The sequence below is a fragment of the Lolium rigidum genome, chromosome 3, assembly GCF_022539505.1.
Source record: "Lolium rigidum isolate FL_2022 chromosome 3, APGP_CSIRO_Lrig_0.1, whole genome shotgun sequence".
NCBI classification, from domain to species: domain Eukaryota; kingdom Viridiplantae; phylum Streptophyta; class Magnoliopsida; order Poales; family Poaceae; genus Lolium; species Lolium rigidum.
In genome coordinates, this window is record NC_061510.1 from 19,217,593 (window position 1) to 19,289,681 (window position 72,089).

The 72,089-nt window shown below is 45.8% G+C and overlaps 3 protein-coding genes across 3 annotated transcripts; all 3 read right to left on the bottom strand.

The window, feature by feature from the left end:
- Window positions 1-15,357: 15,357 nt before the first annotated feature.
- On the bottom strand, window positions 15,358-17,573 carry LOC124694935 (the record flags this gene model as incomplete). The annotated part of the gene is made up of 3 exons (XM_047227855.1): window positions 15,358-15,750; window positions 17,057-17,306; window positions 17,424-17,573. Coding segments are annotated over 3 exons (498 nt in total), but the record flags the coding sequence as incomplete, so codon positions are not given.
- A 20,657-nt stretch (window positions 17,574-38,230) lies between these two features.
- Window positions 38,231-40,665, bottom strand: LOC124694454. Its single transcript, XM_047227438.1, has 5 exons — window positions 40,300-40,665; window positions 40,119-40,217; window positions 39,848-39,892; window positions 39,011-39,148; window positions 38,231-38,898 (listed from the first exon to the last, which is right to left on the bottom strand). Exons 1-5 carry the CDS (start codon window positions 40,663-40,665, stop codon window positions 38,560-38,562), a joined length of 987 nt encoding a protein of 328 aa, XP_047083394.1. The 3' UTR covers window positions 38,231-38,559.
- A 1,644-nt stretch (window positions 40,666-42,309) lies between these two features.
- Window positions 42,310-43,833, bottom strand: LOC124694937 (high-affinity nitrate transporter 2.1-like). Its single transcript, XM_047227857.1, has one exon. The coding sequence runs from the start codon at window positions 43,831-43,833 to the stop codon at window positions 42,310-42,312; it is 1,524 nt and encodes a 507-aa protein (XP_047083813.1).
- Window positions 43,834-72,089: the final 28,256 nt, after the last annotated feature.

A 72,089-nucleotide genomic window follows, 5' to 3' on the forward strand; every position in this document is an offset into this window, starting at 1 on the left:
TTGTACTCTGCTATCTCCTACGTGTGTATCTGAACCCCAAGATCCAACCAAGTCAGCTGAGAAAAAGGTAGGATATATGATACAGAAAGGGACATTAAAAAGCAGATCATAGAACAGGAAGGAAGACTGCGTACGCTGCTTGTAAGAGGTCGGCGGTGGCGAGAGGACAAGCACGCATATACATGCGTCTCTGTTTCCACCTCCAGCAGATCAGCTAGCGCCATATCTCACACCGCAAGCCTCTAATCACTGCCGAGAACAAAAACAAAGTTTCAGTGACACCATCCCATTTAAACTGAAGTTAGATCTAAGAGAAGAAACACAGAGTTCTTAGGCATTGTGCATCTTCTCCACTGGCATATATGCCCATGTTGGGCATAACTGTGTCTGGCCTTTGCCGAACTGTCACCAAAAACTACATGGGATTCAAGGGCTCAATATGAAAGAATTAGTGATGGCTTTTGGAGGCAGGATGTGGCGGCATTGGATGATGAAGAGTAGAGCAATTGTAGGAATTTATAGAGAGCCAGCGCGTGCAGCTGCGAGAAGGGAGGAGGAGCAAGGAACGCGGAGAGACGATGGATGCGAGCACGATCCGTGGGACGAGCGCGAGGTGAAGCAGCAGCCATCTGATGGGATTCGGCAGATCAAGAAATTGCTGCCGCTGGACTTTCGGAAGAAGTAATTGGGAAGGAGAGGACCCGGCATGCACGGAAGTCTATCTTACCTGATTTGCGTCGGTTGAATTCATCTGTTTTAATTCACTTCCTCTAATGGCGTGGTTTCCTATCTGCTCCTCTAATCGCGTGGTTTCCTATCTGCTATTGCATGGCATAATAATGCATGGGCCGGTGTGGCTACCAAAATATATCCACCGGATCCATAATAAAAAATAAAGAGGTATGCACTGAGAAGACGGAAGTTGTAGAATTGCAACTTGGACATTACCATAATTACGCTAAACAGAACCAAAAACATGCATGTGTCGATCCTCCATCTTTGTTGTCTTCACATGTACGTGTATATCCACCAATCCACTACACTCCTATCAAACATACACATATGCACCTTATATTTTGACATTGAACATAGCGATTCCATTACTCTGCGATCACGGTCTGTGTATATTGTAATTTTGTAATGTACTCATCTCCATGTATAATAACCTACGGAAGGTTCGAAGTGAGCCCGGCTTTGAATTAACAAAGCCATCAACCGGCTAGGAGTTACACCAGAAGTTACAACACACGCGCGTCAAGCACACAACGGAACCCAAAACAGAAGACAACACAGATAACGTCGAGCTGAAGCGCCAGCTTAAACTATGAAGAGGGAGCCTTGTCTTCTGCAGCACCGGAGCAATCATGACCAAGTCCACACCAACAAACCTCCACCGCACCAAGACTGCAACCCATGAGGAACTCAACGACGGCCCGACGACCTAGCAGAGCTTGAGGAACCAAAGGAGGGGGTCTTGCGGCGACGCCTCCAAGAAGGTGAATGGCGCGAGAATGCGTCATCGTCGTCGGCAGAAACAAAGGTTCTGCAAAGTTTTCACCCTGACCCGAGAGCCACCACCCCTGGAGTTCGGGCTAGGTCCAGACCAAGAACACAACATCTTCCCCCAGCATTGGGATAAGCACACCGGCAAAAGCTACGACCAGACGCCGCCCTAGCAAAGCCCCCCAAGGCGCTAGGAAGGGCATCAGCTACCGCAGCAAACCGTGTAAAAGCAGCCAGGCCGATGCTGCGAGTGGGTTGTGACACCAGCGAGAGATCACAGGGTGATCCACAAGACACTACTAGAGAAGCAAGCACAAAGTGAGGGCCCTAGGAGAGCAGATTGGGGCGGAGGGACAGAGTCCATCACTTCGAACATGAGACATCATCGGGACGCCTTCAACAAGGGAGCGACACCCGCAGGTGACGCCGTCACCGGCATAGGCCACAGCCATGTGCAGCTTTCGCCGAGGTCCAAACCCGATCAAAATTCCGGTCGCCATCACGAGGACGTAGAGCAGACAAGGCAGCAATCGCTACCGCGCCCCCAACCAAAGTCGCCCTACTAGCCCCGGCTAGACTCATCCGCAGGGTGAACGCTAATGCTGGCTGGCAATGCCCGGCCAGACCCAGATCTAGACGTCAACGACGCTATATCGGTGGCAACCCAACGACCTCACCATCACCAGGTCGCTAGCACCTGCACGTTCAAACTGGTCGGAGGGAAAACCAGACTACCGCCGCGGGAGCAGCAGCAGTACTGGGCACACTGCCTACCCGGCAAGCATGCGCCGGCCCAGGGACCCATCCCGGATAGCCGACAAGAACCTCGCCCCCAAGCGACGTCAAAACCGCCGGAGAGCCCGAGAACGCCGGACTCCCACGGCAGTGAACGGCCAGGTCGTCGGATCCAGAACCTCACGTACCCCGGATCGGGCCCGAGACCGGACCGAGCATGGCCGAGATCCGGCCAGGCCCTGGCAGGCCCAGATCTGGGACCACAAGCCCAGATCCCGCCGCCACACGCCAACCGTAGGCTACCCAGCCGCCGGCGGACCGAGTAGTGCCGCGCACGACCGCTCCACGCTGCAGTCGCCGACCACACGGCCCTCCACGGCCGGAGCAACGCCAGCCCGAGCCGGAACCGACGCGCCTCCCCGCGGCAAGGGCGAGACCCACCCCGTCGGGCCTTCCCAGCAGGCGGAGGGAGGAGAAAACCACCGCCGCTAGCACCGCCCGGGCTTTGCCCGGCGGCTCCCGCCGGCGGCGGCGGCGGGGGAAGGAGAAGGGTGGGGGTAGAGGAGAGGGAGACGGGGGCGCCCCGGTCGCCCCGCGGGGGGAGCGACGGGAGCGGTTTTTCTGTAGCCCCAACCCTAATTTGTCATTGTGCTACTCTAATAACCTTCTCCTCAAAATAGGCTTTCGCCTCGCTATATTAATATAGAAACTAACCGATACAAGATAGAGTCCACCGCTGGGGCAAGCAGCACATCAAAGCCCAAGAGAAACAAAAGAAGAAGGAAAATGGAAAGCAATGTCGACCAAGTCGGATCAACGAAAACGCTAATGATCCGCCACAGTTGCGCCCTCCGGAGAATTCCCACCACGATCTTAGCCCTTCGAAGCGCCACATACCTCAGCAACACCTTCAAGAAGGGATGCGACGATGACGACGCTGCTTCCCGGACAAATCCTAGGGTTTCCTCGGTATGCGGGAGGGGTGTGGGGAGGGGGAACCCCGACGCCCTTCAAGAAAGGAATGACGGCGCCCGCGGGCGTCACATCATCGGTGTCGGACATCCAACAAGGATTTCTCCCAACCCCCAAAGAACCACGACCCCGGATGCTCCATCACGCTACGCCAACATCACCACCCACCAGGTCGCGCCACCATGGTCTTGGAGTCACTACCGTTGTCTCATTGTGGCCAAGTAACGATGGCCGACAGAAATGAGAGGAGACAACCCTGACCAAGAAGAGGCTGAACAACGGCCATGCGGGAGGGCACAAGATCCACCGCCACCTGCGATAACCGATCAGACGCATTTATAGGAGCAAACCAGACCCCTACTGGCTTGGTCGAGCCCGAGGGGCTCGTGAAGATCCCATGGCCACGTTGGAGTCAGCGCGCCATCGTCCAGACCCCCCGCAGCACGAGCCGCTTCATCGATCGCCGAAGACATCACAGGGAAGCCCAGACCTAGCCCGCCCAGGCCTAGATGGGGCCCAAAGGGCCCAGACCCGGGACGGGAAAGCGCTACCGCCAGCTTCCTTATTGTTGCATCGCCGCCATCAAGCCACCCAACACCGCGCAACCCTAGGAGTCGCGCAGCCGCCGGAATGTCGTCAATCTAGGAGCACCGCTGCCAGCCCCGCCTGAGGAGGGAACGTGCCGGGTAGAGAAAGGGCCACCGTCGGCACCAACACCACCTGGGCTTTGCCCCGGCGGCTCCCGTCGGCGACGGTGAAGGGGGAAGGGCAGAGAAGGAGGGTGGACGAGGGCTAGGGTTAGGGCACCCTGGAGTCGCCCGCAGGGGAGCGACCCGAGGACCGGATTTTTTTTTCTCCGAAGCCTATCATGATTCGTATAATAACCTTCTCACTCACCCCACTATATGTTTCGACCCCTACCGGCGCAACAATTGACGGTCTCGTGGCTGCTAGGGGGAGGAACTCCGTGGGTAAGATACCATGACTATGAGTACAACATTTGAATAAAATTTATAAGGGTATTTTCAGCTTCTTTGGAGTATAATCCAGGGTCCCACAAGACCTCCCCATCAACAGATCATCATATTGTGGACTTTCCATCTCGAAAGACTAGCTCACGCGTCCTCATGCCCCTTCCCCAAATAGAAAAAACTAGGGTTGAGGGAAACCCGTGCAAACGGATAGAAGAACACCTATGCAGCGTAATCCACATAACCGCCCAGCATGCTACCTCTCCGGGAAGCCTTGCGTTCCCCCGTCGTTTCCCTCTGATGTCGTTGGAATCGGGTCGGATTTGAACTACGCGTCCACTTTTCATCGCCCCTGATTTTCTGGAAAAATTATTTTTAGCTCTGGACCACGTCATTTTATGTGCCCATCTTTTTTGGTTTCACTCGTCTCCCAACAGGAGCACCGCCGCGCTCGACGCCGCGAAACTGGATGTCTGTTGCATCCCATTTTGAGCACAAGTAATTCAAAAAAAAATCATAAAAATGTGAGGCCTTCGTGATGCGTCATTTTATGTGATCCAGTTGTAAGGGAAAAATTCAAACTGGGAATAGGGCAATTATTTTTGAAAAACATTCATGAAATGTTCTATGGCTTTATGTCAACCGGGTTAGGTTTTGACCAACGGGCATGTATGGTTTACCGGAACAAGGCCATACCTAGCACATGTGTGTGCCCTAGGACAGGAATCAACACTATGTGCGCGGTTTTGCCATCAAGGCCACGGAAAACATGTTTTTCATTTTTCTGAGTGCCAAAACAAGTTTTGTTGTGAAGCAAGTATAGGGGAGGAAAACTAGGTAGGGTTGAGGGAAACTCGTGTACAATGATATAACAACACCTATGCAACGTGTTCCACGCACCCGCCCTCCAAGCGCTAGCTCTTCGAGATGCCGTAGAATCCCCCACTGTCTCCCGCCAATGAAGTTGGACTCGGGCCAGGTTTGAACTACACGTCCACTTTTTCCCCGCCCCTGATTTTCTTGAAAATCATTTTTAGTTCTGGAGCGTGTCATTTAGTGTGGCCATATTTTTCGGTTTTGCGCGTCTCCAAACAGGAGCACCGCCGCACTCTCCATGGTGAAACAGGACGTGGTGCGTCCCATTTTGAGCACAACTAATTAAAAAATTCTGAAAAATATGAGACATGTGTCACTTTATGCGACGTAGTTACGAGAGAAAAATCAAACTTGGAATACATCAGTTATTCTGCAAAACATTCACGAAATGAGCTATAACAATATGAAGTTATATGGCTTTTAAGTCAAAACGGGCTAGGTTATGGTCAATGTGCATGCATAGTTTGCCGGAACGAGGCCATACCGCGCACATGCGTTCAACCTGGGACAGGAATCAATGATGTGGATGGGGTTTTTTTTCCATCGTGGCCACGAAAAAAACCTTTTCCATTTTCCAAGTGCTGAAACAGGTGTTTTTGTGAAATAGGGTACAAGGGGCGTGAAATAGGGTTACGGGAAACCCATGCACAACGATAGAAGAACACCTACGCAATGCGTTCCACACACCTGACGCACACACTAACTCTCCGAGAAGACGTAGGATGCCCCACCGTCTCCCGCTCATGTCGTTGGAAACGGACCGGATTTGAGCTAGGCGCCCACTTTTCCCTGCCCCTATTTTTCTGGAAAAAACATTTTTAGCTCCAAAACGTGTCAATTTATGTGCTCACTTTTTCCGATTTCGCTCGTCTCCCAACAGGAGCACCGTCGCGCTCAACGCGGCGAAACGGGACGTCCGGTATGTCCCATTTTGAGCACAACTAATTAAAAAACAGAGAAAAATGAGACATTTGCGAGGCGCTATTTTTTGTCCCCACTTGTTAGGAAAAATACAAAATTGGAATACAACAGCTATTCTAGAAAAAACATTCATGAAATGAGCTATCACCTACGAAGTTATATGACTTTTAGGTCAAACGGGCTAGGTTATGGCCAACAGGACATGCATAGTTTGCTGGAACAAATACATACTGTGCATATGCGTGTGCCCACGGGAATAAATATTGTGTGCGGGGCTTTGCCATTGTGGCCAATGAAAGCTTGTTTTCCATTTTCGGAGTGCCAAAAGGTTTTTGTGAAGTAGGTAATGGGCCGCAAACTAGGTTGAGGGAAACCCATGCACAACGATAGAAGAACACCTACGCACGTGATCCACACACTCACCACACACGCTAGCTCTACGGGAAGTCGTAGGATCGCCGCTGTCTCCCGTCGATGTCGTTGAAATCAGGCGGAGTTTGAACTACGCGTCCAATTTTTCCCGCCCCTGAATTTTGGGAAAATCATTTTTAGCTCCAGAACATGTCATTTTATGTACCCATCTTTTTCGGACCCGCGCGTCTCCCAGCAGGAGCACTACCGTGTTCGACGCGGCGAAACGGGACGTCGATGTGTCCCATTTTGAGCATAACTAATTCAAAAAAATCAGAAAAATATCGCAAGGCGTCATTTTGTGTGACCCAGTTGCGAGGGGAAAACATTCACGAAATAATCTATCACCTAAGGAGTTATATGGCTTTTAGGTCAAACGGGCTAGGTTATGCCAACGGGTATGCATAGTGTCCGGACCATACCACGCACATGCGTGTGCCCCTAGGACTGGAATCAACGTCGTATGCATGATTTTGCCATCGTGGCCACAGAAAACCACTTTTCCATTTTCTGAGGGTTGAAACGGTATTTTTGTGAAGCTGGGTCAGGGGCGTGAACTAGGGTTGAGGGAAACATGTGCATAATGATAAAAGAACACCTACACAACGCATTTCACACATCCACCCTGCACACTTGCTCTCCAGGATGCCGTAGGATCCCCCGTCATTTCCCGCCGATGACGTTGGAATCGGGTCAGATTTGAACTACTCGTCCACTTTTCCTCACCCCTAATTTTATCGAAAAATCATTCTTAGTGTCAGAATGTGTAATTTTATGTGGCCATCTTTTTCGGTTTGGCGCGTCTTCCAGCGGGAGCACCACCATGCTCGATGCGGCGTAACAATACGTTTGATGTGTCCCATTTTGAGCACAACTAATTCAGAAAAATAAAATAAAAAAATGTGTGACCTTTATGGGGCATCATTTATACGACCTAGTTGCGAGGAAAAAAAATTCAAACTTGGAATACATTAGTTATTCCGGAAAACATTCGTGAAATGAGAATCACCTACGGAGTTATAAGGTTTTTAGGTCAAATGGGCTAGCTTATAGCAAACATGCCGAAACGAGATCATACCGCGCATGCACATGCGTGTTCCCTGAGATAGGAATCAATGTTGTGTGCGGGGTTTTGCCATCGTGGCCACAAAAAAACCCGTTTTCCATTTTGAGTGTTGAAACGGGTTACTTTTGTGAAGCATATACATGGGACACGAAAATAGGTTTAGGGGACAACCGTGCACAACTATATAAGAACATGCTAGCTCTCCAGGAAGCAGTAGGATCCCCCGCCGTCTCCTGCCGATGCCGCTGGAATCGCGCGGATTTGAACTACGCATCCAATTTTCCCTACATTTGATTTTCTGAAAAATCATTAGCTCCAGAACATGTCATTTTATGTGCCCATCTTTTTAGGTTCGGCGCATCTTCCAACAGGAGCACCGCCGCCCTCGACGCAGCAAAACATGACATCTTTGCCTAGTATCTTGATGTAATACAAGGCAAAAGAGTGTCTTTTCCATGTACCTTCCAGAATACGCACGACACACGACGTGTGCTTTCCAGAATACATACGGCAAAGGAAAGCATAGTTTGGCAGGAAAACTCGCGTCTCTATGGAAATTTTTCTTTGTTGTGTACCGCCAAAAAACACCCGGCAAATACGCTCTTTGTCAGGCGTCTAACGGGAGACACACGTCAAAGAAAGGCGTCGTTATTCTCCTGTCGGTCGCGCTTGTTATACGCCATGTGGCAGGTTTCTTCCCCGGGTGTCTCTTTGTGGCACTCGGCAAAGAGTGTCTTCGCCGTGTTTATTTCTTTACCGAGTGTATTTTACATGTTGTGCCGTGTTCTAATTCTTCGTCGGGTGCTAACACTCTGCACGGAATTCTTCGCCGTGTACGGATTTTTGGCACCCGGTGAAGAGCTGCTTTGTCGTGTGCCCAAACAAAGACATCAAATATGTGTTTTCATTTCTTTGTGCGGAAGGGGCGAATACTTATGCATGTGTGGTATTTGGAAAAGAAGGAGAAGGAAGAGAAAGCGAAAGAAAAGGTAGGTATATGTCTTCACGTGATGTAGTACATACACATGTTTATTATTGATCGATGATAATTTGAATGGTTGCAATCTCTCTTGAGCTAGCCTTTTTTTTTATCGTGGGTGACCAGCTGCAAATTCGTCAAAGGAAAAAAAAAAAGGAAGGACATCTTTCAATAGACGCGCTATCCTTTTTATTTTTATTTTTGATTGAGAGAAAAATCCCGCGCGCGCTATCTGAAATTCTAAAAGTAAAATTGAAAAATAAAGACCACAAATTGGACCAGCGAAATCTGTGAGTTGTTGGGCCATCAGCATTTTGGGCCAAACGAAACGCATCAGCGAGACGACTCCGCCCCTCCGCCGCCGCTCTCCTTCGTCTCTGGCCACCCAGACCAGTCCGCCGCCGCCAAGGACGAAGCCCCTCCTCCCGTTGACGGGAGCACCTCACAGACCAGGGAGGCCGCGCAAGACGATCCGCGCGCGCGTCCGCTCCCTCCTTATCTGAGGCCGGCGGCGGAGGGGAGGGGCGCGGAGGACGTGCTCGTGGTGACTCGCCCGGGCTTCTGCTGCCACCGTCGTCTCCACCGACCACGTCTGCGAGCTGCTGCCGGAGAAGGCCGTTGAGGTTATCAGCACAACCTCTCCCTCTTTATTTTACATCTGGACCACAAGATCACATCAGAAAGTTCATGTCTTGGTTCCTGTTAAATGGCATCTTGATTGCACACCAAAGCTGCACCTGGTAGTAGAAGAAACATACGAGGAAGAAAAGAGCTATACTAGTTGCTTACAAGTGAGCTGTATAAGCAAGTTGCTGCCTACGTGAGAAGCGAACCTGCTGACAGTAATAATAATTGTACATAAAGGTAAAATGAACTAGACAGGTTAACTGAACAAACTAGTGATAAGCTTCCGATAATCATTTACATTAAATTTCTAATCTGCAACCAACAGACTTTTGGCTGCTGCGTTCCTAGTCTTTGACTAGGCAGGACAATAATGCTGTTTATCTTGTGTTCCAGGTCATCTTCCTCAACCTGGCGCCGCTGCACCCGCAGATCTGCTTAGCTAAAGCTGTTGCCGGCGCAGCGAGATGATTTAGTTACGCTCTTTGCCTAGCCTAATGGAATGTATGGCTGCCTCCTTCGACTCCTACATCACTGCATCCCCCATCAGCGAGACACACAAGGTCAACTTTGTGCATTTTTCTGTTTCAAAGTTTAAATAAGCACGATGCAGCAGCAATTGAAACATATGCATTGATATCTATTGTTGTCTTGTGTGTGAGGCAATACATTGTTGTGTGAGGTACTCGTATTGTCTGTACCTAATATTTGTGCAGCGGTAACATTATTTGCTTTGCTCTAAAAAAATGTAACATATTACAGATCTTCCATAAATTCAATGCTAGCTTTGTATATCCGGTTCACATGTTGTGTGCTATACATAGCATTCCCCTCTTTGCTAATGGTGTTATGGCTGTAGCTTCCAATGGTGTTAGCCTGTAACTTGCAAGGCTGTTTGTGTCTTCATGCTGATTTTGCTATTTGACTAGGCAGGACAACGATGCTGTTTGTCTTATGATCCAGGCCATCTTCCTCAACCTGGCGGCGGTGCACCTGCACGTCTACAACACCCGCAGATCTGCTTAGGTAAAGATGTTGCCGGTGCCCCTCCTTTCGCAGCGAGATGATTTATTTTCGCCTCCCTCCACGTTGGTGCATTTGACGATTCACTCCCTGATACATGCAAATGTACAGCTGCCTCCTTCAACTGGTATGACTCCTACATCACCGTGTCCCCCATCTGTGAGCCACAGAAGGTCAACTTTATGCCTTTTTCGGTTTCCAGGTTTAAATAAGTACGATGCAGCAGCGATTGAAACATGTGCAGCGGTAACACTTTTTGGTTGCTCTAAGAAAATGTAACATGTTACAGATCTTCCATAAATTCAATGCGAGCTTTGTATATCTAGTTTGCATGGTGTTAGCATTCCCATCTTGGCTAATGGTGTTATGGCAGTAGCTTCCAAAGGCGGTAGCCTGTAACTTGCAAGGCTGGTTGTGTCTTCATGCTGATTGCTATTTGAGTTGATCTTGATCTAGTAATGAAGTTGCTATGTGTCTATGTTCCACTTCTGAAAATGTGGGCTTAACCTGGTGGTTGGGTTCTTACTGAAGAGGGTTGTATTGTTGCTATATTCTGGCTGATTGCATTTCTTGAACCTTTCTATATTTAAGTGCTTATGTCTAGCTCAAAAGTCAAATATCTCTGTTTCACCAGATGAATGCTGTTTGCTGGAATTGTAGGCTCGATGTGTTAATTTTGTCGCTATTTGATTCAATAGTATGCCATTTTGATTTGCTGAAATTTATTTCTTATCTTTGATATATGCATAGTTGATGTTGCAAACTTGTAACTAGTGCTGTTCTGGGATGAAAATCTACAGTTGAGTGCTATTTTAGCTAGTAAGTATTTACTAGTGGTAATCTGGAACACTACGGTCTGTTTTTGTCCAGCTGTAATTGTTCTTGTACCTGCTATCATCTCACTCATATTTTCAGTTCAGTGAGGATTCTTTCCTGTCATCTCACTCATATAAAATATGCAGATTCTTGTGGTGGTAGTGGGGTGAGCAGGCGCCTCCTTTCGGAGGTGTGCAACATCAAATTTTGATTCCTCCATCTGTTAATCTTGTTTGTTTGGTGGCTGTAATGGAAGATTTTTTTCGATAAAGGCTGTATGTAATGGAAGATAAATTGCATGGTTATGTTGCTGCCTAGGATGGATGAATCCTCCTTGACGTGCTTTGACTTGTAGCCCTGGCTGTATCTCCTCCATTAAATGATGTAAGAGTTTGCACACTCACATATGTGTTCGTTTTGCTTTTTGTAATGGGTCCTCCAGATTGGAGCTTGTAAGAGATGGTGTGTTAAGTAATTGGCTCGTTTTGTGTGTTTGTATTCTCGTGTTGGAGCTGGATTGGTTCTGGGCTAATTGAAATGTGTTTGTGCTTTTGTATTCTGGGTTCTGAGCTATTCAGACGTGCTTGAGAGGAATAGGATGTGACATGCCAAAATTTTGAATTGCAAAATAAGAATGGTAATTAATTGGCGTAACTTTGTTGCAGAAACGTGAGTGTTAGTAGTAGCCTGCAAATACGTGAGCAAGTGGGTAGAATCAGATGGATGAATTGCATTTATTTTTTCTTTCCATGGTCACGTTTCGCGTTGATAAGGGGTTCGATTGCAACAAGGAAATAATGGACAATCGCGAATAAAGAAAAAAAACCCAGGCCATCCCGCGTCGCTACACGCTCAGGCAGATCGCCCCACCGAGCCGCAAGCCGCAAGTCACGCACGCGCTGCCGCGTCGCTACACGCTCAGGCTGTTCTGCCTCGCAGCAAGGCGCGCGTCACCCGCGCCCGAGCCGCTCTTGCGTTGACCCGCGCTGGGACCCACCGCACGCGCGCCAGCTCGGCCGGATTTTTTTTAATAAAGCGTCGCGCACGTACATACTACGGCTTTAGGGATCGTGTTCACATGGTCAGCCTGCTGGACCACGGCTCCAAGGAGCACGCCGCGGACTGCCTGGAGACCCTCACGCCCGCCAGCGACACCTTCCGGTTCCGCCTCGCCGTGGCGTCCGACGCAGCCTGCTGCTCCACCTCGACGCGCCGTCGCCGCGGGAGTCCGCGGTGCGCGCGCTCGGGAACATCGTGTGCGCCGTCGCCCCCGACACCCTCGTATCCCTCGGCGCGCTCCCGCGGCTGGCGCACGTGCTGCGAGTCGGCTCCCCCGGCGCGCAGCAGGCGGCGGCGGCGGCGGTGTGCAAGATCTCCGGCAGCGGCGAGAGGGACATGAAGCGGCTGGTCGGCGAGCACGGCTGCGTGCCGCTGCTGGTGCGGATGCTGGACGCCAAGTCCGCCGGCGCGCGCGAGGCGGCCGCGCAGGCGCTCGCGAGCCTGGCGGCGCACCCGGCCAACGCGCGCGAGGCGAGGCGGGACGACCGGAGCGTGCCCAGCCTGGTGCAGCTGCTGGACCCGGCGCCGGCGAACTCGGCCAAGAAGTACGCCATCGCGTGCCTGCTGGCGCTGTCGTCGGCGAAGCGGTGCAAGAAGCAGATGATCTCGCATGGTGCCATTGGGTACCTCAAGAAGCTCACCGACATGGAGGTCGCCGGCGCCGGGGACCTGCTCGACCGGCTGGAGGACCGCGGCAGGCTCCGGAGCATCTTCAGTAAGAGCTGAGTAATAACGGTTGACAGTTGACGCTGAGCTGAGTAGTGGTACTCACAAGTTACATGTTGCCCGTGCAAAGTAATTTTTGTTTTTGCCGTAATCTGTATAGAAATCGCATGCGGAATGTTGGAGTATTTATTTACCGTGAATATGTCTGTTGTAATAGTACGTGATCTGATGATTATGTTGGGCAGTTCGGGAGCTTTTCTAACCTCGTACGCTAATAGTACCACTACTACTTTTTTCAACTTATGCAAGTTATATACTACACAGTATAATAAAGATGGTATATATTCCTGAGTGTTATGTTTGTACACTTTTACGGTGCTTTCTTCGTCGTCTACTACCTGAGAATCTTTTATTTTGTGTCCCACGCTGACGCACTACTTGTACTTTCGACGTCAACGGGGTCATCCAGTGAGATCTTGCTGTATTTGCCCACGAAAAACAACACTGAATCCCAGTCCGGAAGATGACATGCACCATGGACTGTTCTCTGTACACTTTCGCTGTTACTCGGTTCTGAAACATATTCTTCTTTCATTTTCAAATGTCTGCGGACGGCATGATGAGAAGATTAATGTTTTGGATTTGGATTAGTGCGTAGTTGGAGCACGATGGGGAAACAGACAAGCTCAGCCTGCACGCGTGCACACGGTGGGTCTATCAGGCGAGGCGATCCTCCAGTTCAGTTGATCTCGCCATGATTAGCCAGTCGGGCAGCCATCGGTTGGTCACTCATACAGCCATACGTAGGCTGAGCAAGAGACATTGGTAGGTATTGTCTAGCAGAAGTGAACAAGTGCTCTTCTCTTTTGCGGCGTGGTTAAGGACACACTAGCTAGATGGCCTAGATTACGAACGATGGACGTGATCGACATCCGCCGCAAAGTGTATGCGAACACGAAATTCAGCACCACACATGAACACATGATCGACCATGTCCATCGCTATATATGTAGCTTACAGTGCGGAGAGTGTACATAGACAGTTGGCGTCATCATTCAATATTGCTACTCTCTCCAAATAGTAAAGGATGTCTTAAATTTGTTTAAATTTAAATTCAGAAAAATTTAAGACATCTTTTTTATGGATAGAGGTAGTACTTTTTTTCCCGCGAAAATACTGCTACATATAGACGTGATTAACATCTCAAATTCAATGCTCAAGTACACATTACTTCCTCGAGTGAGTGAATGAGTGTTTGGACTCTGGAGTCTGGACTATAATGGTTTAGCACCGGTCCTCGACTCGTGACTTTGGATGGAGGAGGACGAACCGGAGTAGTTCATGTGGTGAAGCATACCACGAATATTATGTAGATGGAATGAAACGAACGAAACAATACCCAATCGGGAAAATGGGCCGCGTTGCCTAACAAGGGGACACGAGAGGCGACCAAAGCGCGGCACCACTTTCCTTTCCCACTAACTCCCTCCCCCACCGGGGCTCAAAGCCCATGTGAGGATCATGGCAGCAAGGTCTCTCCTCTCGGATGACACCATGTAGCGCAACTCTATTTGACGACGACAGAGGTGGGAACACAACATACGAAGTGTTGGTGCTCCCTTATATGCGGACGAGAGTTCTAGGCTCGTTCGAGGCCAATCTAGGCTTGGGCAGACCTGTGGGGCTGTACCCGTTGTTGTAGGTGGGGTGGCACTACATGTCACCTTGGGCTTTCTGACACCAACGTGATGCTACCGAACTCTAGAGGCGGGCTGGACCTCCACGGTCTTGGACCCTTCTAAAATAGATAATACTAATTAGTATTAACATAGAGAGAACGGTGCACAAAATGAAATCATGAGTGTGACATTCAATACGGAGGAAGAGGCGCGGCGGCGCCGGACGGAGGAGATGCCCCAGCGGTGGTGTGCAGAGCGGCGGTGCCAGCGCAGGGAGCGGGAGCTCCAGTACCGTCAACGGCGGGAGGTGATCGAGGAGCGGTTGCGGGAGGCAGTGAAGCGTGAGCAGCGGCAGGCGACGGAGGAGCGTGAGCAGCGGGAGGCGGCGCTGGCGGCCATGGAGGCGACCTGGGGTGCGAGGGCGGATGCGTTGGCGGCGGAGGCCGACTCGTTGGCGGCGCGCCTGGAGGCGCGAATGAAGGAGGAGGAGGAGGCCGAGGCGGAGGAAGAGGAGGCGGAGCAGGAGGACGACGACGATGACGAGTTCGAGTGGTCCGACGACGACGGGCCGCACCCGGACGAGGCGGTGGATCAGCAATGCGCGCTCGTTGAGTCCTTCGAGTCGGAGAAGAAGCTCCAGGACGACGCGCGTGCCCACGAAGAGGCGCAGATTCGCCTCTTATGACAATTCGTTAAATCGATTCTTTGATGATACTACAAAAATAGAAAGCCAAGTTCCTTCACATATTATTGCTGTATCGCTTAGACGAATCATAGTTTTATGGTCCATTTTATAACCATCGAATATATTGCAGGAGAGCTGGAAAGTGCGTGTGCTAACAAATATCTTTAAAATGGATATACTTGCGTCTATGGTTGTCTAAGTGCGGATCACTATATCATACAGTAAGGATAGGTACTGTCTAAAGACATGAACAAGTGATGTTCTCTTTTGCGGCGTGTCTAATTGCCTCTTCGGCCCATCATTCATCTTCAAAATTCATTTCCACAACTGTTTGCAGGAAGACTTCGAAATTCATTTCCACTCCGTAAGACTAAAGACACAGGAGGTCAACATTAGAATTTAGAACACGCATTCCTTGACAGATAATACATCAAATCAAGCATAAACTAAGAAAACAAGATCATGAAATGGCTTGCTGACAGGTAACAAATAACAGGTGAAATCTTTCTCTTTCCAAACATCCTCTATTTTTTCCTCTCTTTACACATAATTCCTGCTTTAATATTTTGGAATGTATTTTGCTACACAATGTGTCTGATTCTCATCTAGTCCCCATTCCTCTTCGTTGCCGGTAGTACGAAACAAAGAAGAAAATCAACAATGAATTCAAAAGGGCAACACGGCGCTAGCATTGCTCTTTCGCTTCACCTTGAAATACACGGGGTCCTTCAGCAGCCTCACGGTCACATTGCTCCACACATCGGATGCAGCTTCAGTGACTTGAAGTTATCAAGTCTCCCGGTGACTTGCCTTCAACATCTACCATTAATTTCGGATTGGACAGACCACAACCACCGGAGTCAGAATCCTCACCGTGACTACCAGTTTCACAACACTTGTGTGTCCAAACTTTAAATGCATCTTATTCACAAACCGTGCGTTTAAATAGGCTCTAGAATGGAGAATGGAACGTATACGATTTACTGGAACATTTTCTAATTTTGCTGGAAAGTTTGAAGTTTAAAATTTCGGACAAAAACTTAAAATGTGGCTTATTCACTACCCATATGTTCAAATTGACTGAAAATATTTCCAAAAATGAATAATACTCCCTCTGTCCATAAATAGATGTTGGAAGGTTCGTCTAAATTCTGATGTATCTATGCACTAAAGAGTGTCTAGATAGATTTGAATTTAGACAAACTTTGGACATCTAAAAATAGACAGAGGTAGTACAATATATATTATTTACTGGAGTTTTTTCAAAAAAATCTAGGAAGTTGGAATTTTGAGCCATTCAACGAGGAAGCGTCGGGCAACATTTGTTGTTGCACCGGTCATTCAACGAGGACGTGTTAGAGGCGACCGTACGATATGCGGAGTGGTGGTCGGCGATCGACAACAATAACGTCGTCGAACTAGGCGGGCCTACTCCTGCTCTGACGCTGGTACCAGCGATAAAGCCAAAGGACGACGACTCCAACGACTTCAAGTTTGGATCGGACGACGATGACAGCGGTGGCAATGGCGCCGATATGCGTCCTCGACTTCAGCTCCTTTGACCGTCCCCATAAGATTTTTGTTTTCATCTAGTAATATATATTTTGCAAACTTTGTACAAATTTGAATGAAATCCGACATTTCTTTTGCAGTTTCAATTTTTACACAACTTGTAAGTTATTAAAGGTCGCCGGTGTGTGAAACCTCTCCCTAAATTAAGGGGTAGGTTCTGACGCTTATTTAGGAGACGCCGATGGAGATGCTCTAAGATTCACTAATATTGTCTTTTCTTTGAATAAATGGCCAAGTGCACGATTGATTAGGCTCCATACATATTGCTAATTTGATTGGACATGCAAGCTAGCAATACTTATATTTACAACAGAGCAACCTCACATTAGTCATACATACGGGAGGCCGGTTTTGACTGTGTTAAAGGGGCCATGTCAAGGAAATTTTGCCTCCACTCGTTCATGTACGTTGGATGAGAAACTAATGGTAGATGTTGGAGGTAAGTCACCGTGAGACTTGATAACACCAAGTCACTGAAGCTGCATCCCCACACATCCGTCGTGGTTGGCAGCGTCGCCATCTCCTCGGCGAGAGCCATGTCCTGCGGCACCACGGACCCAAACACCGTGTAGGCGTCCCTCCACTCCTCGTGGTTTGCCAGGCTGATCAGGAACTCTGGCCCTGACCCCACCCACGCCACGGATCCTCTTCTCACCGCCGAGCACCCTTCTCTCGGTATCTCCTTGAAGGCTACGCCGTCCACTTCCAGTGTCCCTTGAAGCAGCCCATATGGTGGACCAGATGCAGCCTAACAAAAAAAAAAAAAAATCATCAGGCCTATAATCCTTACCAAACGGCAAGTCCAGCAACAAAAAAAATATGCCTTTGGACTCCCTCTTATGCAAGATGGCCATAGACAACATACATTTTTTATGCTGTCGCCTTGTGCATCCCACAGATGCCCACGGCCTTCGGCACGATAGAATCTGCACCCGGCACAGTTGTGCAAGCCCAGGAGCTCGATGAAGTAATCCACAGAACGGGGTGCACAATCAGGCAGCAACTGGATGCAATGGAATTGTATATATTAGGGAAAGGGACAAGAATGTAGCCAATATATGGGCTTCCGGCTCACGTCCGCCAGCGACAGCTTCCGGCTCGCCGTCGCGTCCCACGCAGCCTGCTGCTCCACCTCGACGCGCCGTCGCCGCGGCAGTCGGCGGTGCGCGCGCTCGGGAACATCGTGTGCGCCGTCGCCCCCGACACCCTCCTCTCCCTCGGCGCGCTCCCGCGGCTGGCCCACGTGCTTCGGGCCGGCTCCAGCGGCGCCCAGCAGGCGGCGGCGGCGGCGGTGTGCAAGATCTCCGGCAGCGGCGAGAGGGACATGAAGCGTCTCGTCGGCGAGCACGGCTGCGTGCCGCCGCTGGTGCGGATGCTGGACGCCAAGTCCGCCGGCGCGCGCGAGGCGGCCGCGCAGGCGCTCGCGAGCCTGGCGGCGCACCCGGCCAACGCGCGCGAGGCGAGGAGGGACGAGCGGAGCGTGCCCAGCCTGGTGCAGCTGCTCGACCCGAGCCCGACCAACACGGCCAAGAAGCACGCCGTCGCGTGCCTGCTGGCGCTGTCGTCGGCGAAGCGGTGCAAGAAGCAGATGATCTCGCATGGTGCCATTGGGTACCTCAAGAAGCTCACCGACATGGAGGTCGCCGGCGCCGGGGACCTGCTCGAGCGGCTGGAGGACCGCGGCAGGCTCCGGAGCATCTTCAGTAAGAACTGAGTAATAACAGTTGACTGTTGACGCTGAGCTGAGTAACATTCGTTTTTGCCGTAATCTGTATAGAAATCCGCAGGCTTGATGGATTTGGAGTACGGAGTATTTATTTACCGTGAATATGTCTGTTGTAATAGTTTGCGATGGCCTATGATTATGTTGGGTAGTTCGGGAGCTTTCTAACCTCGTACGTAATACTTTTTCAATTTATGCATGCTAATATATAATAAAGATGGTATATATTCCTGAGTGTTATTCGTGTACACTTTACAGTGCTTTCTTCGTCATCTATCTGAGAACCATTTATTTTGGAGGTTGTGTGCCACGCCCAGGCACTTCTTGCACTTTCGCCGTCACTGGGTTGTCCAGTGAGATCTTGCTGTATTTGCCAACTAAAAACAACACTTGGAAGATGACAGACACATTAGACGGTTCTTTCATTTTCAAATGCTTGCGGACGGCATGATGAGAAGATTAATGTTTTGGATTAGTGCGTAGTTGGAGCACGATCGGAAACAGACAAACTCCGCCTGCACGCGTGCGCACGGTGGGTCTATCAGGCGAGGCGATCCTCCACTTCGCTCTTGATCTCGCCATGATTAGCCACTCGGTCGATCATCGGTTGGTCACTCATACGTAGACATTGGTAGGTACTGTCTAGCAGTAGTGAACAAGTGCTCTTCTCTTTTGCGGCGTGGTTAAGGACACACTAGCTAGGTGGCCTAGATTACAAACGATGGACGTGATCGATCATCCGCCGCAAAGTGTATGCGAGCACGAAATTTAGAGTCAGGGCATCACCAACGGAGCGACACTTAGCGTCCGAAAATGTCCGCGTCCGTTCGTTTGCGTCGGATGGCTCCAGCGGCAAGATGCATTTTTTTCTCAAATTTCCATTTTTTATAACATGCAAATATAATTTACACAGTTAAAGACATGGAAAAAAACCCTAAACGCCTGCGCCTACTGGTTCTCCTCGTCGCTGTCGATCACGACGAGCTCCGGTACCACCCACAGCCAGTGGGGAACCGGTGGAACGTACGCCGGGCGCGCCGACGGTGCTGGAGGTGGAGGAGCCCATGCCTGTGGCGGAGGTGGATGTGGAGATGCCCAGCCTGTGGCGGAAGTGGAGGAGCCCAGGTCTGTGGCGGAGGTGGAGGAGCCAGACCTGAGGTGGGGGCCGTCCATACATACATATGTGAAATCAAAATTTGGAACAACCGAACACGTTTGAACAAATTTCGTGCCAAATGATATGGAACTACTCCCTCCCGTTGGATTTAATCACTATTTATTTCCAGAATATAATTGAATGTGCGTTACAGCGGGCAATTATAGGTAGTAGTTATATCTATATTGCTACCCTAAAAAATGATTGATAAAATAAACACAATTATTCAAAAATAGATTTTTTTTTTGCTAATCCGCGCCATCGCCAAGCAGTGGTGCAGGCTTTGGACTGTTGTGCGGGTAGATAGAAAAGTACGTGAACAGAAGCATGCAGAGTGTGGGTCAGGTGTGTCCACCGGCCCGAAGCTCAGCTCTTGTGACGACCCTCCTGCTGACTCCGCAGTTCGGGCCGCCCACCTCCCGCGACGGTCATTTCTGCACAATCGTCGAAGTTTAGAGCTCGCCCGTCACAAATGGTTGGGGCCGAGTGGCCCAAAACGCCACATGTGACACGAAAACGCGCAAGCTTGTCACAGAAAAAGACATTCGGCGACGGATTTCTCAAACGTCGGTATCAAACGTCATTGATGTCCCAATTGTTTGTACTGTAGATTTCTTTTGAATGCTTTTATACTTGTGAATAATGCTCCATATCATATATGATTAGATTTATATTATAATATTGGTCGAAGAGTCAAAATTGAAGGTTATTCCTAAATTTTGGATAGTTGTTTTTTATTTCACCAAGGCATCATCATATGAGTTTCAAAATACTCATAGTTAATTTTTTTCAAATAGTTTGAACTATAATTCGTAATGTAAATGGATTTATTTTTATGATATTCTATATATTTATTAGGTTATGATTTAAATAATATTATTTGGTAATAAGTTTAGAAGTGAATTAAATTACATGCAATGGCAGCTGCTAACTTTTAAGTGTTAATAAGTTAGAGTTAGATTCTTAAACAATGTGTTGTTGTAAAAAATACCATGTTATGATCATTTATAGGATTTGATATTTGATCCTCATTTAAAGTGTTGTGTAATAGTTCTAGTTCCATTTGATCCAACCTATGGATCAAATTATGTCTACCAAAACAACGTTTTTAGCAAAGGTCACATTGAGGTTTATAGCGCTTGACTTGATGAGCTACTTCAATTCCATCAAGTCAAGTGAAACTTCAGTTACTGTGACAAGTTTTATTTGGAAGCGCAAAAATTCCCTGAATTTTCTATGCATTAATGCAATACACACATCTGCATTCTCTCTTTTTGTAGCCTCCAAACCTGGGATGTTGCACTCACCCTTGACGAGGACGGCAAAGCGGTGGATCCTAAACTCTACCGCTCCATGATAGTTTCGCTTATTTACCTTTGTGCCTCCCATCCGGACATCATGTTGAGCGTTGGTATGTGCGCACGGTTTCAAGCAAATCCGAAAGAAAGTTACCTTATGGCGGTGAAGAGGATCTTCCGATATATAGTTGATACCCCTAACTTTGGACTATGGTAACCGAAGGACACATATTTCTCTTTGTGTTGATTCACGGACTCGGATTGGGCCGGTGACAAGGTGGATAGGAAGTCTACATCCGGTGCTTGTCACTTCCTTGGGCGATCTTTGGTATGTTGGTATTCGAAGAAGCAAAATTGTATCTCTGTCTCTACCGCTGAGGCCGAGTATGTTGTCGCGGCAAGTAGTTGCGCTCAGATTTTGTGAATGAGGCAAACCTTGCAGGATTATGATCTTGAGTATAGCAAGATGCCTCTATTGTGCGACAACGAGAGTGCTATCAAGATCGCCTACAATCCGGTACTCCATTGCAAGACGAAGCACATTAAGATATGTAACCATGTCATTAGGGATCACATTGCTCGAGGCGATATTGTTCTATCTTCCGTTGGCATTAGAGATCAATTGGCGGATATCTTCACCAAGCCATTGGATGAGAAAAGATTCATTGAGTTGAGACATGAGCTAAATATCATTGATCCGTTGAACTTTACTTGACCGTCGTGCGCACATGCCACTCTCTAGTTAATGTCTTGATGAGAAGCACGCATGAACATAGGGAGGGTGCGGTTTAAACTTATTGAGCTGTCCCTCCCTCATAATGCATAAATAAAACAAAAAACATACTCTATTTTTTAATCAAGTGACTAAATAAACTTAATGTTGATTCTTAGTTGTGAGTTCTAGATTCATCTACGCGACTTCACGCTATCATACTCTTACACGGTGGCATCGGCCACCAACCTCCTACTTGAGGAGTTTGTGTTTTTATTTTGTTTCTTTTAACTTTCTTTGAGCTTCTCCTTTTGTGTTTGGTTGTGTTCCCTTTTTTTCTTGTGTTTCTTTTTGGGAATTTCATCTAAATTTGGTATTTCCGAGTTGATCTTTTACAAGCTTAGATGACTAGTATCCTTACCGGCTACCATGTCTAATCCTAAGCCTTCCACCACCCCAAGAACCATTTCCGTCTAAATGCACAACCTCAACAATATAATCTGGAGTTTCTGAAAACTGGCAGCCGGTAGTACCGCCACGATGCAGTGTTCTCACGCTGTCAGAATTCTTGGGATAATGTGTTTGATTTTTTCAAGTCATCATACATAGTTTTTCATTACACTTAAAAAATTAACCACATAAAACTATCATTAGATATCAAAATATTTTCAATACATATCTAATACTTATCCTACAAATATATACGTCCACCAAAATAGCATTATTCATTGTTGATGTCGCCTCTTATAAGCAATTGAGGGCTAAAAGGTGGAATTCGCTTTTAAATAGTGCAACACGGGTCCCAAGCCATAACTGAGGTATAAAATGAGGAATTCACTCAAATTAGCGTCAGTTATTTGGCATTGCATCTTATAAGACATTTCGTTAAATCGATTTCCTGATGATAGTACAAAAATAGAAACCAAGTACCTTCACATATTTGTATCACTTAGACGGATTATAGTTTTATGGTCCATTTTATAACCATCAAATATCTTGGTGGAGTGCTCTAAAATGCATGTGCTAACAAATATCTTAAGAGAGAGCACGGGTAGAGAACAGGTCTTCTCTACCGGTTCGCAAGAGCCTTTAGTCCCGGTTTGCTATTCGGGACTATCAAAACGGGACTAAACCTTTCATCTTTAGTTCTGGTTAGCTTACAAATCGGGATTAAAGGTTATACATGTGGTAGCGATGGATCGCTCTGGCCGGCGAACCTTTAGTACGATTAATATTTGGTTCTGAGACATATTCTTCTTTCATTTTCAAATGTTTTTTCTGAGAAGTTACCACATCTCTATTCATATGTAATATTAGGTTCCGAGACATATTCTTCTTTCATTTTCAAATGTTTTTTTTCTGAGAAGTTACCACGTCTCTATTCATATGTCAACAGATTACAAACGCGAAAACAACACGAAAACTCCAGAAAACACCAGCTATTCTGACACTTTGCACAAAAGGCCTTGCGAAAATAGAGCATTACAAAGAAGCCCATAAGATCTTTGTGCAAACACGCCAACGAGCACCTCCTCGCGGCCTCCGCCGTCGAAGATGCTGGAGGGAGAGGAGATGAAACCAACACACCGAGACTCGGAGAAGCACCCTCGCAGTCTCCACTGCTTTGTGGACCTCTATCCGCACCCGCCGGAAGCGGCGGAGTTGCCTTCTTTGTGGATCATCAGCCGGGGAAAGCCCTAAGCTTGTCCGAGCCGCCACGCCGCCGAAGCCAATCGACGGAGTCGATGGAAAACAGAGACGTCGCCCTTCCGCTTCCACCGCGTCCGCGTCGGAGAAACCAACTCCTAGAGTGTGCCGATGGAAGGCCATCCCTACTCTCGTACGAGATCCTCACAAACTCCGTGGTGACGATGGAGTAGTCGCGGCCACGACGGCGAAGCCCAGAGGACAAAATTCACAACGGGGTCGGCACCGCCACCGCACAAACCCCCCAGGAACCCTAGACCCATGGATCCGCCTGACCCATGGGCACAGACGGCCTTCAACTCTCCGACGTCGCCATGGGAAGCTTCGCTGCGATGGGGAATGAGCGAGAGACACCTTTATTCCTCCCGACGCCGCCTCCACCACCTGTTGTCGTCGGAAACCCACCGGCGGGCAGCGACGGGCAACACCGTAGAGCCGGGAACAACCTAGAGCTGCGGGCGGGCTGAGGTCCCTCCGAGCGACGGCCCGCAAAGCCTTCCGGTCACACGTCCGATGCTCGATGCAAGGGCGTGCCACCTGACCTATACCCGAGTCGGGAAGGTGATGGAGATGCCTCGCTTAGTTTCCTCGCATGGCATACACGTAAACATTAAATACGAGCCTCGATCGGCTCTCAAGGTTGTCTCGTGAATCGGCTCAAGGAGCCGATCCACCCATGATTCGTACGGGGTGCACGAATATATGGTGGTCCCGCTGATCAAGATAAAGCTGATGAGATCTACGACGATTTAGGGTTTTCACCGCATAATCGGATCATCCTACTCCGAGTTGGACCTCGCGGCCACGCACGGTGATCGTAAGCCGATCCTAAACAAGGCCTAAAAACCAACACGAAGTTGATCCCCGAACATCCTGTTTAGGACTAGCGAACGACACCCTACGTGCCGCTGGATCCTCCCCCCCTTTGTAAGGCCTAACTATTGCAGATATTAAACTAATCCTTGTAGAACAAGGAGCAACTGTAACGGATCAGATCTACTAAATAATGATCAAGCGGGGTGCCGCCCCCACACCTAAGATAGGTGTGAGGGCGGCTAGACATGCAAGGGTTGCACTACGATAGCATGTTACGCGAAGAACTATGCTAACCCTAACATATCTATGATAACTACGTTGCTCGCCATCAACAAGGCTTCGATACGAGCAACGCATGAACAACGTGGAGCTTGTGCTGCCTAGATCGCAAGATGCGATCTAGGCAGCATGTCGCTTACCGATAGAAACCCTCGAGACGAAGGAGTTGGCGATGCGTCGAGATTGATTTGTTTGGTTGAACGTTGGTTGTTGTTTATTCCATAAACCCTAGATACATATTTATAGTCCAGGGGACTTTCTAATTTAGGCGTGCACCTAACCGTGCACGGGTCAAACTCTATCTTCTAATCTAAGATGCGATCTACTATATTACAGATACAAGGGCAAACTAGCCCAAACTTTGCATATAAGGCCGATTCACGTATTTCTTCCGTATATAATCTTCAAGTCCATCTTGATCGCGGCCCACCTCTGACTCGGTCAAATTCTGGTGATAACACATGCCCCCCTGGTTTTGGAATTGATAATTCCAAAATCACTCTGTTTTTTCTTCGTCGGATCATGTCGTGGCAGAGCAAAACCGTCGCAGTATTCTCCATCATGATGCCTTGCCTTCAAGAGAGCCCTTAAATTCCTCCCACCAGCTCCAGTGATCCTCTTCTGCGCGAACTCCCATTTTTGAAGAAGGTTGCGACGAAGGACCAGCCGATGATACCCCAATCGGCTTCTAAAACAGAGCATCTACCAGGCCAGCTGCCCCCCGAGCCTCAGTCAAGGCGAGAATAGCGGTGAGGATGCACGGATCAGACAAAGGGCTTTGAACTCAGGTAATTCTGAGACAGCCACCATGCCGAGCCAGCCAAACTTGCCCCCATCGATCGCCTCTTCTTCCGTTGAAAGCAAGCCCACTGAACCTGGTACTCTGAATGCATTCTTGTGTATATCTTCTGGATATTGTCAACATAAAGTAATATAACACGTGCAATATGCAAGTATGTAGGAATCAATGCACAGTTAACACAAGTGTTTGCTTTTTTAGATAGAAGGAAATGGGTAACTGACTCAACAATAAAAGTAGAAGAAAGGCCCTTCGCGAGAGGAAGCATGGATTGCTATATTTGTGCTAGAGCTTTTATTTTGAAAACATGAAACAATTTTGTCAACGGTAGTAATAACGCATATGTATCATGTAAATTATATCTTACAAGTTGCAAGCCTTATGCATAGTATACTAATAGTGCCCGCACCTTGTCCTAATTAGCTTGGACTACCGGATCATCACAATGCACATGTTTTAACCAAGTGTCACAAAGGGGTACCTCTATGCCGCCTGTACAAAGGTCTAAGGAGAAAAGCTCGCATTGGATTTCTCGCTATTGATTATTCTCAACTTAGACATCCATACCGGGACAACATAGACAACGAGATAATGGACTCCTCTTTTATGCATAAGCATGTAACAACAATTAATAATTTTCTCATTTGAGATTGAGGATATATGTCCAAAGCTGAAACTTCCACCATGGATCATGGCTTTAGTTAGCGGCCCAATGTTCTTCTCTAACAATATGCATGCTTAACCATAAGGTGGTAGATCGCTCTTACTTCGGACAAGACGAACATGCATAGCAACTCACATGAAATTCAACAAAGAGTAGTTGATGGCGTCCCCAGTAAACATGGTTATCGCACAACAAGCAACTTAATAAGAGATAAAGTGCATAATTACATATTCAATACCATAATAGTTTTTAAGCTATTTGTCCCATGAGCTTGTATATTGCAAAGATAAAGAATAGAAATTTCAAAGGTAGCACTCAAGCAATTTACTTTGGAATGGCGGAGAAATACCATGTAGTAGGTAGGTATGGTGGACACAAGTGGCTTAGTGTTTGGCTCAAGGATCTTGGATGCATGAGAAGTATTCCCTCTCGATACAAGGTTTAGGCTAGCAAGGTTGTTTAAAGCAAACACAAGTATGAACCGGTACAGACAAAACTCACATAAAAGACATATTGAAAGTATTATAAGACTCTATACCGTCTTCATTGTTGTACCTTTTATCATTATATCGAAGCCGATCGCTTGAACCGGCCTCCTCTTTGTCCTTGCCACCAGAGTGCCTGCTCTCTTCTTTGTCTTTGCCATGGCGGTAAACAGACCCTGCCATGTTAACATCTGACCATAATACTTTGCAATCCTATAGCCGATGGCTGTTCATCGGCTGTTTTGAGAATCCAGTCTCCTTCATCTTCTTGCAGCAACAGGACGGTCCAGACCCTATAGATGACGACGGCTTCCCTTTCAGGCTCCTTTCCGCAGCTCTAGTAGTCTTCTTCTGTAACAACTCGCCGCTTTCGAAGAAGGTTATGGTGCGAGGGTCAGCCGATGACACTCCAATCGGCTTCCAAAAACAGAGTGTCTACCAAATCAGCTGCCCCCGAGCCTCGGTTAAGGTGAGAACGATGGCGAGGACACACAGTTCAGTCCAAGGGCCTCGAACTCAGGCCATTGAGACAGCCACCATGCAGAGGTCCTAGCCATTTCTACGAGCGTAACTGAGAAGGTGGCCAACTTAGCCAGGCCGACGGTAGATCCACCGGAGCCGATCACCTTTTCTTCCTTTGAAAGCCGATATTGCAGACGAAACACCAACGGCCTAATGAGTAAAAGGTTGGAGGTTGGCCTTGAGGCTGAACTGAAAACCGACTTGGTCGAAATCCGTATATTGAACACGCAGCTGGTAGATCTTGTGTAATTGTACTAGTGTCGATGGCTGTGCATCGACTGTATACCATGAGATTTTTTTTTTTACTGGCCGATTTTTCTATCGGCCCCCAATATTTCACTGCACATGTATCGCACATGTTCATAGCATCTGTCTATCTGATTATGTGCCCCCCGAGCCGAATACGTACGGTTCACTGCGGATATCGGCTCTGCGGACTATGACCAATGCCGATTTCCTCGAGCTCTCAAGCCGATGTGTCCCACCGGGCGTGCCGAAATGTGTTGTCGTCGAAACCCACCGGCGGGCAGCGGCGGGCAACACCGTAGAGCCGGGAACAACCTAGAGCTGCGGCTGGGCCGAGGTCCCTCCGAGCGACGGCCCGCAAAGCCTTCCGGTCACACGTCCGATGCCGATGCAAGGGCGTGCCACCCGACCTATACTCGGTCGGGAAGGTGATGGAGATGCCTCGCTTAGTTTCCTGCATGGCATACACGTAAACATTAAATACGAGCCTCGATCGGCTCTCGAGGTTGTCTGTGAATCGGCTCAAGGAGCCGATCCACCCATGATTCGTACGGGGTGCACGAATATATGGTGGTCCTGCTTGATCAAGATAAAGCTAATGAGATCTACGACGATTTAGGGTTTTCACCGCATAATCGGATCATCCTACTCCAGGTTGGGCCTCGCGGCCACGCACGGTGATCGTAAGCCGATCCTAAACAAGGCCTAAAAACCAACACGAAGTTGATCCCCGGAACATCCTGTTTAGGACTAGCGAACAACACCCTACGTGCCGCTGGATCCTCCCCCCCTTTGTAAGGCCTAACTATTGCAGATATTAAACTAATCCTTGTAGAACAAGGAGCAACCGTAACGGATCAGATCTACTAAATAATGATCAAGCGGGGTGCCGCCCCCACACCTAAGATAGGTGTGAGGGCGGCTAGACATGCAAGGGTTGCACTACGATAGCATGTTATGTGAAGAACTATGCTAACCCTAACATATCTATGATAACTACGTTGCTCGCCATCAACAAGGCTTCAGTACGAGCAACGCATGAACAACGTGGAGCTTGTGCTGCCTAGATCGCAAGATGCGATCTAGGCAGCATGTCGCTACCGATAGAAACCCTCGAGACGAAGGAGTTGGCGATGCGCCGAGATTGATTTGTTTGGTTGAACGTTTGTTGTTGTTTATTCCATAAACCCTAGATACATATTTATAGTCCAGGGGACTTTCTAATTTAGGCGTGCACCTAACCGTGCACGGGTCAAACTCTATCTTCTAATCTAAGATGCGATCTACTATATTACTGATACAAGGGCAAACTAGCCCAAACTTTGCATATAAGGCCGATTCACGTATTTCTTCCGTATATAATCTTCAAGTCCATCTTGATCGCGGCCCACCTCTGACTCGGTCAAATTCTGGTGATAGCACCACCACAACGCTGCCGGCAGACAAACTAACCCTACTATCTACACGCCAGGCACACAGATCCACGGTTCCCCCGCTCTCTCGCCGCCGAAGCAGCAGGCGGAGAGGGAGGGAACCGGCGGTCCGGCCGGCGGAAGGACGAGGGAGACTGGGCTCTTCCTGTTTGCCTTTCACGGGCACTGTGTAGCAGGGAGAGGGGAAGAGGAAAGCGGATCCTGCTCCTAGAAGTTAGATTGGACAGTGGCCTTTCATTTTCAAATGTTTGCGGACGGCGTGACGAGAAGAAGATTAGTGTTTTGGATTAGTGCGTATGGGAAACAGACAAGCTCGGCTTGCACGCGTGCGCACGGTGGGTTTATCAGGCGAGGCGATCCTCCAGTTCAATCGTGATCTCGCCATGATTAGCCACTCGGGCAGCCATCGGTTGGTCACTCATACCGCCAACGTAGGCTGAGCAGGAGACATTGGTAGGTACTGTCTAAAACAAGTGAACAAGTGCTCTTCTCTTTTGCGGCGTGGTTAAGGACACATGACGCACTAGCTAGATGCCTAGATTAGGAACGATGGACGTGATCGCTCATCGCCGCAAGGCGGACGCGAACACAAAATTCAGCACCGGTCAGGAACACATGATCGACCGTGCCCATCACTATTTCTAGCTTCTCCTAGTTTCACTAAGTAATACTCCAATCTCAGATAGATCGTGGCTGTTGGCATGGTGTTCAAAGCATTCCCCAGAGTATTAGAATCAGATTCAAAAACCAGTCGATGCAAGCTTAAAGCATCTCTAGCTGCGTCTTCCAAAACGTCCATAAAGGGATCTAGGATGCGTCGGACATTTTCTCATTTCCAGGCCGCGCGCACCAAAGGCTTTTTTCGTCCGGTGCAACCCAATACGGTGTCCGACATCCCAAGCCCATCCCGTTCCATAGGGGATGCTCCAGACATGCCGGACACAACGAAGAGCGAGGCGAGGAGTGGCGTGCCTGACGCGTCAGTGACACATATTTTTTTTTAACTTAACAGTCGCTGATGACGCGTAAAGCACACGCCCGTTGGGAACCCCAAGTGGAAGGTGTGATACGTACAGCAGCAAGTTTCCCTCAGTAAGAAACCAAGGTTTATCGAACCAATAGGAGTCAAGGGCCACGTGAAGGTCGTTGGTGACGGAGTGTAGTGCGGCGCAACACCAGGGATTCCGGCGCCAACGTGGAACCTGCACAACACAATCAAAATACTTTGCCCCAACGTAACGAGTGAGGTTGTCAATCTCACCGGCTTGCTGTAAATAAAGAATTAAATGTATCTTGTGGAAGATGATGTTTGTTTGCGAAGAACGGTAGAGAACAATGATTGCGAGTAGATTGTATTCGGATGTAAAAGAATGGACCGGGGTCCACAGTTCACTAGTGGTGTCTCTCCCATAAGATAAATAGTATGTTGGGTGAACAAATTACAGTTGGGCAATTGACAAATAGAGATGCATACATATCATGATGATTACTATGAAATTTAATCAGGGCATTACGGCAAAGTACATAGACCGCTATCCAGCATGCATCTATGCCTAAAAAGTCCACCTTCGGGTTAGCATCCGCACCCCTTCCAGTATTAAGTTGCAAACAACAGACAATTACATTAAGTATGGTGCGTAATGTAATCAACACAAATATCCTTAGACAAAGCATTGATGTTTTATCCCTAGTGGCAACAGCACATCCACAACCTTAGAACTTTCATCGCACTGTCCCGGATTCAATGGAGGCATGAACCCACTATCGAGCATAAATACTCCCTCTTGGAGTCACAAGTATCAACTTGGCCAGAGCCTCTACTAGCAACGGAGAGCATGCAAGAACATAAACAACATATATATGATAGATTGATAATCAACTTGACATAGTATTCAATATTCATCGGATCCCAACAAACACAACATGTAGCATTACAAATAGATGATCTTGATCATGATAGACAGCTCACAAGATCTAAACATGATAGCACAATGAGGAGAAGACAACCATCTAGCTACTGCTATGGACCCATAGTCCAAGGATGAACTACTCACGCATCAATCCGGAGGCGGGCATGGTGATGTAGAGCCCTCCGGTGATGATTCCCCTCTCCGGCGGGGTGCCGGAGGCGATCTCCTGAATCCCCCGAGATGGGATTGGCGGCGGCGGCGTCTCTGAAAGTATTTCCGTATCGTGACTCTCGGTAATAGGGTTTTCGCGACGGATAGTTTAAGTAGGCGGAAGGGCAGGGTCGGTGGAGGCACGAGGGCCCCACACCATACGGCGGCGCGGGCCCCACCCTGGCCGCGCGGCCCTGTGGTCTGGGCGCCTCGTCGCCCCACCTCGTATGCTCTTCGGTCTTCTGGAAGCTCCGTGGAAAAATAAGACCCTGGGCGTTGATTTCGTCCAATTCTGAGAATATTTCCTTTGTAGGATTTCTGAAACCAAAAACAGCAGAAAACAGCAGCTGGCTCTTCGGCATCTCGTTAATAGGTTAGTGTCGGAAAATGCATAATAATGATGTAAAGTGTGTATAAAACATGTGAGTATTGTCATAAAACTAGCATGGAACATAAGAAATTATGGATACGTTTGAGACGTATCAGTCGCCTACCTCGCGACGGAAGTTATTGGTGCGCAGTGACGGTGCAGTTTCCGCAGAGGCGCAACGATGCGTCTCATCGCGCCTAGCTCTCCATGCCGGCATTAATGCGCGCCACCGCTCCCTCGCCTCCCTCCGGCCTATAAAGAGGGGCCGAGGTCGCGGCCATGGCCGCATCCTTGCTGGAGCAGCAAGGCTTGCACGGTCATCGTCGCCTGCGACGTCGTCGTCTTCCGAGGAGGACTGGGAGTTCGAGTTCATCGTTGTCCTCAATGGTGACCCACTCGACATCCAGAGGCTGCCGGACAAGTTCACCGAGTTCGTCGCCGGGCACGAGCCGGCCACGCTGCAGCTACGGGAGGCTGGCCGCGGCTTCTGCCGGTGGCCGGTGGACGTGCTCTTCGACGGGCGCGACAAGATGTACCTCCACACCGGCTAGGAGAAGTTCGCGCTCTTTCACAACCTTCAAGCCGGTTGTGTACATTCTCCAACCAAGGAGACGAGGAGTTGGCGTGAAGGTGTTCGATGACACGTCCTGCCGCCGGCACTACCACGGCGACGACGAAGAGTACGACGATTGAACACGCCGAGTGTTCTTTCTTCGCAGCGATAATGGTCATGGAGTTTTCTGTATGTTCTCCCTGCATAGGACCAACGGGGCTATCATTACCAGCTGGATTTTCCAGTTTGGGTTACTGAAAGTGTCTGAGAGTGTTCTTTCTTAGCAGCGAACATACAAAACCTGCGAGGCCAACTCTAGTTAGGTTTTCTCATTCTGCAATGTTTTTACTATGTATTAGTTTATGTATACCATGTGCCAAACTATGTATTAGTTTGTGTAAAATCATATTCCCAATTATGTATTAGTTTGTGTAATGTTACTCCTCTCTGTAGAAATGAAAATGCAAAAAAAAATAATAAAAAAAGTAGTTTAATGTAAAAAAAAGATTTGGGGGCCACATTTTTAATAGTATGGTTAATCTTATTTTCAATCATATATGCAAAACTTGTTTTTGGTGCTCAGCGCATCTGGTACAACACTCTCTCTGCGATGTATTTATTCACGCGTATGGAAAACTTGGAGACACGCCCACGGCAAAAGAGAAAACTAACGATGTATAATTGTTTTAGCGCGCCGAACTACCGCGCGTCTGTTGGAGATGCTCTTAGTACCGGTCCTCAACTCCTCATGAGTTTGGCTGGAGGAGGACGAGCTTGAGTAGTTCATGTGGTGAAGCATACCACGAATATTATCTACATGTAATGAAAGGAACGAAACAATACCCAACAAAAATGGGTTGCGCCGTCTAACCAAGGGGACACGAGAGGCGACCAAATCGCGGGATCACTTTCCTTTCCCAGTGACTCCCTCACTCGTCCTATTAATCTATTATTTTGTTTGCTCGTGATCTCACTCGAGATCACCTGTTTTGGGGGGAAGGTGTTCGATTTTATGAATTCATCACATATAATTTTCTATTACACTTAAAAAGTTAACCACATAAAACTAGTATTATATATCAAGTTATTATGAATACATGTCTAATGTTTATCCTACAGATACAAGTCCACCAAAATTGCATTTTTTCATTGTTTCACATTGCCTCTTATAATCAATTGAGGGCTAAAAGGTGGAATTCACTTTTAAATGGGGTAACATGTTCCACAAGACACAACTAAACTGTAAAACTTGGAATTTCTCTCAAGTTAATGTTAGTTATTTACCGTGACATCCCCTCTTATCAGACATTTCATTGAATCGAGTCAGCAAAAATAGAACATTTCATTGAATCGAGTTTGCAAAAATAGAAAGCCAAGTTCCTCAACATATTACTGTATGGCTTTTTTCGATAAAGATTACTGTATGGCTTAGACGAATCATAGTTTTATGGTCCATTTTATAACCATAGTATCCTGGAGGAGAGCTCTAAAGTGCGTGTGCTAACAAATTGTTAACAAGGAGGCTACTAGAGTGTATGGTTATCTATAGTGAGGAGCACTATATCATACGTAGGCTGAGGAGGAGACAAGGTAGGTACTATCTAAAGGAAGTGAACAAGTGCTCTTCTCTTTTGCGGCGTGGTTAAGGATGCCTAGATTACGAACGATGAGCGTGATCGATCATCCGCTGCAAAGTGGGACGCGAACACGAAATTCAGAACCACATGAACACACCATCGACCTAGACCATATGCATCACTATTCGTAGCTCGCGGAGACGATAACACGACAGTCGGCATAATCATTCGGTACAACTACATAATACTAGACGTGATTAACCGGAATTCCTATACACCGACCAGGTTGGCCGTTACCGCGCGCCGCACACCCCCCGCGCACGGTATGGGCCGGCCTGGTCGGCCCAGTTCGTAGTATACTTTGTTTTCTGTTTCTTTTTTCATTTTTTTTCTTTTTCCTTTTCTGTTTCCTTTTTTCTCTTTTGTTTCTCTTTATTTTTTCAGATTCGAAAATATTAAGATTTAAAAAAAATTGTTGAGATTTTGAAAAGTATTCATATTCAAAAAATTGTTCATATTTTCAAAAACTAGATTAAAAAATGTTCAAATCACAAAAAATGTTCAATCCCAAAAAATGTTCACAGTTAAAAAATGTTCATAGTTAAAAAATGTTCACAGTTAAAAAATGTTCCAATTTTTTAAAAAATCAATCTAAAAAATGTTCAAATTTCAAAAATGTTCAATCTTAAAAAATGTAAATTTTTTTAAAATGTTCAAACATAAAAATTGTTCAAATTTTGAAAGAAAAATTCGATTTTTTCTCAAAATATAAAATTGTTCAAAATTTTAAAATGTTCATATTTTGAAAATATCTGGAAAAATAGTTTCATAAATAATGTTAGATTTTGAAAAAGAAAAATATTAGTGCCAGAAAAGAAACAAAAAAAGGAAAAAAATTGTACCTGAGCTAATGGGCCGCGGCCCAGCCTACCCGACCTGGTCGCTAGGGTGTGCGGCACCCGGAACGAGCCAACCAGGTCGGCGTATAGCAACTCCCGTGATTAACAGCTCGGATTCCATGCTCAAGTACGTGAATGCCGTTTGTGGACTACTAGGAAAATTGCCCGTGCGTTGCAACGGAATTTATATTAAAAAAATATCCGTGCATATCGAATAGAATATTTATTGAGCATTTTTAATAGAAAATCCGACGTTAGAAATAAGAGTTTTATATGAATAATTGTCCTTGACCGTCAAGAATTAAGGTCGTTTCTATGAATAACATCTACAAAATAATGGTCCATGTAAGAAAGTAAAATCATTAAAAATAAAAGAGACGTAAAATCATTAAAAATCCACAAAGCCATTTTAATTGCGCTCGGAATGGGTTACCGTGTAATGTTTGAGTTTTAGTTGTGCTTATATATACTAAAAAATCAGCAGGATATAGAGAAAATACAACACGATTAAATAGGGCCCGGTCCAGAATCAAGTGCATCTGATAAACTCGGATTAATTAGGTAGCAAAGAATCACACACTAAGATACAACTTGCCGAGTTCTTTTGTCCAACACAAATGAAACCGTAAGCTAAAAAATCCATTAACTTGTAACTATATTAGACATTAGACAAAGTAAAGGTTGCCCTCAGTCCTATCTCGTTTCCTAGGATGGTATTGATATAAAAAAATCTGAATCAACGGGGCAAGAACGAAAAGAGCAACACATTAAGGTGCTTCCAAGAATTACCACAAAAAAATGCTAGGCACCACGTATCAAGAACAAGCAAACTTATTTTTAGGGAAATAGTAAAAACAATAAAGAAGGCAGTGGGCTAGCAAGCTACATAACTCGACTTGATCAACGAATTTAGAAGAGGAAAATTTTGGCATTTATGATTGTAATTCCGTACCTAGGGTGCAGCAAACGGACGGAGCTCCGGCAAGGTCGACAGAACGGCTAGACAGCGGCAATGTCTAGCTGAGTTTCCAACCCGGCATGTGGAGTTCGGGTTCGTGCGCGTCAATGCCGAGCCGCGGTTGCTGTTCAGGGACTTGAGTTTTTGGGGTTATCGTTAGAGGTAGTACTTTATGTAGCTGTCGAGTTGGGTTGAGCACAGGTTAAGCATCCATGGAAGTGTTGAGCAGAGAGTCCAAGGTGTGTCGAGCAGAGTCCAGGTCGGGCAGGGACGCCGGGTGAGCTGGCACACAGTTAAAAAATGTTCCAATTTTAAAAAAAATCAATCTAAAAAATGTTCAAATTTCAAAAATGTTCAATCTTTAAAAATGTACAAATTTTAAAATGTTCAAACATAAAAATTGTTAAAATTTTGAAAGAAAAATTCGATTTTTTCCAAAATATAAAATTGTTCAAAATTTAAAAATGTTCATATTTTGAAAATATCTGGAAAAATAGTTTCATAAATAATGTTAGATTTTGAAAAATAAAAATATTAGTACGAGAAAAGAAACAAAAAAAGGAAAAAAATTTGTACCTGAGCTAATGGGCCGCGGCCCAGCCTACCCGACCTGGTCGCTAGGGTGTGCGGCACCCGGAACGAGCCGACCAGGTCGGCTTATAGCAACTCCCGTGATTAACAGCTCGGATTCCATGCTCAAGTACGTGAATGCCGTTTGTGGACTATTTCTGTTCATCGTACCTTCAGTTTGGCCAGACGAGGACGAGACGGGAGTTGCTGGTCCATGTCCATCCCAACGCCTACTTGTTTCCAACCTTACCTACAAGTTTCGAATCTGCTGGTCGCCATAACGGCTGCATGCCTCTCTCCCGCCTGCTGATTTATTCGGCACTCAAGTACTAATATCTTTTTTTTTTGCGAAAAAGACGGGCTATCTATTGTAATAAACAATGGTAATACAAAGAACACAAAAAGTGATTAAAAAAATACTTCTTCCATCCACTATCTACATACATCTAATTTAGACACATCTAAGACATTTTTTTATGGACAGAGCTAGTACAAAGCATAGAGCAAGATTAAGTCCAAGCATCTCCAATTATAGAGAAGAATGTGCTATTTTGTGCACTCCACATCAATAATACTTGGTCATACAATGAGCCATCACTATATGATTATTACGAACATTTATGTGCCAACTAAGGCTTAATATTGCTTGCTTGGTCTCGTTGGTAGGACACGCAAAGGAGGAGGGTGGCGGCTAGTGGGAGCTAGGATCCATAGGGGAGGACCACCAGCCCTCCAGGTCCGCGACCATCTGCTCCTCGAACGAAGCATTAGCGGTGGCGGCGGTGAGGAGCTTCTCTGAGCTTCCAGGTCCGCGACCATCTCCTATATCTTCCTTCCTCCTTTCAGCCATCACGTGGGCCACATCGCGTAAAAAGCCGGTGGCCCGTTTGAAATTGCCTCCTTGGTCTATTATCCATCTTCAAAATTCATTTCGACAACAGTTAGGCTCCCAAATTCATTTATGCTCCAAAGACTCAAGATATAGGAGATCAACACTAAAATTTAGAGCACACATTCCTCAATAGATATTACATCAAATAAAACATAAACTAAACAAAGAAGGTCATGAAATGGTTTGCTAACAGGTAACACATAATAGGTGTAATCTTTCTCTTTCAATAGCTCCTATAACTTTTCTTTCTTTACACATAAGTCACCAAGTGTCTGATTCTCATATAGTTCCCATTCCTCCTCTTTGCCAGTAGTACCAAACAAAGAAGCAAAGCATGAATTACAAAAAGGCTTACATGGTGCTACCATTGCTCTTTCGTTTCACCTTGAAATACACTGGGTCATTCAGCAGCCTCACGGTCACATTGCTCCAGACGTCCGTGCTGGTCGGCAACATCGCCATCTCCTCGGTGATGGCCATGTCCTCCGGCACCACAGACCCAAACACTGTGTAGGTTCCCTCCACTCCTTGTGGTTTTCCATGCTGATCAGGAACTCTGGCCCTGACGCTATCCACTCCACGGATTCTCTTCTCGCCGCCGATCACTGTTCTCTTGGTATCTCCTTCAAGGCTATGCCATCGACTTCCAATGTCCCTTGAAGAGTAGCCCATATGGTGGACCAGATTCAGCCTTATTTTACAAAAAAAAAACATCATTAGGCCTACAATCCTTACCAAACATCACATCTAGAAACACAAAATATGCCTAGACTCCCTCTTATGCAAGATGACCATACATTTATTTTGCGGTCCCCTTATATGCGAATAAGAGTTCTGGATTCGTTCGAAGCAATCTAGGCTTGGGCGGACCTGTGGGGTTGTGCACATTGCTGCATCTGTTGTGGCGGTACCTGACACTGTGGTGACATTGGTAGCTAGCTAGATAGAGGGGTGAACCACCACCGTCCAAGAAAATAAATCAAATTGTTGACATAGATAGAACGGGTTCCAAAATCCTGGGTGAGCAATATTTAATGTAGGGTGTTGGTAAGAAAAAAAAATCACTCATCATTCTCTCCATTTCTCACAACCCCCTTGACCTTTGGCCTGGCTTCAACATCCTCACCAAACCCAAACAATATGAGTTTTCTCTCAATTTTCTTTTAATTTAATCATCTCTTATTACTAGTCTATGTTTTTGTTTACTCTTTTCCTTCCCAGCCGACGTGAGATATTCTTGGGAGAAGGTGTTTGATTTTTTGAAGTCATCATATATAGTTTTCTATTACACTTAAAAAATTAACCACATAAAACTATCATTAGATATCAAAATATTTTCAATACATATCTAATATCTATCCTACACATATACCTCCACCAAAATAGGCTCATTCATTGTTAACATCTCCTCTTACTCTTATAAGCAATTGAGGGCTAAAAGGTGGGATTCACTTTTAAATAGGGCAACACGTGTCACAAGGCATAACTAATGTATAAAGTGTGGAACTCACTCTCAAATTAGTGTCAGTCATTTACCGTGACATCGCCTCTTATGACAATTCGTTAAATCGATTCTGTGATGATACTACAATATAGAAAGCCAAGTTCCTTCACATATTATTACTGTATCGCTTAGACGAATCATAGTTTTATGGTCCATTTTATAACCATCGAATATCTTGCAGGGGAGCTGTAAAGTGCGTGTGCTAACAAATATCTTTAAAATGGATATTCTTGCGTCTATGGTTGTCTAAGTGCGAAGCAGTATATCATACAGTGAGGACACACTGGTAGGTACTGTCTAAAGACGTGAACAAGTGATGTTCTGTTTTGCGGCGTGTCAAATTGCCTCTTCGGCCCATTATTCATCTTCAAAATTCATTTCCACAACTGTTTGCAGGAAGACTTCGAAATTCATTTCCACAAAGGAGGTCAACATTAGAATTTAGAACACGCGTTCCTCGACAGATAATACATCAAATCAAGCATAAACTAAGAAAACAAGATCATGAAATGGCTTGCTGACAGGTAACAAATAACAGGTGAAATCTTTCTCTTTCCAGACCTCCTCTATTTTTTCCTCTCTTTACACATAATTCCTGCTTTAATCTTTTGAACTGTATTTTGCTACACAATGTGTCTGATTCTCAATCTAGTTCCCATGCCTCTTTGTTGCCGGTAGTACCAAACAAAGAAGAAAATCAGCAATGAATTCAAAAGGCCTACACGGCGCTAGCGTTGCTCTTTCGCTTCACCTTGAAATACACAGGGTCCTTCAACAACCTCACAGTCACATTGCTCCATACATCTGTGCTGGTCGGCAGCATCACCATCTCCTCAGCGATGGCCATGTCCTCCGGCACCACGGACCCAAACACCGTGTAGGTGTCCTTCCACTCCTCATGGTTTGCCAGGCTGATCAGGAACTCTGGCCCTGACCCCACCCACGCCACGGATCCTCTTCTCACCGCCGAGCACCCTTCTCTCGGTATCTCCTTGAAGGCTACGCCGTCCACTTCCAGTGTCCCTTGAAGCAGCCCATATGGTGGACCAGATGCAGCCTAACAAAAACAAAAAACTAAAACATCATCAAGCCTTACCAAACGGCAGTCCAGAAACAAAAAAATATGCCTTTGGACTCCCTCTTATGCAAGATAGCCATAGACAACATACATTTTTTATGCTGTCGCCTTGTGCATCCCACAGATGCCCACGGCCTTCGGCACGATAGAATCTGCACCCGGCACAGTTGTGCAAGCCCAGGAGCTCGATGAAGTAATCCACAGAACGGGGTGCACAATCAGGCAGCAACTGGATGCAATGGAATTGCATATATGTATTAGGGAAAGGGACAAAAATGTAGCCAGTATACGTAATAGCGGAAACCGAAATTACAGTATGTACATTTCCATTCATCTCAAATTTCCTTTTTGTTATGAAGACGTATCATGGATCATCCAGAGGAATCAAGTTTATTGATGACTAAATCCGAAAATAAATGGGCCAGAATTAGCTCAGTCCCAAATCAAAATGCATTATCATCTCCAACAAGTTGAATGAGCGGCCTAGGCTAATCACTTCAAATTGATATATTCTTGTAAAGATGTAATCGAAACAATAAATGAATACTTAGGCCCATCCAGGCGTGTTAAACCATGGATCTCACCATATTTATTCCAAAAAAAGGTCCACTTAGCAAAGCTGTCATCGATGCAAAACTGATAAGCAGAATCGCTATTCTATGAACTCTGATTAGCACTTTAGCAGGGGAGAAGCGATACACACAGCTTCATGGGCTTGAAAATACGCTCGTAGGTAATGAATAAATGTGAATGCCAGTGTAGCATCTATCAGTTATCATGAAAAAGAAGCTCAATGGCCAAACACTAAGCACCACTTTACCAGCTTCCTTATTTCTGGCTACTATTCTAGAAATGGTCCCTCAACACTTTAGCAGCAGGTAGCAGCTACAAAAATATTCCAGCCCTGCTGTAGAGACAAAACACTTACTTGAACGCGAAGCGTGCCAAGATTCGTCTCCAGCCCCACAATTCCCTACATTAAATTGCAGAACTCTGAATCAACAGCAATGGGATTCATACCAGGGAACATCAAAACAAGAAGAGTAGCTTAACACGTTTCCTTGAGAAAAGGAAATGTTTGATTTTTTCCTTCTCTTGCAGCAATATTCCTGCAGGTAGAAGCAATGACTAGATATCCTACTTCAAATATTTGTCTACACTCAAGACAGCGGCTTTACGCTCAGAAGCAATTAACAGACCTTCGATTTGCCGAAGACTAGACCAGAAGTCCACATGACGTCCTCCCCCCTTGCAATGACAGAAGGAGCCAACACGTCCGTCTGCTTCTTCAGCCAGCACTGCAATCAAACCAAGAGCGTGGATCACATTGACAGATGATCCGGATGAACGCAGTGAAGTCTGGGCGACGAACGGACTGACCTCTCCGAACCTGTTGCCGCATCTGCGCCTGTCCCCGCAGAAGACCCACGAGTTGCAGCGGCAATCCCCGCCGTCGCCGCGGCACGTGGCCCTGCAGGCGGCGCAGCAGGAAGAGGCGGAGGGAGTGCGGTGGTCGGAGCCCCAGTTGAGCGCATCGCCCCAGAGCTCGACGCCCTGGATGCCCGTGCAGCCCGCGGCGGTGGGCGGTGGTCCACGCGCGCGCGAGGCCGTGGGGAAGGAGAGGTAGGCGAGGGCGAGGAGGAGAGAGACGAGGAGGGCGAGGGCTATGGTGATGAGGCGGCCGCGCCGCCGGCCGTCGGATGGCCTGCTGCTGCGGAGGGGGAGGGGGAGACTGGGAGGAGGCATTGCCCTGGTCCGGGTCCGGGGGAGACAGAAAAGAGATGCCGCCTCCTCAGTGTCTCGCCGAGTTCAGACATGAATGGCCATACATATGTGAAATAAAAAAAAAAAAAATTCGACGAACCGAATACGCTTCAACAAATTTCGTGCCAAAAGTTGTGGAACTAGGTTAGAGCATCCCCGAAAGGTATTAAGGTAATAGTAAAAGAACCTATCTAGGGTTTCCGTCCCTCTCACCGGTGACATTGTTGGTTCACTCGGCCTCAGTGGCCTTGGGCATTGGAGCCGTGGTGGACCACGGTCCCTCGGCGGCGGAAGGTTTCCCGTTATTTTTTGGGTTATTTTTACTGTCTTCTTTAAGATGAGGCGACGGCTACATCTTTAAGTCAGAATAAGATTGTCCCTGTCCTGTCCTCGCTCCGATGGTGCGTCTAGAATCAGCGAAGGGCGTGTGGAGATCTGCATCGGTCTTCGTGATCGTTGGTGTGGTTTTGGTCTGGCTTTTCTGATCTACAGATATTATGTTTGGCGATGGTTGCTGCTTTGGTCCTTAAAATCTTAGTACCACGACTTGTCATTTTTTGTACTATAACAAACTCTATTACGACAAGCTTTGTCCGGTTTCGGGATGGAGGGGCAAGGACGACGGCGTGCCTTTGGCTCATGCTAGTGTCTGTAGTCGTCGGTAGGTGCTCGAAAGACCTATTTGTATTTTTTGTTACATTTTGGGTTCTTTCTACTATTATGGATGTTTATAATACATCGGTAGCCTTTTTCACAAAAAAATGTCCTATATGCAATTTTTTACATCATACTCTAAAGTTCATCTTGTGCTGCAAATTTGCAGCACCAACCATAGGCACATATTTAGGTCGCGGCAAAGCCCAACTGCCACACTCAAATGTCCCGTCCCCCTACCGCTGCGACCACCAGCGGAGAAATCCCAGCAATGGAGGGTCGGAGGTGTTTAGGCAGGACCTATATCAGCCTATCTACAGCTGTGTATATTCAGCTCATGCTAGTTCTCCATGTCCTTCTGTCTAAACCTTGCAAAATTCAGTTTGCCAGGACTTTGCAATTCACGCTGTACTTTGCAATTGAGCTGAATGGAAATTTGACGGCTCCGGCGCCTCTTGTCGTTTTTTTAAAAAAAACAGACTTATTTCTACGTGGCCAGTTTGATGTTCTCCCGTTTTGGTAGCCCATCATGGTGTGCATCTTGACCGGGTTTGGGGTGTGTTAAGAAGAGTAAGCCAGATGACTTTTTCATTCATATATTTTGCATTTGGCCACTCAGTTGGTTAATTTGTTCTTGGCTGAGACTAATTAATTGAACTGTTCTACCATACCATATTTTAATTTGCTTGGAGGATCAACCGGAGACATACATATATGGACTGGATACACATATCAAAAGTGAAATTTGTTCAGGTAATTTCGGAGCCACAGCGATACACAACCCTGGCTCGCAAGCATCCACAAATTCCATGCGTATAGAGAAATGCTAACCCGTATCGCCTACAGTAGAAAGGTAAACCCCCTTGCAACTTTTCTTTTATTGCGTGGTGTTCAACTCAAGGGCGTATGCATATACGCAGGGTATATATATACGGACGATCATACATGTCAGAAAAAAGGCTGAAGTACAACTTATACATGCTGGGGAGTGTTGTTTGGCGGCGTAGCAGACGTGGCGAGGATGACATTGCGCCTGCCACGCTCCGAGCGGGAGTTCTCGGCAAACTTTTGCCCGGCAAGATGGAGACCATTCTTCTTCTCCTCATCGGTCCACTCGGACCCATAGTACTCTTCCTCGGTGGCGTCGGAATTGGCCGGGAAGAACATGGAGCCCCACTGTGGAAAGTGCACAAGCGCGATAGGCAGCGTGCAGCACATGATCATGATGCCCATGTACTCGAGCCCCTTGCCAGTGGTGTACTGTGATGAAGTGAAGAAAAGAATCTGCGTGAGACCTGCACCAACATTACCACCGGCGCCAGTCATGCCAGAGATGATGCCGAGGGACCTTCGGGAGACGAAGGGGGCAACACCGAAGATGGCACCACACGCGGCTTGCGCACAGATGGAGAAGAGGACCATGGCAGTAACAGAGGCAGGAAGGGCGGTGGCACGTCCGAGCCAGAGGCAGAAGGCACCGCCGGCAGTTTGGAGGATCCAGACGTTCCAAAGGCGAGCACGCATGCCAAAGTAACGGGCACCGAGGTCGGAGAGGTATCCACCCGTGGGACGTGCAACAATGTTGGCCATGCCAAAGCAGGCGGCGATGGTGCCAGCGGTTCGGAGGTCAAGGTGGAAGTGATCAAAGTAGTACTCGGCGATGACGTTGTCGGTGGTGAGCTCGACACCCATGCAGTAGCCATAGAGGAGGACGAAGACCCATGTCCGGTAGTTGGTGACAGCGCCCCATAAGACCTTGGAGAACTTGTCCTTGTTCACATCACCCTTCTTTTGAAGACTCCCAAGGTTGCCGTCGGGGAGGTCTTGTCCCAGAGTGAGCACGAGCAGACCCATCACTATGTGCATCATGCCAGGAACAAAGTATGCGATGCGCCATGCGACAAAAGGTGTGGCTCCACACTTCTCGATGGCGTGGAAGACGAGTGGCATGATGAGTTGTGTTGCACCGCCACCCATGTTGCCCCACCCGGCCGCGAGCCCATTGACTGTGCCGATAATCTTGCTATTGAACATGGTGCTCATCCAATATTGGCACGACACGAAAGTCGCGAGGGAGAAACCGATGAGAAACCGCACCGTGATGTACCCAGCGGGACTGTCGATGAGTGACATGCAGAAGACGGTGGGCGCGGCGAGCATGACAAGGAAGGCACAACCGTAGCGAGGGCCGAGGAGGTCACAAACGGCGCCCATGACAAGTCGGGAGAAGATGGACCCAGACACAGAGGCCACCCCGGCATTGCCGATATCAGCCTTGGCGAGGTTGAGGTTGTCGCGGATGATGGGCACAAGTGGCGCAGCAGCGAAGGTGGAGACGAAGCATGTGAAGAAGGAGATCCACGAGAGGTGGAAAGTGCGCATGTGCGGGTTGGCGAAGGAGAAAAGCCGGAATGACTTGGCCTTGTTCTCCGAGTCCACTGGCAGCGTGAACTTGCTTGCCGCCGTCTCCCCCCGAACCCGAGCCTCCACCTCCATAGCTCCCTCTCAAAGAACAGCTAATTAAGCTTCCTCTTCTTTGCTGCCTCTCAAGCTTGACTTGCAATGTAATGGCGGTAGTGGCTTATGCTGTGGACCTTGCATCGATCAACGCTGTATTTATAGAAACCTGCAGCAGAGTTGACATTGGGATGCTAACCACTCAATCGATTCTTCGGTGCTAGCTAAGCTGGAATTAAGATTCTGCCCTTTGAGCATCGTAGAACAACAATAAGCAATTTAACAATTGCATTTGATGGAAATCATGACACAATGAGTGAGTTAATTACTACAGTTTGTAGCGCTGGCGTTGAATCTGGAAGGGAGACATGATAAAATGAATAGCTAAATTAAGGGATTGGGGAGCCTCGGCGCCGCATCTCCTACGTCCGTGGCTTTTTGAACTCCTCTACTTATCCCATGGGATCCACCAAGGATCAACCTTGAGACTCGAGGCGTGGAAAGTTCTGTACGTTGACTTGTATCTATGCCGGCTGTCGTTTAAGGGGTAAGATAACAGCCAGGTGCACCTTTATAGTTTAATTTGACATAGTAGCCGACATATCTTGATCAATCGGCTTTCAGTTTAATCGAGGGTTGGTTTAAATTTCAGTTGAATATATACATAGAGAGTAAACTCCACTTTGTATCGAGCATAGGCGCACAGTCGTGCTTTTGCATAAATAGAATAAATTTTACTTTTACCCTCTAATCGTGATGCATATATTTTTATACCAAACAATTGTCATATTTTACCTCTTATTCGTGACTTTGTGACATCTTATACCCTGTTTAGTTCTTTTGTATGAACTCGTATGCTAAGCTAATTGTGAGACGTTATTTCATGGAATCGAATCTGTCCACATTACGTAGAGTAGTATAGGCATCAATAATACTTACGCGTGTCAAAATGTCAACCCTGACATCCACGTCTAAAATTTGTAATGTATATAGGTAGGTAGCTTCCTGCTTCTTCTAAACCCTACCTACGGTCACACTAACAACAAGGGATATATGTCTGTTGAGGACCCCGGAGATCCAAGAGCTGTCTAGCGCAGCTGCCTGCAAAACGGAAGGAGATCCTCTGACGTTATGGGAAGAACTGCAGAGGGACGTAGATGCATATCGACCCTTCCTTGCGCATCCAACGGCAGAAGCTCCAATCCGTGCAAACACAGCGAACAGTACCACAGCCAGCTCAACGAAGGGGAGAGGGAAAAATCGGCGCGCTCCATTTCAGAAAAAGAAGACCAGGATCGTCGGCGCCCCCGCGCTGGCTCTGCTTCAAGGGCTTAGGCCAAGTCCAACTTGCCCCAGAGGTCCACGGCGGGGTTCATGTGGTAGAGGAGGATGATGGTGTAGATGCGAATACGAGCTGGAGGCAGGTGACCGCCCACCACGAGGAGGGAGGAGCAGGAGCCCGTCTCGTTCTCGTCGCCGTGCTCGACCTCTACGCGACCGGCTGCCCGAGCTCGCTCTGGCCGTGTCCTCGAAGAGAAGGAGCAGGAGACCGTCCTGGTCGCCACGCTGCAGGAGTTTAGGCTGATACCGTCAGATGGGCAAGGAACGGACCAGGTTGATCTACGTCCCTCTGCAGTTCTTCCCATAACGTCAGAGGATCTCGTTCCTGCAAAACATACCTATCAATCATGCAAGGTGCTGCTAACTGTCGGTTACCCGCGCCTACGGTCAATTTTCGACCAACCCTTTCTTCTCGTCTTACTATTGGAATGGGGATGTGGGAAGGGACAGGGAGAAGAGTAGCACGTCGGAGGAGTGGCTGAGCTAGCTGGATGGAAGGGTGGGGCTCAATCCATCTTAAGATTTAGCCTAGCTCATATGTCAGGTACAGAAAAGGAAGAAGATAGAAAAAAAAAAGACTAGCCTAAGTAAAGCCTGCCCCACCCTATAGAAATGGGTTGGATTCGCCACCGCGTCGGATATGACGAGGAAGAAGAAAATCACCGCCGCCATGTCGCTGGATTCCGCTACCAACACTACTATCTTCCCCGCCTCCATTTCCTGATCCGGCGTCTCCTCCTTCTTCTTCTCTAGGTTTTGCGTCGCCGCACCTCTGCCACCACTATCTCCGCCGCTGCCAGCACCGGTTGAACCGCCCCGGGAAAGATCGACATATGCGACTAGAGGGGTGGATATGAGTTATCGATAAATACTGTAAATTAAAGTGCCATGTTTTTTTTGTCTTTTTTCAGCTGTGTGCATCCATGATGTCTCAATTGACTCTTGACATTATTTATTACCGAAGCTAGGTGTAATTGGTATCTTCTTGATATTTAGATATTTCTTTTATTAAAAAATTAATATATGCGGAAGCTTCAACCATATTACGCTAAAAATAGGATGATGAATGAAACAAATATAAGCATAATGTGACAAATAGCACCAGGATGATGAAAAACATCACATAACCGTTGCTTCAAGCGGATTATTGAGAAAACATAAGTTTCAAGCAAATTATATGCATAGAGCAGTTTATAAACTACTCAGCACGATGAAGATAGAGACATATAAAGCTTGCATATGATCTGAATAAAGTAATAAAACGGACGCATGCATCATTTTGATGAAGAGGCCGGAATATATCCTCCATTACAAAAAATATATAAACTTTAGGCAAACCTCTAAAATAACACAAAGAAGCAAGAAGAAAACATATATATGTCGGATGAAGCAAAATAGACAGCATGAAGGCAAACAGATTAAGTAAAATGTTCAACAAGATCAAGAAAACAACCAAACTTCAGGCATAAAACTAACATAAAGGTGATGCAGGTGTGATACGCGTAAAGCACACATCCGTTGGGAACCCCAAGAGAAAGGTGTGATACGTACAACAGCAAGTTTTCCCTCAGTAAGAAACCAAGGTTATCGAACCAGTAGGAGTCAAGGAGCACGTGAAGGTTGTTGGTGGCGGAGTGTAGTGCGGCGCAACACCAGGGATTCCGGCGCCAACGTGGAACCTACACAACACAATCAACGTACTTTGCCCCAACGTAACAGTGAGGTTGTCAATCTCACCGGCTTGCTGTAAACAAAGGATTAATTGTATAGTGTGGAAAATGATGTTTGTATGCGAAGAACAGTAAAGAACAATGTTTGCAGTAGATTGTATTCAATGTAAAAGAATGGACCGGGGTCCACACTTCACTAGTGGTGTCTCTCCAATAAGATAAAGCATGTTGGGTGAACAAATTACAGTTGGGCAATTGACAAATAAAGAGGGCATAACAATGCACATACATATCATGATGAGTAGTGTGAAATTCAATTGGGCATTACGACAAAGTACATAGACCGCTATCCAAGCATGCATCTATGCCTAAAAAGTCCACCTTCAGGTTAGCATCCGCACCCCTTCCGGTATTAAGTTGCAAACAACGAGACAATTGCATTAAGTATGGTGCGTAATGTAATCAACACAAATATCCTTAGACAAAGCATTGATATTTTATCCCTAGTGGCAACGAGCACATCCACAACCTTAGAACTTTACGTCACTGTCCCAGATTAAATGGAGGCATGAACCCACTATCGAGCATAAATACTCCCTCTTGGAGTTACAAGTATCAACTTGGCCGAGCCTCTACTAGCAACGGAGAGCATGCAAGATCGTAAACAACACATATATGATAGATTGATAATCAACATAACATAGTATTCCATATTCATCGGATCCCAACAAACACAACATGTAGCATTACAAATAGATGATCTTGATCATGTTAGGCATCTCACAAGATCGAACATGATGGCACAATGAGGAGAAGACAACCATCTAGCTACTGCTATGGACCCATAGTCCAGGGGTGAACTACTCACACATCAATCCGGAGGCGATCATGGTGATGAAGAGTCCTCCGGGAGATGATTCCCCTCTCCGGCAGGGTGCCGGAGGCGATCTCCTGAATCCCCCGAGATGAGATTGGCGGCGGCGGCGTCTCTGGAAGGTTTTCCGTATCGTGGCTCTCGGTACTGGGGTATTCGCGACGAAGGCTTTAAGTAGGCGGAAGGGTAGGGTTTAGAGGCGGCGCGAGGGCCCCACACAACAGGGCGGCGCGGGGCCCACCCTGGCCGCGCGGCCCTGGCGTGGCGGCGCCTCATCGCCCCACTTCGTAATCCTTTCGGTCTTCTGGAAGCTTCGTGGAAAAATAAGACCACAGGCGTTGATTTCGTCCAATTCAGAGAATATTTCCTTTGTAGGATTTCGAAAGCAAAAACAGCAGAAAACGACAAGCGGCTCTTCGGCATCTTGTCAATAGGTTAGTGCCGGAAAATGCATAAATATGACATAAAGTGTGTATAAAACATGTGAGTATCATCATAAAAGTAGCATGGAACATAAGAAATTATAGATACGTTTGAGACGTATCAAGCATCCCTAAGCTTAGTTCCTACTCGTCCTCGAGTAGGTAAACGATAACAAAGATAATTTACTGAAGTGACATGCTATCATAATCTTGATCAATACTATTGTAAGCATATGTAATGAATGAAGTGATTCGAAGCAATGGTAAAGATAATGATTAAACAACTGAATCATATAGCAAAGACTTTTCATGAATAGTACTTTCAAGACAAGCATCAATAAGACTTGCATAGGAGTTAACTCATAAAGCAATAGATTCATAGTAGAAAGTTTTGAAGCAACACAAAGGAAGATATAAGTTTCAGCGGTTGCTTTCAACTTCAACATGTTTATCTCATGGATAATTGTCAACACAAAGTAATATGATGAATGCAAATAAGCAAGTATGTAAGAATCAATGCACAGTTAACACAAGTTTGCTTCTAAGATAGAAAGAAGTAGGTAAACTGACTCAACATAAAAGTAAAAGAATGGCCCTTCGCGAGAGGAAGCGGGGATAAAATCATGTGCTAGAGCTTTTCAAGTTTTGAAATCATATAGAGAGCATAAAAGTAAAGTTTTGAGAGGTGTTTGTTGTTGTCAACGAATGGTAGTGGGCACTCTAACCCCCTTGCCAGACAGACTTTCAAAGAGCGGCTCCCATGAAATTTTTATTTTTGGGTGACACTCCTTCCAACCTTTGCTTTCACAAGCCATGGCTAACCAAATCCTCGGGTGCCTTCCAACAATCACATACCATGAAGGAGTGTCTATTTATTTTAGTTTTATTTAGAGATGACACTCCTCCCCACCTTTGCTTTCTCAAGCCATGGCTAACCGAATCCTCGGGTGCCTTCCAACATTTCTCATACCATGGAGGAGTGTCTATTTGCAAAATTATGAAGGTTAATTAATTTGGGGCTGGGAACCCCATTGCCAGCTCTTTTTGCAAAATTATTGGATAAGCGGATGAAGCCACTAGTCCATTGTTGAAAGTTGCCCAACAAGATTGAAAGATAAAACACCACATACTTCCTCATGAGCTATAAAACATTGACACAAATAAGAGGTAATAACTTTTGAATTGTTTAAAGGTAGCACACGAAGTATTTAGTTGGAATGGCAGAAAATACCATGTAGTAGGTAGGTATGGTGGACACAAATGGCATAGTTTTTGGCTCAAGGATTTGGATGCACGAGAAGTATTCCCTCTCAATACAAGGCTTAGGCTAGCAAGGTTATTTGAAGCAAACACAAGTATGAACCGGTACAGACAAAACTTACATAAGAACATATTGCAAGCATTATAAGACTCTACTACTGTCTTCCTTGTTGTTCAAACCCTCACCGAGAAAATATCTAGACTTTAGAGAGACCAATCATGCAAACCAAATGTCAACAAGCTCTACGGTATTTCTTCATTAATAGGTGCAAAATACATGATGCAAGAGCTTAAACATGATCTATATGAGCACAACAATTGCCAAGTATCAAATTATTTAAGACATTATACCAATTACCACATGTAGCATTTTCTGTTTCCAACCATATAACAATGAACGAAGCAGTTTCAACCTTCGCCATGAACATTAAGAATAAAGCTAAGAACATATGTGTTCATATGCAACAGCGGAGCGTGTCTCTCTCCCACACAAAGAATGCTAGGATCCAATTTTATTCAAACACAAACAAAAATAAAAACATACAGACACTCCAAGTAAAGCACATAAGATGTGACAGAATAAAAATATAGTTTCACTAGAGGTGACCTGATAAGTTGTCAATGAAGAATGGGATGCCTTGGGCATCCCCAATCTTAGATGCTTGAGTCTTCTTGAAATATGCAGTGATGAACCACGGGGGCATCCCCAAGCTTAGAGTTTTCACTCTCCTTGATCATATTGTATCATCCTCCTCTCTTGATCCTTGAAAACTTCCTCCACACCAAACTCAAAACAAACTCATTAGAGGGTTAGTGCATAATCAAAAATTCACATGTTAAGAGGTGACATAATCATTCTTAACACTTCTGGACGTTGCACAAAGCTACTGAAAGTTAATGGAACAAAGAAATCCATCAAACATAGCAAAACAGGCAATGCGAAATAAAAGGCAGAATCTGTCAAAAACGAACGGTCTAGTAAAGACGAATTTTTCAGGGGCACTAAACTTGCTCGAGATGAAAATGCTCAAATTTAATGAAAGTTGCGTACATATCCGAGGATCACGCACGTAAATTGGCAGATTTTTCTGAGTTACCTACAGAGAATCCTACTCAAATTCGTGACAACAAGAAATGCGTTTCACACGCGATAATCCAAATCTAGTATCATCTTTACTATCAAAGACTTTACTTGGCACAACAATGCGATAAAATAAAGATAAGGAGAGGTTGCTACAGTAGTAATAACTTCCAAGACTCAAATATAAAACAAAAGTGCAGAAATAAAATAATGGGTTGTCTCCCATAAGCGCTTTCTTTAACGCCTTTCAGCTAGGCGCAGAAAGTGTGAATCAAGTAACATCAAGAGACGAAGCATCAACATCATATTTTGTTCTAATAATAGAATCAAAAGGTAACTTCATTCTCTTTCTAGGGAAGTGTTCCATACCTTTCTTGAGAGGAAATTGATATTTAATATTGCCTTCCTTCATATCAATAATAGCACCAACAGTTCGAAGGAAAGGTCTTCCCAAAATAATGGGACAAGATGCATTGCATTCAATATCCAAGACAACAAAATCAACGGGGACAAGGTTATTGTTAACCGTAATGCGAACATTATCAATCCTCCCCAAAGTTTTCTTTGTAGAATTATCGACAAGATTAACATCCAAATAACAATTTTTCAATGGTGGCAAGTCAAGCATATTATAGATTTTCTTAGGCATAACGAAATACTTACACCAAGATCACATAAAGCATTACAATCAAAATCATTGACCTTCATCTTAATGATGGGCTCCCAACCATCTTCTAACTTCCTAGGAATAGAAGTTTCACGATTTAATTTCTCTTCTCTAGCTTTTATGAGAGCATTTGTAATATGTTTTGTAAAGGCCAAATTTATAGCACTAGCATTGGGACTTCTAGCAAGTTTTTGTAAGAACTTTATAACTTAAGAGATGTGACAATCATCAAAATCTAAACCATTATGATCTAAAGCAATGGGATCATTGTCCCCAATGTTTTGAAAAATTTCAGCAGTTTTATCACAAGCGATTTCGGCGAGTTTTAGCGGTTTCGAGCGGTTTTGCACGCTTTGCATTAGGAGTAGAAAAATTGCCAACACAAATTATTTTACCATTTATAGTAGGAGGTGTAGCAACATGTGAAGCATTATCATTACTAGTGGTGGTAATAGTCCAAACTTTGGCTACATTATTCTCTTTAGCATTTTCTTCTTTTTCCCACCTAGCACGCAATTCAGCTATCAATCTAATATTTTCATTAATTCAAACTTGAATGGCGTTTGCTGTAGCAAATGAATTAATATCTTTAGTTTCATTAGGCATAACTTTCAATTTTAAAAGATCAACATCGACGACAAGACTATCAACCTTAGAAGCAAGAATATCAATTTTACCAAGCTTTTCTTCAACAGATTTGTTAAAAGCAGTTTGTGTACTAATAAATTCTTTAAGCATGGCTTTAAGACCAGAGGGTACATTCCTATTATTGTTGTAAGAATTACCATAACCATTACCATTATTAGAAGGATATGGCCTATAGTTGTTACTAGAATTATTCCTATAAGCATTGTTTTTGAAGTTATGATTTTTAATGAAGTTCACATCAACATGCTCTTCTTGAGCAACCAATGAAGCTAAAGGAGCATTATTAGGATCAACATTAGATCTACCCTTCGCAAGCATAGACATAACAGCATCAATCTTATCACTCAAGGAGGAGGTTTCTTCAACAGAATTTACCTTCTTACCTTGTGGAGCTCTTTCCGTGTGCCATTCAGAGTAATTTATCATCATATCATCAAGAAGCTTTGTTGCGGCGCCTAGAGTGATGGACATAAAAGTACCTCCAGCAGCTGAATCCAATAAGTTCCGCGAAGAAAAATTCAATCATGCATAAAAGGTTTGGATGATCATCCAAGTAGTCAGTCCATGGGTAGGGTAATTTTTAACCAAAGATTTCATTCTTTCCCATGCTTGAGCAACATGCTCATTATCCAATTGCTTAAAATTCATTATGCTACTTCTCAAAGATATAATTTTAGTAGGAGGATAATATCTACCAATGAAAGCATCCTTACATTTAGTCCATGAATCAATACTATTCTTAGGCAAAGATAGCAACCAATCTTTAGCTCTTCCTCTTAAGGAGAAAGGAAACAATTTTAATTTTATAATGTCACCATCTACATCCTTATACTTTTGCATCTCACATAGTTCAACAAAATTATTAAGATGGGCAGCAGCATCATCAGAACTAATACCAGAAAATTGCTCTCTCGTGACAAGATTCAGTAAAGCAGGTTTAATTTCAAAGAATTGCATCGTAGTAGCAGGTGGAGCAATAGGTGTGCATAAGAATTCATTATTATTTGTGCTTGTGAAGTCACACAACTTAGTATTTTCAGGAGTACCCATTTTAGCAATAGTAAATAAAGCAAACTAGATAAAGTAAATACAAGTAACTAATTTTTTTGTGTTTTTGATATGAGGAAAACAAACAAGACGGTAAAATAAAGTAAAGCAAGTAACTAATTTTTTTGTATTTTCATATAAGAAACAAACAAAGCAGTAAATAAAATCAAGTAAAGCAAGACAAAAACAAAATAAAGAGATTGGAAGTGAGAGACTCCCCTTGCAGCGTGTCTTGATCTCCCCGACAACGGCGCCAGAAAAAGAGCTTGATACGCGTAAAGCACACGTCCGTTGGGAACCCCAAGAGGAAGGTGTGATGCGTACAGCAGTAAGTTTTCCCTCAGTAAGAAACCAAGGTTATCGAACCAGTAGGAGTCAAGGAGCACGTGAAGGTTGTTGGTGGCGGAGTGTAGTGCGGCGCAACACCAGGGATTCCGGCGCCAACGTGGAACCTGCACAACACAATCAACGTACTTTGCCCCAACGTAACAGTGAGGTTGTCAATCTCACCGGCTTGCTGTAAACAAAGGATTAATTGTATAGTGTGGAAAATGATGTTTATATGCGAAGAACAGTAAAGAACAATGTTTGCAGTAGATTGTATTCAATATAAAAGAATGGACCAGGGTCCACAGTTCACTAGTGGTGTCTCTCCAATAAGATAAACCATGTTGGGTGAACAAATTACAGTTGGGCAATTAACAAATAAAGAGGGCATAACAATGCACATACATATCATGATGAGTAGTGTGAAATTCAATTGGGCATTACGACAAAGTACATAGACCGTTATCCAGCATGCATCTATGCCTAAAAAGTCCACCTTTAGGTTAGCATCCGCACCCCTTCCAGTATTAAGTTGCAAACAACAGACAATTGCATTAAGTATGGTGCGTAATGTAATCAACACAAATATCCTTAGACAAAGCATTGATGTTTTATCCCTAGTGGCAACAGCACATCCACAACCTTAGAACTTTACGTCACTTCGTCCCGGATTAAATGGAGGCATGAACCCACTATCGAGCATAAATACTCCCTCTTGGAGTTACAAGTATCAACTTGGCCGAGCCTCTACTAGCAACGGAGAGCATGCAAGATCATAAACAACACATATATGATAGATTGATAATCAACATAACATAGTATTCCATATTCATCGGATCCCAACAAACACAACATGTAGCATTACAAATAGATGATCTTGATCATGTTAGGCAGCTCACAAGATCGAACATGATGGCACAATGAGGAGAAGACAACCATCTAGCTACTGCTATGGACCCATAGTCCAGGGGTGAAATACTCACACATCAATCCGGAGGCGATCATGGTGATGAAGAGTCCTCCAGGAGATGATTCCCCTCTCCGGCAGGGTGCCGGAGGCGATCTCCTGAATCCCCCGAGATGGGATTGGCGGCGGCGTCTCTGGAAGGTTTTCCGTATCGTGGCTCTCGGTAATGGGGTATTCGCGACGAAGGCTTTAAGTAGGCGGAAGGGTAGGTTTAGAGGCGGCGCGAGGGCCCCACACAACAGGGCGGCACGGGGCCCACCCTAGCCGCGTGGCCCTGGCGTGGCGGCGCCTCGTCGCCCCACTTCGTAATCCTTTCGGTCTTCTGGAAGCTTCGTGGAAAAATAAGACCCTGGGCGTTGATTTCGTCCAATTCCGAGAATATTTCCTTTGTAGGATTTCTGAAAGCAAAAACAGCAGAAAACAGCAACTGGCTCTTCAGCATCTTGTCAATAGGTTAGTGCCGGAAAATACATAAAGATGACATAAAGTGTGTATAAAACATGTGAGTATCATCATAAAAGTAGCATGGAACATAAGAAATTATAGATACGTTTGAGACGTATCAAGGTGCATATATTGCTGAGTAAAGGGGCGGCTCGGGAGCTAACCCTAGCGCCACCAAGGAGCTCCCCGCCCTGCTGCCGCCCCTCGCCGCCGCTGCCGGCAGCCATCGCCGCGGTGGCGGTGGGCCCTATTCCCAAAGGCGGGCAGGGGTCTTCTCGTCGTGGCTCGCGCGGGAGAATCGGGAGGTCGGGGCGGTGTCCCCGGGTCGCTGGTATTGGTGGCCTGGTGTTAGGATGTGATGCCCGTATGAATGCTATCAAGATACATAATAAAATCTCATCAATATTTAGTTACCTATCGTGTTCTTAATGCCACCACACACCTTTATGAGAGACTAGAAAAGTGAACCCATGAACCCCGGTCCACTTTTTATCATAAGAAACAACTTTTACTTGTTTTACTTGCATTTACATTTTTAGTATTAATTAATTTTGAAAATACAAAAATATCTTTAATTCTTGCAACTACAACAAAAAAAAACCCAAAACATCGACTACTCTATTGCCACTGCCTTTTTTGTATTCAATGGAATAATCATATTCCAACAGTTTCAACATTAATTTATGGTGTACCCCTTCCAGTAACCTTTGGCTTGTAAGGAATTTGAGACTTTGCTGATCTGTGCGGATGACCAATTTATTTCCCACTAAATAATTCCATTTGTTTAGTGCCTCTAGTATAGCTACTACTTCTTTTTCATATATAGACTGAGCTTGAGATTTTATTCCCAATGTTTCTTGAAGAAAGCCAAGGGTTGCCCTTTCTGCATAAGCACAGCTCCTAGGCCCACACCTGATGCATCTGTCTCTAGGACAAATGGGAGAGAGAAATCTGGAAGGGCTAGAACAGGTTGTGTTGTCATGATGATTTTCAGTTGCTGAAATGCCTGTTCTTGCTCCTGTCCCCATTTAAATGCATTTTTCTTTAGTGCTTCATGCAGAGGTCGACATATGGAAGCATATCCTTTCAAAAATTGGTGGTAATAGCTAGTCAAGCCCAAGAATCCTCTGAGATGAGTGACTGTTGTAGGGGTTTTCCACTGAAGAATATCTTGAATTTTGCTGGGGTCAGTAGAAACACCTGTAGCTGAAATAATATGCCCCAAATATTCCACTTGTTCTGTTGCAAATATGCATTTAGAATATTTGGCTTTAAGCTGGCGAGTTCTCAGAATTTGGAGTGCTATCTGCAAGTGTTTACCATGCTCTTCCATGCTTTTGCTGTAGACCAAGATATCATCAGAGAATACCAGTATGAATTTCCTTAAGAATTGTGCAAAGATAGTGTTCATCAACTCCTCGAAGGTTGCAGGTGCATTTGTAAGTCCAAAAGGCATCACCAAATATTCATAGTGGCCTGAGTGTGTTCTAAATGCTGTTTTTTCAATGTCTTGCTCGTGCATTCTAATTTGGTGATAGCCAGACCTCAAATCCAATTTAGAAAATACTGTTGCTCCTTTCAACTCATCCATTAAGTCTTCAATTACTGGGAATGGATATTTGTTCTTGACATTTAAATCATTTAACTGTCTGAAGTCAGTGTAGAGCCTGAATGTCTTATCCTTCTTGGCCACTGCCAGGGCTGGTGACGAGTAAGGGCTAGAGCTGTGTCTAATCTCCTTATTGTGTAGCAGTTCTTGGACCATTTTCTCAACTACATTCTTTTGTTTGTGGGGAATTCTGTAGGGTCTGATATTTTGTGGGTTTGCTCCCTCTTTCAACACAATTCTATGATCACACTCCCTTTTTGGAGGAAGTCCTTTTGGTATCTGAAATGCATCCTCAAATTGATGAAGTATTTCCTGGATGCTTGGTGGCAATGTGGCTGAAGACTGCAGTAACTGTATGTGCTGCTCTGTCTTGTCATTCACCAGGTATAATTGGATTAAGTACCCTGCATTCCCTTTGTTCAGTAACTTGTGGCACCTCTTTGCAGTTACACACTTGGTATTCTGCGCCTGTGTATGATCTACAAACGTATGCACCACATCTTCCTTTGTCAGAGATAGGCTTCTGCCAACCCAATCAAATGTTGTGGGGTTATAGTTCTTGAGCCATGACACTCCCAATACCAGATCATATCCTTTTAATGGCAAGACACGAAAATCACTGTGGAACTGTATTTTGTGTATAGAAAAGGGGTAATTGGACACTACTGCCTCTGTGGTTAGTCATGGGATTCGCAGCATAGAAAACAAAAAATTTCCTACCGCGAGAACGCAATCCAAGCCAAGATGCAATCTAGAAGATGGGAGCAACGAGGGGATGAACGAGACTAACCCTTGAAGATTTCCAAAGCCTACAAGAGGAGGCTCTCGTTGCTGCCGTAGACGATCACTTGCCACTTTCAAAAGCGCGTAGAAGATCTTGACAGTGCCACAATCGGGCAGCACCTCCGTACTCGGTCACACGTTCGGTGTTGATAACGATGTCCTTCTCCCCGTTCCAGCGGGCAGCGGAAGTAGTAGATCCTCCTCGGAATCCCGGCAGCACGACGGCGTGGTGGCGGTGTCGATGGAGAACTCCGGTAGGGCTTCGCCTAAGCGTATGCGGGAGTTGTATGTGGAGGAGGGGTGCTAGGGTTTGGGGAGAGGGGTGCCTTGGGCGCCGGCCATGAAGGGGGCAGCCAAGGTTGGAGGCTTGAGTGGCCGGCCAGCCCCTCCCCTCCCCTCTTTATATAGATGGAAGCCCCAAGGATTAGGTCAAAAGTCTCCGAATAAGACCCCAACATAAACCTTCCATATGACCAAACCTAGGGGGAGTGGGACTCCCCCCTTTCCTTGGTGGGGTGGCCGGCCACCATGGGGAGGAGTCCACTTGGGACTCCTCCTCCCTTAGGCTGGCCGGCCAAGGTGGGTGGAGTCCCTCTGGAACTCCACCTTCCATCCTGATTTCTTCCGGACTCTTCTAGAACCTTCTAGAACCTTCCAGAGAAAATACCGGATCATTTTCAAACCTAGAAAATGACTTCCTATATATGAATCTTATTTTCCGGACCATTCCGGAACTCCTCGTGATGTCCTGGATCCCATCCGAGACTCCGAACAAAACTTCGAACTCCATTCCATATTCCATATCTACTTAAACGACATCAAACCTTAAGTGTGTCACCCTACGGTTCGCGAACTATGTAGACATGGTTGAGACTTCTCTCCGACCAATAACCAATAGCGGGATCGCGGAGATCCATAATGGCTCCCACATATTCAACGATGACTTTAGTGATCGGTCGAACCATTTACATACGATACCGATTCCCTTTGTCACGCGATATTTTACTTGTCCGAGGTTTGATCATCGGTATCTCTATACCTCGTTCAACCTCGTCCCATGACAAGTACTCTTTACTCGTACCGTGGTATGTGGTCTCTTATGAACCATTCATATGCTTGCAAGACATTAGACGACATTCCACCGAGAGGGCCCAGAGTATATCTATCCGTCATCGGGATGGACAAATCCCACTGTGGATCCATATGCCTCAACTCATACTTTCCGGATACTTAATCCCACCTTTATAACCACCCATTTACGCGAGTGGCGTTTGATGTAATCAAAGTACCTTTCCGGTATAAGTGATTTACATGATCTCATGGTCGAAAGGACTAGGTGACTATGTATCGAAAGCTTATAGCAAATAACTTAATGACGTGATCTTATGCTACGCTTAATTGGGTGTGTCCATTACATCATTCATATAATGACATAACCTTGTTATTAATAACATCCAATGTTCATGATCACGAAACCATGATCATCTATTAATCAACAAGCTAGTTATACAAGAGGCTTACTAGGGACTCTTTGTTGTTCACATAACACACATGTATCAATGTTTTGGTTAATACAATTATAGAATGGTATGCAAACATTATCATAAACACAAAGATATATTATAATAACCATTTTATTATTGCCTCTTGGGCATATCTCCAACAGTCTCCCACTTGCACTAGAGTCAATAATCTAGTTTACATTTGTAAAGATATAACACCTTGGCCTTCCGGTGCTTTATCATGTTTTGTTCACGGGAGAGGTTTTAGTCAACGGACCTGACATGCTCAGAACCGTATGTATTTTGCAATTCATTTGCGTCTTCACGCATCACTCATTTTCCAAATGAGTCGGCATTTAAATATGTTTGGTCTTCTGGTGGAACCTTAATTATGCGGTCTGAAATAAGTCACTAATATTGTCACACACAATATAGCTTCAAAGTTCTGACACTATCAGAACTACACCAAGTTCTCAAAGAACTTCTTGACTTAACATCCTCAGTCATTGTCAAAACAATGACATAATCTGCCTTCGTTTGTAGAATCCGTCACAACATTTAGAACTCATCTAAATCTAGCATAGACAACTTCTATCTCATTGTGCTACCTTTTAAACAACACTTAGCCTAATTTGAGATTGAAATTTTATATGTGATAAAACCAATATTGGTGCAACATCTTACAGCGATTTTTTTGTCATTTCTCCATACAAAACTTTATATATCCTTGGTTCTTCTTAAGTACTCAATAATATTCTTACTTTTTTTCAATGATCATCACATGAATCATTCTGATACATGCTCATAACATTTTAGAGCACAGGACATCTGATATTGTACATATTATTCGTGATCTAAAATCACTCATGTGTTTTTACTCATTGAGTGTCAGATACACTCAAGTCTTGTTAAATCTTCACATAACAAGAACATTTTCTTAATATTTCTATATTGAACTACTTCAATATCCATTCTATGTACTTTGACTTAAACTTATTATGTGTTTCGATCTATCTTCATAGATCTCGACACTAAATTTGTTTCAGTCCATATCCTTCATTGAAGTTAATTTCTCAATGAAATCTTTTTAATCAAGTATATAATTACATCATTTATAACCAACTATATGTCATCTACATAAAGTATTATAAATATGTCTCAGCGCTCCCACTTAATTTCTTGCAAATGCAAGCTTCTTCATCGTCTCTGATGAAATCAAAAACTCTTTAATTATTTCATCTGGTGAAGATTCCAACTCCGCGATACTCACTTCATCCAATTGAAGTTTGTATACCTATCTAGTATTCCACGGACCAGTAAAACTCTTGTTTGTATCTTGTATACACCTTTAATACACACTTCTGATAAGTAATGTATTTTGCCATCCTACTAACTGTTGATCGCCAAAACCCACCGGCGGGCAGCGGCCTGTCAACACGGTAGAGCCGGGAAGAGCCTAGAGCTGCGGCTGGCTGAGACCCCTCCGAGCGACGGCCCGCAATGCTCTTCTGGTCACACGCGGCGATGCGAAGTGCAAGGGCGTGCCACCGACCTATACCCGGTCGGGAAGGTGATGGGGATGCCTCGCTTAGTTCCTCGCATGGCATACACGTAAACATTAAATACGAGCCTCGATCGGCTCTCGGGTTATCTCGTGAATCGGCTCAAAGAGCCGATCCACCCATGATTCGTACGGGGTGCACGAATACTTGGTGATCCTGCTTGATCAAGATAAAGCTAATGAGATCTACGACGATTTAGGGTTTTCACCGCATAATCGGATCATCCTACTCCGAGGTTGGGCCTCGCGGCCACACACGGTGCTCATAAGCCGATCCTAAACAAGGCCAAAGAACCAACAATGATGTTGATCCGCGGAACATCCTGTTTAGGACTTGCGAACGCCACCCTACGTGCCATTGGATCCTCCCCCCTTTGTAAGGCCTAACTATTGCGGATATTAAACTAATCCTTGCATAACAAGGAGCAATCGTAACGGATCAGATCTACTAAATAAAGAACAAGCGAGGTGCCGCCCCCACACCCGAGATAGGCGTGAGGGCGGCTAGACATGCAAGGGTTGCACTACGTAAGCATGTTATACGGAGAACTATGCTAACCCTAACACATCTATGATAACTACGTTGCCCGCCATCAAAGGCGCTTCAATACGGGCAACGCATGAACAACGTGGAGCTTGTGCTGCCTAGATCGCAAGATGCGATCTAGGCAGCATGTCGCTTACCTGATTGAAACCCTCAAGTCGAAGGAGTTGGCGATGCGCCGAGATTGGTTTGTTTTTGGGGTGAACGTTGTGTTGTTGTTTATTCCATAAACCCTAGATACATATTTATAGTCCAGCGGACTTTCTAACGTGGGAATATCCCACCGTGCACGAGTAAAACTCTAACTTCTAACTTAAGATACGATCTAATAAATTACAGATAAATGGGCAATCTAGCCCAACTTTGCATATAAGGCCGATCTTCGTATTTTCTCCATATATAACCTTCAAGCTTGTCTTGATCGTGGCCCACCTCCGCCTTGGTCAAATTCTGGTGATAACACATGCCCCCCTGGTTTTGGAAATGACATTTCCAAAATCATTATGCTTTTCCCGTCGGGTCATGTCGTGGCAGAGCAGAACCATTGCAGTATTTTTCGTCATGATACCCTGTCTTCTTGGCTGCTCCGCATGATTTGACCGTTGTCTATGGGCACTGCCTCCTCGAAAACTGCTGTGGCATTGAATTTCACCATAGCCCCCTTTTACTTAACCGCTCTGAGCAGTTCGCCACTTCACCATCCTGCTCTGTTCTGGCCATCGGCACCCAAAAACCCCAATCTCCCACAGCCATGTCTTCCTCTTCTTCCCCTTCCTCGCCGGTCTTCCACGACTCCTCCTCCGAGCTTTCCTACGGGTCCCCCTCCTCCCGCGAGACGCCGCCGGACATCCGTGCCCCAGAAGCATGGGATCTGGAAGACCATGCCTCCTCGGTTTGGTCCGAAGACGACCAGTCCCTGACCAGCGGGGACGAAGATCTTCAGTTCCTCGCCGTCGGGGAACTGGAGTCGGAGAGCGAGGACGATCAGTTCCCCTGGGACGGCTGCCCCACCTCTGAAGAAGAGGAAGAGGAAGACGACGATGACGACGACGACTCCCTCGAGGGCTACCCGCCAGCGAAGCGCCTCCGCATGTGGTGGGACGACGACAGCAGCGACGATGAAGACGAAGATGAAGCTCCCGTAGAGGGCTATGGGAGCGAGCGACGAGGAACCCATCGGCAGCGGTGCCGATGAGAGTTCCGAGGATGACGACGAAGGAAGCAATGGCCCGTAGATTAGGATCTACTAGTGTAGGCCTAGCGAGTAGTAGATTGGTCAATAGACCCTTCTTTTGTTCTTCCTTCTTAAGAAATCGGCTCTTTCTTTGTAAGAAATCCCCTTATCAATGAAGAAAATCCCTTAATTAATTTCGCTCCCTTGCCGATTGTCGAATGGAGTCGTCGCACGAGGAGCCGATAGCGCAACATCGGCTCATATCGCTGCCCGAAGCCAAGCTGTTGTATAAACTTATTTCGCTAAAGTCGATATCAGCGTATCGGCTTTGTCTTCTGAAGTCGATGCCCACGCATCGGCTGTACTTTCATACTGTTAATCTCCATATGTCTTCTCAAGTCGATGTCTGTACATCGGCTGTGATTTATCTTATTATATTTTTTCTTACTGGCCGATTCTGAAATCGGCCCCCACATCTTACTGTCCATCATCCCACATGCTTGGGAAATATTTCTTGAGGTGTTGACCATTTACAGCCACTGGGAATTTTTCGCCGCTCAACTCCTCCAGCATGTATGCATTACCCTTCAAGGCCTCGGACAACTTTGTACGGACCGTGCCAATTAGGAGACCATTTGCCATACGCCTTATCCCTGGTTCCCAATGGCAACACAGACTTCCCACACAAGATCACCAACTTGGAACTCCTTTGGCCTAACCTTTTTGTTGTAAGCACGAGCCACCCCGGCTTTGTTCTCCTTAATCTTCTCCAACGACCAAAGCCTCGAGTTCCGTTGCGTCCTCAATAGTGTCGCTCATCAAAGCTGCATATTCTTCAGCTGTCAGATCATTCTGAAACGTGACACGTCTTGATCCAGCCGTAATTTCCCAAGGCAATACGGCTTCCTGTCCATAGACAAGTTGGTACGGCGAAGTTTTTATGGCTCCATGGCACGACATGCGGTAGGCCCATAATGCTTCTGATAACTTCTCATGCCAATCCCGAGGGTTCTCGTCGATTTTTCTCTTGATCAACTTGATCAGACTCTGATTGGACGCCTCAGCCTGCCCGTTAGCTTGAGCATAGTACGGGGATGATCGGATCAATTTAATCCCTAAGTCATCACGTAACTTCCGAATTCTTTAGAAGTAAAGACCGAACCTCCATCGGTCGTGATAGTTTGGGGAATCCCAAATCTATGAATGACGTGTTCTTTCACAAATTTGATCACATCTTCTGATTTCACCTTTTTCATAGGGACGGCTTCCACCCACTTAGTGAAGTAATCTGTGATAACCAATATCCATTCATGTTTTTTACCTGACGCCGGATGGATTTTACCGACCGTATCCATTCCCCACCCCCGAAACGGCCAAGGTTTGATGATTGGGTTCATCGCCGATGCTCGGCACCATCCGAATCTTTCCAAACATCCGACACGCTTGGCACCCCTTATAATAATTGAAGCAATCTTCAAGCATAGTGGGCCAATAAAACCCCGATCGCCCGATCAACCACTTCATCTTATGAGCCGATCGATGCGTTCCACGAGCACCTTCATGTACCTCATGTAAAAGCCGATTAGATTCAGTCGGTCCTAGGCACTTGAGTAGCAACCCTTCCAATGTCCTGTAAAACATGTCGTCTCCTATAAGGACATACTTCATGGCTTTGTATCTTATCCGTTTGGGTGCCCCCCAAGCCGAATCTTTTAAATAATCGAAGATCTCGGCTCTCCAATCATTCTCGTTCCGGGAATTGTATCTCGAACTTCCGATCCGTCGGCTATATCTATGTAGCCTCGACGCCATCCGTGCGAGATTGTTGGCATCGGTATTCCGGGATCTTGGGATCCAATTAAAGTTGATGTACCGAAATCGTGTCATCAACTCACGGCATTCCATCCAATATGGGAAAAGCGATTCACTTTCGCAATTATATTCATCCGTGAGCTGGTTAATCACCAACTTTGAGTCTCCAAAAAGCTCCACAGCCTTCCGCTCCAGCCTTCCAATAGCAATTCCATTCCCTTGCGTATTGCCTCATATTCTGCTACGTTGTTGGTGCAAGGGGTAGATAATCTGATGGAGAAGGAGCATTCTGCCCCCCGAGGCGACACAAGCAGAATGCCGATGCCACAACCACCGTCACAAACCGATCCATCAAAGAACATAGCCCATGCTCGTATAGATAGTGCTGCTATATTGGTACTGATCCGTTCAGCGATGAGATCGGCCAACGCTTGGCCCTTGACTGCCTTCGCCGGCTGGTACCGGAGATCAAATTCTGACAGTGCCAACATCCACTTACCGAGTCGGCCTTTCAAAACAGGAGCCGACAACATGTGCTTGACAACGTCTGATTTGCAGATGACGGTGATTTCTGCCGTCAGAAGGATGTGATGAAGCTTGGTGCAGGTAAAGAACAGGCAGAGGCAAAGTTTCTCGACCTCAGGATATCTTGTCTCCGCGTCCGAAGATCCTTCCGCCGAGGTAGAAAACGACTCTCTCAACGCCCTCGTAGAGTTGCACCACTACCGAAGCAATGGACGTGTCGGCCATCGACAGGTAGATGTAGAATGGCCTCGTCTTGCCGGGGCGGAACTAATACTGAGCGGTGTCGTCGGATATCGCTTAATTTCATCAAACGCCCGTTGTCGTTCGCCCCCGAGTGAAACTCGTCGTCGCATTTAGTCTTCACCAACGCCATGAACGGCTCGATTCGTCCTGATAAATTAGAGATGAACCGCCGGACGAAATTGATCTTGCCGATGAGGCGTTGGAGCTCCTTTTTCGTGGTGGGCGGCTGCATGGTACGCACCGCCTCCTGACTTTTCAGGCCGATCTCAATTCCCCGCTCATGAACCAGAAAACCTAGGAATTGACCAGCCGTCACGCCAAAGGCGCACTTCTTCGGATTCATTCTCAGCCCGAATTTCCGAGTTCGGTCTAGGACGCGCCGTAAATCGTCCAAATGCCCCTCCATGGAGACCGATTTGACCACCACGTCGTCGATATAGACCTCCACCAACTTGCCGATCAGATCATGAAATATATAATTCATGGCTCGTTGGTAGGTTGCACCAGCATTCTTCAGTCCAAAGGTCATGACCACGTACTCAAACAAGCCTACTGCCCTCGGTACTCGAATGCGGTCTTGTGTATATCTTCCGGAGCCATGAAAATCTGGTTATAACCGGCGTTGCCATCCATGAAGCTCAACACCTTGTGGCCAGCAGCAGCGTTTATCAATGTTTCTGCCACAGGCATTGGATATTCGTCCTTTGGGGTGGCTCTGTTAAGATCTCGGAAATCGATGGCCACGCGCCATCGGCCATCCTTCTTCTCCACCGGAACGATACTGGAGATCCACTCAGCATACCTGCATGGCCTGATGAATCCAGCGGCCAACATTTTCTCGATCTCCTTCTTGACTTCTTCCAGGATCTCGGCCCTCATCTGACGTGCTCGCTGTTGGAACGGCCGAAATCCTTTCTTAAGGGGAGCCGATGCTCAATGATGCTCCTGTCCAACCCAGGCATCTCCGTGTAATCCCATGCAAAGCAATCTGGGTATTCCTTCAACAGGGCTATCATCTGTCCCCTGAGCTGTGGATCTAACTTCTTGCTGATAAAAGTGGGTCGAGGCTTGTCCCCAGGACCGATGTCGACTTCTTCTAGCTCATCAGCTGATGTAAACCCGTACCCTAGCTTTCCGTCACCTGTGAGGTCGACGCCACATACCGGGAGAGCATGTGATACGGATACTACGGGCCGATCGCTAGCATCGGCTTCTACCTTGATCATCACCAAGATGTTTTGGCGGTGTCGGGGCCGATCGCATGGAGCAGCCTCCTCCTTATCTTTGCCACGAGAGCAGTTGCCCTCGCCTTTTTCTCCATCCAGGGGGTGTCCCAGTCCTATCATGTTGATGTTGAACGAGTGCCCTGGTTGGCACCTCCCAAGGCAAGTACCGTTAATCCTGTCAACGGTGCGCGACGGTGAATGAGGTACTCCTGGTGCCGCCGATGTGCACGACAACGGCAGACGGGGCTGGAGTGGCACTTCTCCTCGGTAGGTCCTGAGAGTTGGCTCTAATAGAGAGTGCTGATTCTTCATGACCTCCTTGACCAACCGAACGGCGACGTGCTCCAAAGTATTCACCAGGCTCTCGGAATGGAGACGCAACGAGTGAGCCACCATGCCACCAATCTCCTGGCGCACGGCCCTGGTACGTTCCTCTGACGGGACAGATAGATCCACTTCATCGAGTGCGCCTTCCGGTGAGAACCCCTTCCGCCTGACGCCATGTGAACGAGTTCTGTGATATGAGCCGATGAGGTCGGCTTCGAGGGTGGCCTTGATCTCGTCATGTTTCTTCTTGAGCTCGGCAGGCAGCTCCTCGTAGGTGACTGGCGTGCCGTCCGCCGCCATCTCAGATGTAGATGGCGATGTGGTTGATGTAGATGATAGTCCCACCGGGCGTGCCGAATGTGTTGATCGCCAAAACCCACCGGCGGGCAGCGGCCCTGTCAACACGGTAGAGCCGGGAAGAGCCTAGAGCTGCGGCTGGCCGAGACCCCTCCGAGCGACGGCCCGCAATGCTCTTCCGGTCACACGCGGCGATGCGAAGTGCAGGGCGTGCCACCTGACCTATACCTGGTCGGGAAGGTGATGGGGATGCCTCGCTTAGTTCCTCGCATGGCATACACGTAAACATTAAATACGAGCCTCGATCGGCTCTCGAGTTATCTCCGTGAATCGGCTCAAAGAGCCGATCCACCCATGATTCGTACGGGGTGCACGAATACTTGGTGATCCTGCTTGATCAAGATAAAGCTAATGAGATCTACGACGATTTAGGGTTTTCACCGCATAATCGGATCATCCTACTCCAGAGTTGGGCCTCGCGGCCACGCACGGTGCTCATAAGCCGATCCTAAACAAGGCCAAAGAACCAACAATGATGTTGATCCGCGGAACATCCCGTTTAGGACTTGCGAACGCCACCCTACGTGCCACCGGATCCTCCCCCTTTGTAAGGCCTAACTATTGCAGATATTAAACTAATCCTTGCATAACAAGGAGCAATCGTAACGGATCAGATCTACTAAATAAAGAACAAGCAGGTGCCGCCCCCACACCCGAGATAGGCGTGAGGGCGGCTAGACATGCAAGGGTTGCACTACGTAAGCATGTTATACGGAGAACTATGCTAACCCTAACACATCTATGATAACTACGTTGCCCGCCATCAAAGGCGCTTCAGTACGGGCAACGCATGAACAACGTGGAGCTTGTGCTGCCTAGATCGCAAGATGCGATCTAGGCAGCATGTCGCTTACCTGATTGAAACCCTCAAGTCGAAGGAGTTGGCGATGCGCCGAGATTGGTTTGTTTTTGGGGTGAACGTTGTGTTGTTGTTTATTCCATAAACCCTAGATACATATTTATAGTCCAGCGGACTTTCTAACGTGGGAATATCCCACCGTGCACAGGTAAAACTCTAACTTCTAACTTAAGATACGATCTAATAAATTACAGATAAATGGGCAATCTAGCCCAACTTTGCATATAAGGCCGATCTTCGTATTTTCTCCATATATAACCTTCAAGCTTGTCTTGATCGTGGCCCACCTCCGCCTTGGTCAAATTCTGGTGATAACACTAACATATCTCATAAAAGAAATATGTAGTGATTACTAGAATAATCCACATAGACTATAAGCATTGCTACGGAAGATCTAATCTTATTGTAGTCAACTCTTTGAACTTTGTCGTAAACAACTTTTCGACAAGTCAAGCTTCTTCAAGGATATTTCATCCAAGTCCATTAATTTTATAGATCCATTTACTTTCAAAAAATATTCATCTATCTTGGATTTCATGGCGTATAGCCATTTTAACGGAGTCAAGGCCCATCATAACTTCTTTGTTTGTAGTTGGTTTATCATTGTTCAAAATCAATCCTTTGTCCACAAATCTTTTATTTGATCACAAAGTAAACCATACCTACAAGGTTTAATATGTACTTCGATCTCCATGGCTAAAACACTTTGTAGTTATGGGAGCCATGATCGTCGTGACCGCTTCCGGAACCAATTTCCGATGCTGCGCTACTCTGATCATTATGCTCAGGTTCATAAACCTTATCAAGTTCTATTGTCCTCCCACTCAAATACTTCGCTAGAAAACATTTTCTTGGAAATAAGCAAGTAACATTAACAAACACTTTTGTTGTTTACTTCATAGTGGAAAGAATTCCCAATCAATTCTTTGGGATAACCAACAAAGACATTCATCTGATTTTGGTTGTAAACTCTTAGACCAAAATTTAAAGAAAGGACTATTAGGGTTTATACCCATGTCATAACCTGTATGGTGTCATTTCAACGGATCATGATGATGCTCTATTTAGTGTAAAAGCGGTAGTCTCTAAAGCATAATCCACAAAAAATATAATGGCATTAATATTTTATCTTCATCATTGACCCAACAAGGTTTGGATACATCTCTCGGATACTTCATCATCACTATGATACTCCAAGAAACGTGAGTTGTAGAACAATTTCATAACTCTCTTAGATGTTCGCTAAAACTAGTAATTCAAATATTTCCACTATGATCTAATCATAGATATTTGACTTTTCTATTACGATGATTTCCACTTCATGCTGAAATTTATTTGAATCTATTCAAATGTTTCAAACTTCTTCCTTATCGAATATATCCACATATATATATTCAATTCATTGTTTGAAGTTTTCATGAAGTAGAAGAATCTCCCGCACACAACTATGTCCAGTGAACCACATACATCATCATGTATGTTTTCACTAAGTTAATTGCCCATTCAACTCTTGGCCTATGAACGGTATTTTAGTCATTCTCTTTTTAGAAAAGATTTGCAAGCGCCAAATGATTCAAAAATCAAATGACTCCAATAATCCATTTGCATGGAGTTTCTTCATGCATTCCTTTCCAATATGACCTAAATGGCGGTTCCACAAATAAGTGGAATTCAAATCATTTGCCTTATGGCATTTTAGCGTCGATATTATGTGTGTGTGTTTCACCATTAAGATTTATAATAACTTATCCATCGTACATGGAGTAATGTCATAATTTGAACAACTCATTGTTTTCATTTGACCAGAGCAAGATAACAATTATTAAGTTCTTTATTATAAATTAAGGGCTAGATAGAATGCCAACGATGAACATAATAACACTTTATTTTTGTTCCAGACGTGCATTCCTATCATATTCCTTGTCAGTCACTTAGGCCATTGTATTCTTGTATTGCGTTGTTTTGTATGACACTTCATACCGACCAATATGGTACAAATACCCAAGAATTTCATTGTGTGACCAAACGAGGAATACATCCATAACATGTATATCATTTATATACACCCGAGCTAGACTTTCTAGTCTTTTCTTTTATTTCTGCCAAAATATCTTTTGTAATTCCTCTTTTAGCTTTCCTCATTATTTAGAAAACACTTCATCTTTAATAACTTATAGGTTTGTTGGTCAAATACCAATAACCTTGAGGTTCTTAAGTTGATCATCATATGACAAGTGTTCTAGATTTCACTATTAGTAACTTTGTAATACGATGAACAATTTCACTCATAATTTTATCCATCAATTCATGACGACTTTCTGAGGCCATGTCTGTACATGCTAGGCTCATAAAGTTTAACCTCAGTATTTGCATGTGCAAATCTGGCTTGCACCCGTTGTATGCACACGTAGAATCTATAACACCCGATCATCACGTGATGCTTAGAAACGACGAGTCTTAGCAATTGTGCATACTAAGGACAATTACTTCATGGATATGTGAATATCGTTAGTGCCCCAATAGTTGGAGGATTGGGACGCCTTGCGTCTTCAACCTTCGTACATTCCCATAAAACTTATGAGTTTATGTAGTCTCACCAAATTATATTCTATCATCTTGCAATCAGGTTTTTAGATATCACATATATCTCATACCTTGATTATTTCGAAAACTAAATTTTCAGCTCCTTACTTTTCAAACAGATTTGAACTTCAAGTTTCACGGAGACAAGATAACTTTAGGTACTAATTGAAACCATAGTTCTATGAATCAACAATGTGAGGTTTACTAAAAGTTTGCAATAGGACTTAATCATTTCTTGATTCTTTAACAATACGGTACCAATCCGTAAAGTTTCTTGTCAGATTTTAACAGTATTTCTATCTCAATTACAAGACTAGCGCATGGTAGAAAACGGATGCCAATACTACAAAATAATTCAAAATACTACTCAGACTATGTTTATGATAATCAGTTCATGTTTTAATCTAATTACAAATGAACTCCCACTTAATACAACATCCCTCATAGTTGTTAAGTGGTACAGGATCCACATTCACTACACCAAAACCGATCATCACGTGAGATGATGTAGCTTCAATGGTGAACATCAACATGTTGATCATATCATCCATATGACTCGTGTTCAACCTTTCGGTTTCCGTTGTCCCGAGGCCATGTCTGTACATGCTAGGCTCGTCAAGCAAACCCAAGTATTCCGCGTGTGCAACATGGCTTACACCCGTTGTATGTGAACGCTGAGTCTATCACATCCGATCATCACGAGATGCTTCGAAACGACGAACTGTGCAACAGTGCATACGAGGGGAGAGCACTTTATTATCTTGATATTAATGTGAGGGATCATCTTATAATGCTATCGTCGCGTTCTAAGCAAAATAAGATGCATAAAGGATTAACATCACATGCAATTCATATGTGATATGATATGGCCCTTTAGTCTTTGCGCCTTCGATCTTCATCTCCAAAGCACGGACATGATCTCCATCATCAACGGGCATGATCTCCATCATCGTCGGCGTAGCGTCAAGGTCCATGGCGCCGTCTTCATGGTTGTTCACCTCATGTAGCAACTATTACAACTACTTTGAAATACTACTCAACATGAAATTTAAAGACAACCATAAGGCTCCTGCCGGTTGCCACAATACAATAATGATCATCTCATACATATTCATCATCACATCATGGCCATATCACATCACCAAACCCCGCAAAAACAAGTTAGACGTCTCTAATTTGGTTTGCATATTTTACGTGGTTTAGGGTTTTCGAGTAAGATCCAATCTACCTACGAACATGAACCACAACGGTGATACTAGTGTTGTCAATAGAAAGAGTAAATTGAATCTTCACTATGGTGGGAGAGACAGACACCCGCAAAGCCACTTATGCAATACAAGTTGCATGTCGAACGTGGAGCAAGTCTCATGAACGCGGTCATGTAAAGTTAGCCCGAGCCGCTTCATCCCACCATGCCACAAAGATGCAAAGTACTCGAACTAAAGACAACAAAGCATCAACGCCCACAAAACAATTGTGTTCTACTCGTGCAACCAATCTATGCATAGACACGGCTCTGATACCACTCATGGGATTCGTAGCATAGAAAACAAAAAATTTCCTACCGCGAGAACGCAATCCAAGCCAAGATGCAATCTAGAAGATGGGAGCAATGAGGGGATGAACGAGACTAACCCTTGAAGATTTCCAAAGCCTACAAGAGGAGGCTCTCGTTGCTGCGGTAGACGATCACTTGCCGCTTTCAAAAGCGCGTAGAAGATCTTGACAGTGCCACAATGGGGCAGCACCTCCGTACTCGGTCACACGTTCGGTGTTGATGACGACGTCCTTCTCCCCGTTCCAGCGGGCAGCGGAAGTAGTAGATCCTCCTCGGAATCCCGGCAGCACGACGGCGTGGTGGCGGTGTCGATGGAGAACTCCGAGCAGGCTTCGCCTAAGCGTATGCGGGAGTTGTATGTGGAAGAGGGGTGCTAGGGTTTGGGGAGAGGGGTGCCTTGGGCGCCGGCCATGAAGGGGGCATCCAAGGTTGGAGGCTTGAGTGGCCGGCCAGCCCCTCCCCTCCCCTCTTTATATAGGTGGAAGCCCCAAGGATTAGGTCAAAAGTCTCCGAATAAGACCCCAACATAAACCTTCTATATGACCAAACCTAGGGGGAGTGGGACTCCCCCCTTTCCTTGGTGGGGTGGCCGGCCACCATGGGGAGGAGTCCACTTGGGACTCCTCCTCCCTTAGGCTGGCCGGCCAAGGTGGGTGGAGTCCCTCCGGAACTCCACCTTCCATCCTGATTTCTTCCGGACTCTTCTAGAACCTTCTAGAACCTTCCAGAGAAAATACCGGATCATTTTCAAACCTAGAAAATGACTTCCTATATATGAATCTTATTCTCCGGACCATTCCAGAACTCGTCGTGATGTCCTGGATCCCATCCGAGACTCCGAACAAAACTTCGAACTCCATTCCATATTCCATATCTACTTAAAC

What these genes read in the sequence shown, in the direction of transcription:
- LOC124694454 (XM_047227438.1), bottom strand. Translation starts at nt 40,665, where the DNA reads ATGCCTCCTCCCAGTCTCCCCCTCCCCCTCCGCAGCAGCAGGCCATCC. An exon ending in GCGGCAACAGGTTCGGAGAG is followed by an intron (nt 40,218 to 40,299) that starts GTCAGTCCGTTC and finishes GTTTGATTGCAG; the next exon opens with TGCTGGCTGAAGAAGCAGAC. An exon ending in AAGGCGACAGCATAAAAAAT is followed by an intron (nt 38,899 to 39,010) that starts GTATGTTGTCTA and finishes TGTTTTTGTTAG; the next exon opens with GCTGCATCTGGTCCACCATA.
- LOC124694937 (XM_047227857.1), bottom strand. Translation starts at nt 43,833, where the DNA reads ATGGAGGTGGAGGCTCGGGTTCGGGGGGAGACGGCGGCAAGCAAGTTC.